Source organism: Adiantum capillus-veneris, chromosome 1 (genome assembly GCF_014529385.1).
Source record: "Adiantum capillus-veneris isolate H3 chromosome 1, ASM1452938v2, whole genome shotgun sequence".
In the NCBI taxonomy this organism is placed as follows: domain Eukaryota; kingdom Viridiplantae; phylum Streptophyta; class Polypodiopsida; order Polypodiales; family Pteridaceae; genus Adiantum; species Adiantum capillus-veneris.
The window spans coordinates 118,657,867-118,729,955 of record NC_140931.1 but is presented as its reverse complement, the minus strand read 5'-3'; the positions used below and the strand labels follow the sequence as shown (position 1 = coordinate 118,729,955).

Here is a 72,089-nt window from a genome sequence, read left to right as displayed (position 1 = left end):
AAAGCAACCAAGAGTTCCTATAAAGGCTACTCCTTATTTACTCGATAAGATCTAGAGTAGGATTGTCTATGCAAGTTGAAGAATGGAATCATGCATTAATTGTATCGCTTGACAAGAGTGGTTGAATAAGTATAGTGCTTGAGATTCTTTGCACAATTGTGGTGAGTATGAAAAAAAAAGTGTCTTTTGAGCAAAACCAAGTACTTCTTTAATATTTTGAGAGCGTCTTTCTAATGTTTGTAAATAAAGTAAAGTGATGTGTCAATGATATCATCTTTTTAAAATTTTTGAGAAATTCTCATATTATGTGAGAGAATATATTATATTTAAAACCCATGCTAATAAACTCCCATGGGACCCAACTACAACAAGTATACAACAAAATACAACAAACCCCTAATAAACAAAACAAGTGACAAAATCACGAGGCACACCAATACAAGATGTAACTAAGCAAAAAGACCAAGTGTTAAAGCCACAAAAGATATCTTGAAGTCGTAATGAACACGAACCAATACAATATTTTCTTATAGGTAAGACTATGTATAATCCTAATGAGGATTGAGATATCATGGGAAAGATTTTGTGGCACATACCAAAGGATTTGGAGGTTTAGAGGGGGTGGTTAGAGGGGGTGGATATCGACAACCGCATGTATATATAGTGATGTAAGTTTTAAAAGCTAGTGGCTTGTCTTCTCCAATCTAGCTACCCCTCATGCCATGTCGGTGGTTCCTAGCTTCCCACTCCCCCTTGTTGTGTGGTCTTGGTGTTCTTTTGTGTCCTACTTGCTACTGGACTGCGAGTCAAGCCTGAGAATGCAACCACCAACCCCATGGCCTAGGGGTATACACTATCTAGATATCTTTGTCAGGTATGGTTCTCAGTAGCTTCCTCCCCAAACATGTGAAAGTAATATTTAAGAGGATGATGCATTTATCCTTTGATGGCTCTGAAAGCAACACCTGATAGTGATATATTGTTAGCAACAAGGAACCATGAGCCCAAAAAGCATTACCTACATGCGTAACCTTTAAAAATTTATAAGATCTATACTATTATAAAAAGGGGAGGGATTCTATCCCCCCCCGACACGTGGTTGCACCTCCTTGATCTGGTCTGTGTGACCTGTGGCTTCGGTCACACAACGATGCAGCAAGAGAGAGAGAGAGAGAGAGAGAGAGAGAGAGAGAGAGAGAAGCGAGCGAAGGCCGCTGGCCGTACTAGTGGTGTGTAATCCATAAAACCGTTTATTTTTTGTTTGTGTTCCTTAGAGATAAAGTTATTGCAATTTATCGACTACGCCAGGCCAAGCAAATCCTTCAACAATATTACACACATGTGCAACAATTAAGATGTATTATACAATCAAGTGGTAGGTGAAATCATTTAATTTTTATAATTGTTCCATTAAAATATATTAACCACGAAAAGTGTAGCTATCGAGGCTCAACCATTTTGTATAGCTCAAAGGTATTAATTCAAGTAGCTCGTACATGTGAAGGGTTTTAATTGGGCTTTAATTGGAACATCTTGCATAGTTTAAAGGTTTTATTAGTTTAAAATTTTTAAACAATTTATGACTAAGCGAGTTTTTAATCATTCATCAACTACACCATCCAACTCCATCCTTGTCGCTCAAGCATTGACGAGACAGCTCCATTCTTGTTGCCCAAGTTGTTGTTGCAAGGATCTTCTTTGCTTTAGAATAGCTCCACTAGCTACTTTAAAGATATGCATTGTTTTGCCAGCTGTGCTACTACATGAATCTATCAGGTGCGTTGGTGTTTTGCTTCGCTTGCTGCAGCTAGAGGTGCATGATCTTCTACTGTTGGAGGTGCCAAGACATCCCACCTTAGGAGGTCTGATTGTGTTGTTACCCCACAAAAGGTAGCGACTAAAGAGGAGTGATGCCGATCGTGCCAAAATCCATGGACTTGCCACAACTATTGTTACGACCGGACAATTTCCAACATGAGAAGGTAAATGGCAAGCAAAAGGTAGCATCCACTGAAGGCATGACATAGATCTATTTTGCAAAATGAGATAGTAGACATTGATGTATTCAATAGTAGTGAAGGGCTTTCGCTAGAAAGCAACGGGACTGATCGTTGGATGAAGCAGACTTAGCTATATTCTATGTATCCACACTAGTGCCTTGCCCTATAGAAGGTGATGCTCTCCACCAGATCTTTCCATTGCCTGCAAACTTGCTCAAGCTTAGAATGTATGAGGTCCCCAACCTCGAGAAGATTGAGGCGACTTGATAGATGGCCTGCCTTTATTCTTCTTTTTCGTTGACAACACCCTACCCCGCTTCCACAAAGTAGAGATACAAGCAACAAAGAGAGAAAGTCCTCCATCCATTGTTTTCGTGGTTATACGGGTCATACACCACAAGTCAGGTCGATAAATCAAGGATTATTATGAAAGTTGTTTCCTAACATAAAGATGAAATCCCATTGACATATTTAGAATCCATAAACAATGCCTTTTTCCCCACGTTTAAGAGGCACGACCGTCATCCATAATCCATAAATATGATATGAGACTTAGCCTAAACTAACTAGAAATCTTGTGAAAAGTACGTGACTAATCAGGTCAGGGACACATATATTTGGGACTTCTCCACTCTTGACACAATGAGTCTCTAATTTTGCTTCTCTTAATAAGAGGGAGTGGAGAGTTTTTCGACTAATCGAGACCACCCATCCTTGACTGCCAACCTGAGCCAGCCCCCACTTTCCACCCCACACTCACACTTTTTAACTTGTTTTCTAATTACTACCACACTATTTCACACATACAAACAGTGTTCTTTAATTAATTTAGACACAGATTCTTTTATACAACCCTTCAAACAATACCAAAACAATTTAAACAAGGCTTAATGAAGACAGTCCTATATTTCAACAAAAAGACCTTTTCCAATTTCTTATGAGTTTGCCGCCACCCGCGGACTTTCTCTATCTAACCAATAGAGCCTTTGCAAAGGATTTATTCGCTAACCGCTGCGGATTGCGCAACCTTACCATCTTGCTAACCGCGAGGCATCTTGCTAACCACTAGGCATCCCGCTACCCGCGAGGCATCCCGATAATCTCCTACCGGATTAGTGACATGTTCGATTACCTCCCGTATTTGAGGTTGGATGATTTCACCTTCTTACGGAGTCGATACCTTCGCTTGAGTTATGATTGGAGTAGATGATATCTTCTATTGCACTTTCCGTGAAGATGGAATGACATGAGCATCCTTCGAGCTTCGGGTCACTCGCTTCTGGGCAATTGTAATGAGGTAGAGAAAAGAAAAAGAGAGAAAGAGAACTCAAGAATCCAAAGGGTAACACGAAGATGGTAGAGAGGGATTTGGAGATGGAGATGGCTTGAAGGTAAGAGCTTAAGGAAGAGAGGTTGAGGGAGAGAAGGTTACTCCAACGTCAAGGCAAGAGAGCTTCCGCTTCTGAGAAAGTGTCTCTTCAAAGTGAAGGGAGAGGGGTCTTTATATAGGCTCTCAAGGTCAAAATCACAAGCTAAGAATAGAGAAAAGCAAAGAGAGATAAGTTTGTGCACGTTCCTGCCTTTTTTTTGTAGACACGGATTTTGATGCACGATTTCGAATCTCGAAGAGAAAGCTTGACTTCCAAGAAAGGAGTTCTAAACTAAACTCCTTCTCTCTCTTTTTTAAAAAGACTCTTTCTTTCCTAAAAATACTCCTCCTACTCCTTCTCTTCTAAAACTACTCCTCCTTTCCTCAAATTGCTCTCTCTTTCCTACAAGGTCAACTCTTATCTTTAGATACAGTTTTGAGGCTTAAGTTTCCCATCAACCTATTGTTTTCAAGTGAATAAGGGTCATAATTAGTAGTTCTAGAGTCCAATTTTCAATTCGATCGTTTCTCTTTGATTTAATAAAATACAAACCTTAAATATTTACAAAGTAAATGAAATACTTTTATTAAAAAAGGTTGGGTACATTACAGAATGGATTTGGAGTGGCATGCATAGAAGGTAGCGCAAGGCCACGTTATCAGGCAAGCAATGCATGAGATCATGAGAAGGGCCCCTTGTATGACATGGCTATCTATAATGCTACACATGGCATGTGCATACAATGCATGTGTGCTACTACAATGGCAACAAAGGACTCATCAATGTACCAGGGAGATGCCACCATGGTTGGGACTGCCTACAAGTGGACCTACGACTCCTCACCTACGCATCTTTCACCTTTCCAAGGGGAGAGAGAGAGAGAGAGAGAGAGAGAGAGAGAGAGAGAGAGAGAATTATCATCCACAGAGATCATATATGACCCATGGGACCAAAACATCACATCACATTAGTTCCATCTCAATGAGGGCGGATACATATCAGTTAAGAACTGAGGGTCCATAAAGAGGGAAAATAAAGAAAAAGATTAAACAAAACCTAAGGGGGTTTAGCTGGGGGGGGGGGGGGGGGGTAGCTGGTTTGGGATTTCAAAACTCCTAGATGGTCGTTTTGCCACCTCGGTAGACTGCCCATTTGCCTTTCTTACGTGCTTCATGCATCTTCTTGAGCTCATTCAACAATCCAGAGCTTCTTTCCCTTGAAAAATCAAGATTGATGTAGCAGCTTCACATCTTTGTCCTTGAAAGTGAGTATGCAATGCTCGACAGGCACATGCCTATGTGTGTCATTGATCCAAGAAACAATTTCGAGCTTAATATAGACATGTTGAAGAATGTCATTAAGCTTAGTGATTGCTTCCTCGAGGGTGTCCTTGGTGGTGCACCACGGTGAGTGGATCCCTCCAAACATGACCTTGAGGCCAAGAGATTCTTGTAGTCGGTATTCATGTAGGGCCGCATGTATTTTGGTGTCGATCTTCTTATGTGTTGCTTCATGTGATTCCTTATGCACTGCCATGACAGTCTCGACAAGTGAGACTTCAACATAGTGTGCTTTTGCAAGCAGAGCTTGAATCTCTACTTATTTCCCTTCTTCAAGCTTGCGTATATGTTCTTTGCGTCTCTCATTCTCCCCGATAAGTTCTTGAATATGAGCCTTGAGGGCTGTGATCCTTGTTTCTTGGCAGGCGGCGGGGTCCTTCTTTGGTTCCACTGCCATCGCAAGAAAACTCTTGCATGTAATGGGAGTACTAAGGGACGACATGTCTACCACAAATGGGGCTAATGTCGACTTCTCAAAGTTTCTTGCTTGCAAATGTGTTGCTTTCTCAAAGTTCCTTGCTTGTTGAAAATGTGGTGAGATCAACAACTTACTTAGGGTTAAATAAATGAAAATGAAGCTAAAGTTTTAGGTAAGGTATGTGTAGGCGGGTCGGCGAGTCAGAGGGTGCTCGAATGCTCAATAGGGGTCGCTGGGTTAGGGACTCTGCCCTAGGCACTCTAGGGGTCCTAGAGGAGGCTATACGGTTCTTGTAGGTCATCGGGTCAGAGTTAGTCAAAGAGTTGCAGGTTGCTAGGTTGTGGCGACGAGCAGCTCCTGCAGTGTAAGATCTCGGGGCTTGGGTATTAACACCCCCCCATAGAGAGAGAGAGAGAGAGAGAGAGAGAGAGAGAGAGACCCCAAGTTCCAACCCCACTCATGCATCACGAAAGGGGTTCGAGTAGGGCGATGATAGACTTCGAGTAGGTCTATCTAATTTTTGGAAAGGAAATCTGTTTGAATCGACTGAGATCCTTTGCAGGTCGTAATGAAAAATTGTCTCTCTATCTATCGAGGCTTACACTTGGCAGTCGGGACATGTGATCATAGTTGAGTACTGTATTTTCAAATAAAATCTCTCTCTCTCTCTCTCTCTCTCTCTCTCTCTCTCTCTCTCTCTCTCTCTCTCTGTGTGTGTGTGTGTGTGTGTGTGTGTGTGTGTGTGTGTGTGTGTGTGTGTGTGTGTGTGCAGGGGACTAAAATGAGTTCTCTCTCTATCTCTAGTCAGGTGCGACGAGGATGATGTGTTCACATCGGGCATGCATGGTTTGTGGAGGGATCTTGAGCAGAAGAGGGGGACAAGGATGCACATATGTGAATGGGAGGACTATGAGGCAGAAGAGATGGGATGGCAGGAGGTGTGTGGGACGGCCAGCTCTAGAATGGGTAGCACATGAGATGAAGATAGGACTCGATGAATGACTCCCAACCATGGCGAAGCTAAGCTGGAGTGTGTAGGCAATGCAGTAGGTGTGGTGGGAGTGAGTTAGAGCTTAATGCAAACAAGAGAATGAGGGGGGGCTGCAAGGGTTGGGCAGGCCTACATAGGAGGTGTGGTGGAGTGAGTTGGAGCTCAACGGAGGCAAGAGATCTAGGGGGGGATGAGGAGGTTGGGTGTGATGGCACCGCAATAGGGTTGTCCTCTAGGATTCAGATAATTAATGAGCTTTAGTGTGTGTTCCTATCCAAACCTTCTCACTTTAATGCGGAAAGAATTTAGCTTTTGGAATTTGCACTCATTATTGCAAGTGGCTTTATTAAATACTCATTGTGATTATGACTCTGCTTGTATTTGTAAGAATTATTGTCTATCTCCTCCAACCAATTAAAAACTCTACATTTTAAGAATAAAAACCATGCAATTTTTAAATTTTTTTTAAACTCCATTTCTCATTAAAAGGGGAGGCTCACCCTTTTGGGCATGCCAAAAGAACTACAAAGAGGAAATGGCCAATAATGTCTTTTTGTTTTTTGCCCAAACTCACAATAGTGAGCATAATATAGAAAGGAAGGAGGCCTAACCCAAATACAAGCTTACAAACCATAAATTCCGAGAGCATGACAACATACAACACCGTACCGGAACAGAGAAGCCACCAATGGGATGCCACCACGAGTTTCGATCTGCCATGTCCATAGGAGTCGACATAAGGTCCACCACAGGAACAACAAACAAGATTAGCACATGGGGATCCACCAGCACGCAGCCATGCCATAAGACTACACCAAACCGGCTTTGAAGGGAGCCACATTGTCAAAAGGAGGAGGAAGAGAAGACAAAGAGGATCCCACCATGCATGGGGGGACTGCCACCCCGCCTATGAATGTCCACCAAGTCGTACAACAGGAGCCACCTTGAGCCACCAAGAACTCAGAGAAGAGTAGTCGCAGCAGAAGCCACCCTTTGAAGACTAGCCAACCAATACATCACCAGCTCGAACAGAACCTGCAAGAGAACAACCATGCATCGACAACCACCACCAGGGGGCCTTCTACCAGATTTTTCAGGTCATGCGACCTGTGGTGAAGCATGCCCATGGCAAAGAGAAAAGGAAGTGGAGAAGAGCCCGCTTCCCCATGGCAAGTTCCTGCACCATCTCCATCCCTATTGCCCCCGAAAAAGAGCCCGCCCAACTCGTAGCCCACCTGCTCTTCGACAGAGCCATGCAACCGAGGCTCCAAAAATGAGGGGGCTTTGCTAGAGAGCGAAGAGGAAGCCCATGTCTGCTCAGCAGGGTCCCTCCCTCGAGATACGCAGGCCCATCCCGGTCAATAGAGCACCCGCTAGGGTTGAGATTTTTAGGGCCAATAATGTCATCTTAACATGGACTTCCAGTGACTAAGAGTCAAATTAAGAAAGGAGACAATTTTGAGTTCTCTTTTAGATGTGGATGGCGAATTCATCATTTAACATGGACTTCCAGTGACTAAGAGTCAAATTTAGAAAGGAGACAATTTTGAGTTCTCTTTTGGATATGGATGGCGAGGGTTGTTAATTCATCATTTGTACGGTGCATTGACGAGAGAAAATCCACACAACATACTATCAGCGTGGGACATAGAGGGCGCCTTGTGATATACTTTCTTGCTTGGAAAGGTGACAATTGGAGTTCTCTTTTAGGAAATCTACAATGTACTATCAGCGCGGGACAACCTTGTGATAGCCTTTCTAGAAAGGTGACAATTTGAGTTCTCCTTTAGATATGGACAAGTCTACATGGATGGTGAGGGTTTTTTTTTTTTTTTTTTGGCAAAACTCACAATTGTGAGTGGATAGTATTAAGAACAGAAATATACACCAATCCTCAAGCTCAGACCGTAATCTGCTTGGCAGAGAAACCACTTCTACTCCTGGGCTTTACTTATTAGAAGATGTTATGTATTGTTCTAGACCAGTCCTCTAAGGCTTGTTTGCATCCGATCATGTGGATCATCAATCTGCTCTCTTGCGTGATTTCACGAAAGCTTGCCACAGCTAGATCCCCTTCAAACACGCGGCGGTTCCTTGCTTGCCAAATATGGTGCAAGAAGTAGTATTTGAGTGCAGACGAGAAGAGCAGGACTTCCCATCTTGTTACTACCAAAGAACAGATCATTCTTGAAGAACTTAATTTGCCATGTCCTTTGAATCCACTTGCATATTTTCCCAGCCATGCCCCTGATTGCCTGGCATCCCATGAAAAGGTGGGCTAGGTCTTCATTGGCTATTCTGCACCCCGAGCAACGATCGGGCCCGATGCCTCTTTCTTGTATCTTTACACCCGTCCGGCAGAGCACCCCACATCACTTTCCACAGAAATATCTTCATATATTGAGGCCATCTTGGCTTCCAGATGTTCTCCATGACTCCCTCCCACCGTTTTTCCGTCCAGTGCCTCTTCCATGATTTGTTGAGGGGGCTACACCAATTAGCCTCGTGCATTAATGCATGGTAAATTCCTTTAGAGTGTGGTTTCTAAAAGAGGCTATTCCCGGGCCATCTCCAAGCGTCCCATTCAAAGTTGGATTCACAAATTGGCATCACCACCTTATCAAGCTCTTTAATCACCCTATAGACTAGTAAGATCTCAAAGCCTTCCAGTTGAAATTGGATGGCTAAAGAGTCAGTAGTTTTCCAGCACTTCGTTGCCATCCCGGAATTGCTCTAGTCAAACGAGCCCCTTATTATTCACCTTCCTATCCATTTCTATCCAGTAAGGGCTTTGCGGCGGCCCCAATATTTTAGAAAGCCAAGGAGACCAGTGCAATATGGAGTTCTTGTTCCTTCCCCCCATTCCAAAACCTCAGCAACACTTTTGCACTTCCTCATCAGCTCCCCTGAGAGTCCACCAGATCTAAGATAAGACCACTTCGGGGTGAGAAGTTTGTTGTGCATTACAATCCCCTTCCACTTTCCCTCTTTCCATCCCAGTTTTGTTGCATCAAGCATTTCCTTGGTCATGATAGCCCAAGCTTGGTCTTGTTTAACCAATGAGACCATAATTTTGGCACAAAGGGCCTCAGCATGAGACAGAGGGTTAAGAATGCCGAGCCCTCCTTGGTCTACCGGGCGAGCAACTACCTCCCATCTAGCCCACTACCATGGCCAGGAGGATTTCGTGTTGTTCTTCCAAAGAAACCTTTTCACATGTTTTAAGAATTCTTTCCAATTACACTTAGCCATCTTGAGCACGGGGCTGAGGAAAGCAATATACAAGATCATAAAAGCATTGATCACTCTAATCCGGCTTTGGAAGGGTATGAGAACAAACTCTCACCTTCTCATTTTGGTGCTTATTTTTTCAATGACCCATTGAAATCTTTGACTGTGGGTTACGTCCACCCCTACGGGGGCTCCCGGGTGTCTAAATATACTCCCTTTTGAGATAATCTCTGCTGACCAAACTGCAGGGTCAAAAGAGTCGTTCTCCGACAGGGAGATTAGTCTTGACTTCTCTATATTGCACTTGGATCCCGAGGCCACGGAAAATGTTTGCACAATCTCCAGAGCTCTTCTGAAAACTTGAGGGCACGCCTTCAAGAATAGGAGCGAATCATCTGCAAACATTTTGACTAGTAGGTGGTCGTTGCCTGGCAATGCCATACCTTGAATCTCTCCCCGTGCAGCACTGGCTTCAAGCATTGTAATGAGAGGATGCGACCTGATGGCGAACAGCAAGGGGGCCAAGGGACATCCTTGCTTAATAGACCTTTTAACCTCCAAAGATTCCACAATTCTGTCATTAACAGGAGCTCTGATTGGCTGCCATCGCCTAGTGTGCGTATGAGGCGACAAAGGCGGGGCCCAAAGCCCAGAGCTCCCATGACTTCTTCTACATGGATGGTGAGGGTTTTTAATTTATCATTTGCGTGGTGGATTTACGTACTATCCCCTTTGACATAGAGGCTACCTTGTGATATCATTTAAAGTGGACTAGAGTGCTGCCCAAAGGAGCTAGCTTGGTTGGTTGAGTACTCGACCTCCACGATCCGAGTCATGGGCTCGAGTGCGATCAGACAAACTTGTACGCTCATAAGGTCATTTGCTTCGACTTGCACATGATTTGTGCGATTGGAGCAAAAAAAGTGATCTAAAGTGCTTATGAGGCCCAAGACCTTGTGATATTAGGTTATAGAATATACTTTGTGGAACACAGGGAAATAATCGAGGATGGGTCAAATAATTATAAACCTCAAGGACTCTTCCACTCTACACATTAAACTGTGAAAGTCACTACCTCTCATATGCAAGAAATTTTCTTTGACACCCACATGTGTGAGAGAGAGAAGGGGGGGGGGGGGGGGGGGGGGTTAACTCATAATAGCTACCCTCGTCTAGTGTGAAGGTACCCTAATCTCAATTGGTAGGCATCAACTCTACTTGAAAGAGTTTCTCTCTTAAGCACTACGCGTGTCCTCAAGAATGGAGGGCTATATTTTCTACAGAAGCAAATCACATCAACCAGTTTAACACACATCCAAGTTTGAGTTGATCTTTACACTTACACACACACACACATACACTTGGTCACAATATTTTGACCATGATAGTATCTTGAGGTGTTCTGAATCACTATATCTGGCTAAAAACATATGACATCCAACCATCTATACTCAATCTAAATATGAGTTAGTGCCTTTTGGGAGTTTTGCCTTATGCTTTCCTATTTTTGATGACTACTGCTAACTTTTACTATGGAGAACACAATGGATAAGTGAAGCTATCCACTACGTTGTTTTGGTAGCATGGTGCCTCTTAAAACCTAAACCTGTGGGATTGGTCCCTTGTGTAATTTAACCCTTGGAAAGTGAAACCCCTTGTGGTTCTAACTTTAAGAACCTTTCCTTTACGAGGCTTTGGATTTGATCGGTTTACCTAAGATTTTTTCACTCTGTTCACGACACTCATAGCGCGTGACGATCTCGTTCTACTGACCTCGCCTGTTGATTTGTGGCTTGACACGGAACCTTTTTCTTCCTCTCTTGGAATGATTCTTAGCTGTAAAACCTCCTGCACCCATATTGAGAAAGATCGAGGTTAGGCTGCTGCGGCACCTCCACAACTGAGTACTTTTGGAGATCTTCCCTACCTCTTCTACTATATAAGGTGAGGGGCTCTTCCCTTCACTTACGCTTGGTCTCCCTCGGCACTTTGGAGAAAATCTTGCGATTACGTCTGCTCGCAGTTTATATATATTTTATCTCAATATTTAAATAATCCTTGCTCTATTAGGTGATTATAGCAGGTTTTTTCTTAACATTAAGAACATTAAAAGAATTGTTCATTTGGAATTTTCTTTAGCAAAAGAATATGGTATGATAACCTAGCAACTGATGTTCACACATAAATAAAGGGTTTTTGCTTCTTGCCTAGTATTGATTACATACATACTCTAGTCTTTTGCTGTTGTACTAGAAAATGGCATCAAATCTGACATACATATGGATACTGATCGGATTTTTTTACTACCTAAATGTGTTGTATTATGGTGATATGGAGGAGACCGTTCTAACTTACAGAAAAACGGTTATTGGCTATAATCAGACTGATGAGATGGATTCCTAATACTAGCTGAACTCTGGCATTATTTTGTGAGAAAGGCCTTGTTCTATGACAGTTGTTTAATTGAAGCTTGGACACAATACAAGAAGCTTTTGAAATGCTGCTGGTCTTTTTGACTTGAAAATAAACTGGTTTTTTGTGGGGCTTCAGTCCTGCTCACTTTACTTAAGAATTTACTCCATGCAATCTCCGAAGTAGTGTCTAACCATGGAAACTTATGAAAAATTGGTATTTTTTGCATAAACTTGATACGTATGGTGAGTATGGTGTTGAAAGCCTGGTGGCATTGCCGGTTATGCTGCCATAGAATATATGTAAGCATTCGTGCGTTTGTACCAATTTGGTTTTGATACTGATTTGATACCTATGGGTGAGTATAATGTTGAAAGCCTGGTGGTGATGCTAGTTATGTTTCCATAGAATATATGTAAACATTTTGGCTTTTGTACAAATCTGGTTTTGATAAATTTGGTACTTGAACAATAGGTACTAAGCTGGTTTTTTACAACTTGAGTATGGTTGGGTATTGTAATATGGGGGAAACTATTTGCTTTGACTAAACAAAAAATCTAACCTACTGCTAGTTGCTTGGATGTATGGCTTAGATCTGGTCCTTTTTTAAAAACAATATTCATATATATATTCCACTACATTTGGTTCTTGGTGGTGGTGTTGCCTTTAAAAATATATATAAACTATCTCTATTCTGGTATTTTATGTTTTTTTACCTAGGGTTTGGCTTATCCTATGATTCTAACCAACATAAGGTTACTAATCAGGTTTTGATACTTTTGATACCTGAACATGATAAAATGTTGTGATAGGAAAAGTCTGTTTATCTGCAGAATAACTGACCTTTAGCCTATTGCTGAATACTATTACTTGATGAGGTTATGATGTTGTAAAGGGGGAGCCTCGTGGCCTTAGGCTTACAAACCTCAGGTCAAATCTGACCTACTGCCTGTTGCTTGGATGGTTGGCTTAGATCTGGTTTTTATTAACCATATTTATTCCACTACAGCTAGTTCTTGCTGCCTTTATAAATAAATAAATAAATAAATAAATAAATAAATAAATATATATATATATATAACTTTATACATATTCTGGCTTTGTTACCAATCTGATACTGATCTAGTTTTATGATACTTAAAGCGTATAGGTAATGATCTGGTTTTTTTGGTGGTACTTCACTACCTAGTTTTGGTGCACAAAGGAGTTGAAGTTCTACTTGAAATTTCTAAGAAAATCTCTTTTATGATATAGGCAAATCTGCTCACTTGGTCTCTATGGTTTAAACAGAAATAAAACATTGAAATTTGGCTTCAACACAAAACAGGTTGGAATTTTTCTGGCCAAATAAGGCTTAAAAATCTGGATAAATTGTACTTCGGGCCTGCTCACTGTGTTGGAGTGAAAACTATATAAAAAACTTTTGTTGTTATACCTTATTGATTGATCATTGTGGCACTGTTTAAGGGGTGACTTGAGAGTATTTTTTACCATAAGAAATGAGCTCCATCTTTTGTGGCTCTAGCTGATACTTCCTAAGCAGATTAATCCAACTACTGTTTTGATACCAAAGAAAATCTCTGTATGGTACTTAAAGGGGTGTTGATAGGTGAACAGACCTTGTGATATTGGGTTATAGAATATACTTTGTGAAACACAAGGAAATAATTCGAGGATGGGTAAAATAATTATAAACCTCAAGGACTCTTCCACTCTCATATCCAAGAAATTATCTTTGACACCCACATGTGAATGAGAGAGAAAGAAGGGGGAGGGAGGGAGGGTAACTCATAATAGCTACCCTCGTCTAGTGAGAAGGTACCCTAATCTCAATTGTTAGGCATCAACTCCACTTGAAAGAGTTTCTCTCTTAAGCACTACGTGTGTCCTCAAGAATGGAGGGCTGTATTTTCTACAGAAGCAGATCACATCACCCAGTTTAACACACATCCAAGTTTGAGTTGATCTTTACACTTACACACACACACACACACACACACACACAATGTACGGACACCCAACAATCCCCCCAACAGCCCACCTCTCTCTCTCTCTCTCTCTCTCTCTCTCTCTCACACACACACACACACACACACACACACACACACACACACACACACACGCACACTTAAACTGTCAGATTTTTCAAATTTTGACCTAATAAACGAAAGATTTAAGTATGCCCTTTTTCTCTCTGGTTGGAAAAAAGTTTTTGAATGAGCCCTGCTCCACATACATATGTTTTGCCACATGTGACCCATTAAATAACCCCACTATTTTTCTCTCTTAACCTTTCACAAAAGGTCATTGTTTTTTTTTTTGTTGCAAAATTCACAATTGTGAGTATATTATATTATCACAGCCAAACAATTACAAATTCCTGCAATGCTCGTCATTCCTTGTCATGGGGTGGCTCCCCTATTAGCTAATGTAACTTTGACCCTTTGACCCTGTCATGGCTTGTCACGAAAAGGTCATTGTCTTACGAATAGCTCAAGTGGTCGAATTTCTTTCTCTCTCTCTAAGACTCACGTACCCCTTTGAGGGTTCTTACATGCTCACCTACCCTTTTGGGTTTAATACGCATTCCTCCCATGGTGGATTACTCCATGAACGTGCACATGCGCACGCGTGCGCGTGCGCGCACACACATACACACACACACACACACACAATGAATATCACACGGGACAAGAGATTCAACCGCATGACAAGAGGCCCTGCAATTTAATCTTGAATATTAACTTAAGTCTACTCAATCAATCTTGCTTGCATGATCGAGTTGAATTCCCTTTGGAGAAACACAATAGACGCTTGTACGAAAATAAATTCCATCTTTGGCAATTGCTGGTTGATGCCACCGTCACACAAGGTAATCTTGAAACTACTATAGATGAATAAAATGTATATGTGTACTCTCTCTCACACACATACACATATGCACTACCCCATGTGGTCACGTGAACATGCATAGGGGTAGTAGGTAGGATTATACCTAAACATAACTCAATCGTAAGTAGCTTTAATGAAATTCAATCCCCTTCGCTTAGTTGCCCTCTTGCATCTTACTTTATACTAGTAAAACGGCGTCGCCTTTGGCGGTGGCATGGTCCCTCTTACCCGCAAACCTCTTGTTCCCTCACAAATTTCATAAACCAAATCAAAAAAAGTTCTCTCTCTCTCTCTCTCTCTCTCTCTCTCTCTCTCTCTCTCTCTCTCTGTGTGTGTGTGTGTGTGTGTGTGTGTGTGTGTGTGGGCGCGCACGCACACACTCAAGGCCTAAGCTTGTCATCCTGTTCGTTGTTTCGTGTATCGCGCGTAGGGTTCACTCGCTTGGAATCCCCAAAGAAAGCACAATTATCTTCCATGTGTCCCAAGGCCGGCCGCCTTCGATGGCCTGTGTGTGTGTGTGTGTGGGGAGCAAGCTAATCTACTCGCTTGTGTCGTCGAGCTAGTAGGGTATAGTGGTGGGACTCAACTACTTGCAACAAATATCCAAGGGGATTGGGAGTGTCTTTGTAAGAGGGGGGGGGGGGGGGGGGGGGGGGGGGGGGGGGGGGGGGGCGGGGGGATGATGGGGGGGATTCCTAAAACAACCTTGTAGAAGTTTCCGTTTAGAGGTAGCACCACTTTTGTTCCATGATATCCACGTTGGGAGACATTCCTTCTAGGCAAGTGAAGTCGTGGAGATTTTATTTACAATTGGAATTAGGTCTCTAGAGACTTGTGCTCTAATACATGCTCTCCACTTGCCAACTTGCCCCAACCTTTAGCTTCTTTTCCTTGTCCATGTTTGACATGTCTTGCATTGCATTAAGAGTGTGCCAATAAATGGCATTCTCTAACCCAAAAAATCTTCAAAAAATTGTTGTGTTCTGCAAGGTAGGAAGCTAGGATTGGACACAACTTGCTCTCAAAGTCGAATGGTGGAGAAAGGCCACCACTACAGTGGCATGAGCAGCCAGAAGAGGAGCCAATATTGGGTGACTTTATTCAAGGATGGTGAAGCTTGTGGTCACCTCAGTGCTCGAATTTTTTTTTCCCCAAAAACTTGGCAAACCTACATATGTGAAACAACAGAGGTAAGTTGACAAAATTTGAAGGTTTTCACACCAAATTACACTATTTTTTTTTCATAATTTTGTAGGTTCTCACCTTTTATATCTAAAATTTAGAGGTAAATTTCAAATTTTGTAGGTGGGAATGCAGTAAACCTAGGTTTTTTTTTAGCACATGTGGTGGAAATAGGGCAGTGCAGGTGACAGATGACTATAGAGGAGCATTAGTGTGAGGCGAAGGACACCAGGCCGTGGCAATTGAACGCAGTGAAAAGTCGATCGCGAACAAGCAAGGGAGAAACATGGTGCATTAGCACTGGTGGGCTCGGTCTCTCAAATCTAGGCCCCCTTATCACGTGCGATTCAAACTTGAAGGTTGCCTCTTCCAACCGAGTTATAAAACTATAACTCAACCTTCATAGCCTAGTTGCGTATAGTTGTGGCAAGGGGTGCTATTCCACGTGTCAGTGGCAATGCGTCAAGTTAGCTACATGATTGAGGAGCTGGTCGGCAATAAAAGAAAGGTAGAACATGGCATCCATAGATCACCAACACTTATAAAGTGGTGTAACTTTCTAGTTGCTATTATGAAAGCCGTTCACAATGAGAGCTATAACACTACTCATTGGGATGCAAATATTCCTTTGCAATGCATACTCTACTACAGTACTTGGTTTGCAGCTGGAGGCAAGCCTACTCTCTAAGCAAACAATGCATGCTACATGTAGTGCACAGAAGTTGGCATGCTCTATGTACACGACCATCTCTCTCTCTCCCTCTCTCTCTCTCTCACACACACACACTTAATCCACTTGTCAGAGTTTAAAAAATCAAAGTCTTTTGCAAAGAATTTTACAATGAGATTGAGAGTGCAACACATTTTTGGGCCAAGGAAGGCTTTCTGAGGAATTCGTCTGAGCACTCTCTTTGCGGCCATGTTTTGGTCTCGAAGCCTTCATTCCTCTCTACCTACATAGCTTGGTTTTCCACTCTATCACTCGCGGGCTTGCACGCAGGTGCATAGAGAAACCAATACAGATTTGTGCAAAGAGAGAGGGTCATTCTCCCACATGTACAGATCGAAGACAAAGAGCAACCCATTCTCGCTCCCGTTTGTGCAGGTTGAGCATGGCCACGTAGCACCCATGAGTGCAAAAATTGAACTGAGGAAGAGAGAGAGAGAGAGAGAGAGAGAGAGAAGGCAATCGTGTCCTGGTATGTAGAGGGGCTAGGTTACTTATACATTGTGTGTGTGCGCGCTTGTGGTGTGAGAAAAAGAGAGAGAGAGTAGCCATTTTGCCCTCTTTCAAATATCAGATTGGTGCTTCGACAGTCTTGGAGTTTTTTGGTTGGTAGTCTAGGAGGCCCTATGCCGGCAAGCGCTTGGAGAGGAAGGGAAGAGTGAGCGCCCCGGCTGACGCTTCAAGCTTTGTGTTTTTCTCCAGGTAGGATCGTTTCGAAGCTGGTACGTACTCCCGGTCTGCACACTGCAAGTCCTTCCCCTCAGCCACTCCATCTTCTACAGTTCCAACCACTCCATAGTTCTGCACACTGCAAACAATATAGAACATATTAATTATCTGAAGACAAAATCTATCATAAAAGGAACCATCATAAAAAAGCATACAAAGCTACACACCCATTAGCGCACACACACACATCGTTGGCTCTCACTATGGAACTTCCTGCTGCATTATTGTGGCTCCTTGCTGAAGCACTCTCCCTGCGTTAATGGCCATCGTTGGCCTCTCTCTCTCTCTCTCTCTCTCTCTCTCTCTCACCATCCTGCGAGCCTTGGAATAATATTCGGACTCAGGAGTTCAAGGAGCGTGGAGGCCTAAGGAAGAGGTTTAAAGTTCAAATAGGTAGCAAGCATGCCTCACTGCCCAAGATAAACTCTACTGTCTACATCTTGCAGTGAAGAGCGAGTGTGTGAGAGAGTAACGGACGATTGACATGAAAGACATGTTATGCAAGCCCAACGAAATGTTCAAAGGGACTGCGTACCAAGGGTATTCATTGAAGCCTTCATGGCTTCCAACCTAGAAATGGCAGCACGCACATTGCCCAACGTAATTGGACAACAACGTAACTAGACAACAACGATACTGCACAGTGCTGCTTTGGGGGGAGAGAGAGAGAGAGAGAGAGAGAGAGAGAGCTCCTAACATGAGTGATATGCAGCAGGATAGATAATTGACCTTGCGCGGCCTGGAAACACCTCTCTCTCTCTCTCTCTCTCTCTCTCTCTCTCTCTCTCTCTCTGCATGTGCTCGCGCTGTTTTGCTTCAAGCAAGGCACACTGGTCGGACAGAGGAAATATCGACACGTGGAAGGGAAAGGGAGGGGGGGGGGAGAATCCCTCCCCCTTTTATAATAGTATAGATATAGATACGGTTTGTGTTTTTCTCCTTTTTAGTTATTCTCTCTTCGCTAAGTTCTTAGCGAAAAAGCTTCCTCACAGGTGAACATATGATGTATTGTTTACATCTGGTCAATGTAGCAATGGATGTATGTCTTAAAGCTGCTTTTGTAATCATACATGGACTGCCAAGTAAGTATGTGGTTCTAATTTTGCAAGCAGGTGAAATTAGCGAAAATCTAGGAAGATGCTGCCAATGTTTTGTGGAGAAAAGCAATGGAAATGAGACGTGAGAGAGAGAGAGAGAGAGACCCCTCATCGTAGCCATCGTCGGGCGCCCCAATTGTCAACAGGTCCCTGCCTCGCTACTGACCGCTTCCTGGTTGCCTACGTGCTTCCTCGATCTCAGTGGATTGTCCGCACTTCTCTCGCTCTCTCTGGTGTCCACGAACATTGCGACTGGCAGAGCTCGCAGAACATTGAGAGCTGCAAGTTGCAGGGCAGGATCTCGTCAAGGTGGATAATATACTCCCCGTGCGTCGTGCAGACCACATAGGTGTCGAAGGGTAGGAGTACACGGACTCTGTGTGTGTGTGTGTGTGTGTGTGTCTGTTGCGCAGGTACTTGGAGTTTGTTCGACTGCAGCCACATGCAGCGCAAGGCAGCGGAGGGAGAAAGACACGCAAGGGGTATGGCGGTAGCGCAGAGAGGGGCGCATGTAGGAGGGGGAGACGGGCTGCAGGGAGCAGAGGTGGCAGGAGGTCCCTTGCAGGCGATGTCGCACGTGCACCGGATGCATTGGATTAAAAATTTAACGTGCATGCGAATCTGGTAAACAAATTAATTAATGAAAGCGACTTAGACCCACTAAGTATGATAATCCAAAAAAGGATGTACATCTTAAAGCCACTTATGTAATGGTACATGGATTACCAAGTAAGTACTACAATTATCTCAAAATGATACGTCTTTAACGTGAAATGTGTGGAACGATTTTGAATTCGTTAGTTTTAAGGGAATCATAGCGAGATCCTGTTTGGAAAACTAAGGCAAAAGTAAGAGATAAGGTCTTTCTTTCCAGAACCACAACTATCAAAGCGAAAGTTTCTGAGTTTTTGTGCGTTTATATTTGTGTCTGGTTTTGGTTCGATGCGTAGAGATATTTGTGGCCCGTGAGGAGGTGATTTTGTTGAAGTGTCGATGAGGGTGTGCTGTGCTTTGCACATGAAGGAGCTAGACCCGAGTCAATGGGATCTCCACTAGAAACTCCTTTTGCCCTTGTGACCGTCGCTCTAGTCACCTTCCTTCCATCAAGAAGTTCTTGCTTGAACACCCCCATTTAATGCCTTCTTGTCTCATCGCATCTTCTTCGATGCAGTACTTGGTGACGATATCTTCTTGTGCTTAATGCAAGCCATGCGACAATCACGAAGCATCGCACTACTGCGATGGTGCAGGTTTTGCGCATAACGGAGCTGGAAACCGAGTCAATGGAGGGTGAAAACTAGAGAGTCGGATGGGAGAGGGCCTGTGAACTTGAAGCTACAAAGTAAACCGCAACTGTATCGGCCAGGGGATTTCCTTGAGAACAGGAGCAAACACTGTAGCGAGGAGGAGGAGGAGGAGGAGGAGTGAGCTGCAAATGGAATTGAAAGAGATTCCGATTAGATGGTACTGGTAATGAGGTTTCTTCTTTGACACATAGCAAATTTTGATACTTGAAATACTTGTTCTTTATGTTATACAAGCCTCAAACCTCCCTTAGAGGGTCCCAAGTAGAGATGGCATGTATGGAATTTTTGAAAAATTGCCCGAAGTACCAATATAAGACTCTGGCCAAATTTGGGTAGCTTACTTAGTCTTTTAACCTTGTTATCAGTGAAAAACACACCAACAAAATCGACTCCCTTTTGCTGTTTGAAGCCTTTGGATACAAGTCTAGCCTTGTACTTTGGATTTGGTCCTATCGACCCTCACAAAAGGTTATGTAAACAAGAAATCAACCCAGTCTCAGAAAGGGCCTCCAAATTGAATCTCAAAAACGGTCGGAACTGCCAGAAACAAGCCAAATCGGCTTCACAAAAGGTACATATGGCAGTTTCCACAACTCAACATATATCCACTGTCAACAATACTGCAAGGTGCAATATACGTGCTCAAACAGGCACCAAATGAAATGTGCAAGCAGTAAACAAAATCCCTGCGGGGAGTAAAACCGCTCTCAAAAGAGCTCAAGCACTATCAAAAGTGTCAAAACAATGTATATCTGTATCAAATACTCCCACTGAAATCTGTGCTGATGCTAAACACTGCAACCTGTAAGAAACCTGGATGTCTTGTACGTATGCAAGAACCTGTGAGAAGATGGATGCCTGAAAAACTCTAGACCATGTCGATGCCAAAAAGTGCTCCTAATCAACCCATAAACACCATCTCAATAGCACATAATAGCCATAAAACAGCTATATACCATCCGAAAGTAGTCTCTGAACAACCTGCACCTGTGTCATGTACCTGTACATGTATCTGTAGCAAAAATGAAGTTGAAAAAATACAACTCCTGAAGCATAGCTCTAATGAAGTTTTCGATTGCACGAATAGCTTCGAAAGAGAGGTAAAACTGTAGGACACATGGTGGAAACATTAGGAAATTTTGGAGGTCATTTGGAGAGCCTTCTAAGAGCTTTTGTGAATCAATTATGAAAAAAAAGGCCATTTCTTATCTCCAACTAATCTTGGAGTTAGCATAACTGTTAAATTAAGTTGTGATGGTGCGATTTATTGATCAATGTGTTGGTTAAAAACTTAAGCATACGCAATGAATAGGTGAGATTTATAAAAAAACTACACATTTATGTGCAAAGAACATTTCTCTAACAAATCATTTATGGTTGGAAGCAACAAGTAGTAAAAACCCACGAAAGAAATCTGCTAGTTTCTCTTCGTAGCTAGATATTTCTTAATAAAAATTAATTTTAGGTGCTACCATGAGCGTGGTTGACCCAATAGAGTGGTACGTCGGTGTAGATTTTAAGTGGAAATAAAGCAAAAACCAAGAGTGTTTATGTACATCAATGGTTAAGATACTTATTGATTATAAAACCTCATAGCTTGTTAACAAAATTTTGAAAAAACAAGTTAGTTAGCGGATGGACATATTGTCTAAAGTATTCATGACAAGCTTGCCAATGTATAGCAAGAATGCAAAAGAAGCCACTTCCAATGATTTACCAAGTTAAATTAACCATGTTTTATATAATGAAATGGAAAAATAAACTACTTCAGCAAAACAAATGACCTGATTTAACTACATCATTGCCATATGTGGTAAAAAAAAATCCTCTCTGGATCAGTACAACTCCTTGCTATGCCAACATATGTTGCAGTTGTGTGTGTCTAGTTGTTTGTGTATATGCAGGTGTGTGTATGTGTACTGTCACATCCACAATCGTCTTTTGTGCTCAATCCTTAACCTAGGAACGTGATGAATGTCACCTCAAAGACTATGTTGCAGTTGTGTGTGTCTAGTTGTTTGTGTATATGCAGGTGTGTGTATGTGTGTCACATCCACAATCGTCTTTTGTGCTCAATCCTTAACCTAGGAACGTGATGAATGTCACCTCAAAGACTATGTTCATGTGTGTGTGCGCGCGTGTGCATGTATATGCATGTTTGTGGGTGCCTGTGTAGTAGGCACTGGTTCTGGCTGCAAGAGAGACAAACCCACAAGTGCTATGAGTGCACAATAAGTATAGATTGGTGCATTAATATAAGTGTTTTCATGTTGCGGTCATGAACCATTAATTGTGTGGCACCGCCTGCAAAAGTTGGTGAGATTAGGAAATGCCATTGTTAGGATTTTAACACTAAACAACATGGTGAACCACTTACTTAAATAAATTTATGCAAATAAGGACATGTTCTTGTGCATAGAAAGCATGTGAAAAGACCATCCATTTAATCAATGCCCAATGTATTTCATGATTCATATCATGACAAAGCCAAAAAATTATTACGATTATTCAATCCCATATATCCACCAATTGAGCATAGATTTCGTACTCATAACCATATCAAGTACATGTATAAGCCTCAAGTCCTAAAGAAAATCAAGTGAAACAAAGCCTATTGTTTGGGTTTGAGGCTTTATAGACCTGATTCAAAAATATATTATTCACCAAGCTCTATGATGAAAATCAAGTGAAACAAAGCCTATTGTTTGGGTTTGAGGCTTTATGGACCTGATTCAAAAATATATTATTCACCAAGCAAAACAAAAAATGCTCAAATGGGGTTCGGATACCACCCCAAATAGGTCTTCCCAATTTTGGTTTGAGATTGATTAAGGGGTATCTTTAGAGAAGCCTTTTCATAGGTTTGAAGTGAAAAAGGGGGGAAGAGACACGTTGAGGACAGAGAAAAAGGCACAAGCCATGTTGGACAGCGTGCAAGAGAGAGAGAGGGGGGAGAGACAAAGCCTGTTTTTTGGTGATGCACAAAGCGAACGCATGCCTTTGAAAGTTGAACGATATTCTCTCTCTCTCTCTCTCTCTCTCTCTCTCTCTCTCTTCCTTCCTTCTACAGGGAAGGGCTCGAATATGGCTGTGTATTCTACGTTCGTCTACAGAGCGTGCAATACACCTTGGTTTTTGAAGCACATTTGTAGCATGGAGCGAGGGATGAAGTGATGGTGCGACTGGCGTGGCACTCACCCATTATGCAGAGGAGGAGGCAAGGGCGGAGTCAACCTCTCAGGGTTGTACAACTTGATCTCGCTCGTCTTGTGCTCTTGCCATTGCGGCTTCGCTACATATTTTGTGCGCCATGTCAATAGCGCACGCATGATGACATATTTTCACAATGCAAGAGCTGCTGCAGTCACCCAATCTCGTTTTGTGCAGAGCGGAACAACGCACAAGGTTGGGGGAGGGGACGGGGACACAGAAGGACTTGACATGGGATATTTTCGCAAGAGCTGTTACAATCAGCCAATCTTGTTTTGCGCAAAGCGGAACAACGGACAATGTTTTGTGGGGGGGGGGGGGGGGGGGGGGGGGGGGGGAGGGGACGGGGGTAGAGCAGTACAAAGCAGGCCTGTGAGGGGTAGAGGAGTGTGGTGTGATGAGGTGCAGAAAAGGTGATGGCGACAACTCGGTTCGTTTTGCCTTTCAATCCTAAGATTCTTTGAGGATTTAGTGACAAATCAATTAATGAAAGTTGAGTGGACCGAGTAGCCTTATGATTGGGAGATTCTAAGGTTGCCAAGTTGTTAATCGTAAGGATTCATTTATCCTTTTGATTCTCCCTCCATTTGTGTCATTGTTTTCCAAGCAATAAGCTACATTCTTCGCCGTTGTTTTAAGTGTATTGCTCCATCCAAGTCATTGATTGCCAGTAAGTTTGTGCCTAAAAGATAGATTTTGAATAATGAACATTGACTTGGATAGGTATTATGTTGCATGGTAATGTATTAATGTTGATATGGAATGAAAATGTAATTATTAGTGTCAACGTATGTATCAATATGTGGAGTATTTTTGTAGTGATCGATGTGTGTGTGTGTGTATGAAAATCCCCTCACAACTATGCCATAGACAACTGCATTAAATAATATAATAAATAATAATACCTTAAAAGAAGATATCATAAATGTTCGGGTAAAGGTGTTACGTCTTTGTCCACGATAGAGCGGTTGATTGCCCGCCCATGATCATACACTTGTCTTATTCATGTATATACATACTGAAGAAGGTGCTCCTCTCAGGTTTGCTCCATCCACACAGCACCACGTTCTACTCTTCACACGCATTCCGCACACCACACACTCTTTCAACTGGTATCAAAGCTATGGATTCGCAATCGGCGCACGTGCAATGGCTTCTTAACTAGGTGCGGAAGTGACGAAGCTCAACTATGGTAGCTCAAGCTTGGTGATGGAACATATGGCATAGAGGAACCACATCAAAAGCATATTGGGACGAGATCTCAGATATCAGAGCTCCTCAATGCCTGCACCTCCTCTTGTACACAAGCTTCAATAGAATCTTGTAGAATTGAAGCATTTGCAGAGAATCAAGGCAACTTTGCAAAAAGTAGGGCACATAATTGTGTAGAGAAACAGGACTAAGGCTTGATTGATATATGAAATTACTGATCCTGAGTCTCAAAGCACATCCAGATGAAATGATTGTTCCTGAGGAAACTTGACCCAAGCTTCAGAGTAGAAGGCTCTAGCATATTTTGGACTAGATTTGATGATGCTCCAACCATTTAAATTTCATTCAGGGACCCATTCAGAAGTGAGTTCAGTGGTGGCAACCTATGCTAGGGCAGCCATCTCTGATAAATGGTTAGCAATTCCAAATACATGGTCAAGTTTAGCTTCAAGTTTAGCTTTGACAGCTACTAGTTGGGATTCCATAGATCAAAACTGTTGATGCAATTGATCACGTTTACCTGTTGGATAGCTTTGAGGATGGCTTTATCATTCTTACTGCAGATTTGAATATATTGAGAGGCCTCATTCAAGGGGTGATAGTGTGAAGTTGAAGCTTGATTATGCTTTTCATTTGGTTTGTAAAAACCCTCTTCAGCTCTATGGCGGGGCTGTGAAGGTTGTGATGGCTGTGAAGGCCGTAGCCCTCGATGCATAAATCTCTTCAAGTCGTCTTGTTGATCAATAGAAGTGGCCTGGTCTACCATGTTTTTGAATAAGGGCAAAGGGGTATACCTTTGCTACTCCTTTCTTGAGAGATTTAGTTTGAGTGGTAGTTCTTGGCTTTTCCATGATTCTGTTTCATCTGAAGAACTAGGACTAGGCCCAAAGCTAGAAGAAACATACCCTTTTTGCTTTGGAAATGCAAAAGGTTTACTCAGCATGTTGTTAAGCCTTGGTTGACTATCATCAAAAAAATTTGGTCCTTCAAAATGATCAGCAGAAACTGATTCACTTGTGGAATTGTCAGAGATGATTGTTCTTCATCAGAATCATACTCAGTATATTCAGCAATAGGGATATCTTTTGTTTGCAAAACATTGCAGTAGATTACCTCATATTCATAGTTATCCCTTAGTACTACATTTTTGATTTTTTTTCTTTCATTGAGGACATTCTGGAGCAATATGCCCTGGTTCGTTACAGATGTAACACCTTACTTGTTTCTTTCTTCTTTGCTCAGTTTTCGCTTCCTTCGTGCTACCTTGAATTTCTTACCATACTTGTTTTTATGGTGTTTAATCTTGCAATTGCACTTTGTTTTCTCTCTATATCCAAAGGATTTGGCCTTTGTCTCTTTATCATAGAAACTGGAGTTAAATTCTCTCACTTGCTTGATTTCTTTTTCAATCCTTCTCCTAGTACATTCAAGATCAGTAACTTCATCAATAAAAGAATTGATCTATGCTAGAGAAATATTCTCATCAAGATGCAAACCAACTGCTTTGATTCTTTCTTTTACTAGATTTGCAAATGATTCAGGGAATGAGTTGATGTAATATTGTTTGTATTTGGATTTGAAATACCCGCCTGAAAATTGATACATTAAGTGTGTCATGTGTTGCTGGTATTTCTTAATCTGAGTCAGATCACATAGTTTGCTCCTAAAAAATATTTCTTTGTTCCTTTCCTGTATTTTGTTGGTTGACCCCACCAAAAATTGCATGACCAGTGCTGCAAAGAATAATGAAATGACATTATCGAAATTTTCACGGCCTTCTGGTCCTCCTTGCATAATATAAGCTTTGCAGTCTGTGCTAAGGTCATCCCACAAGGCTCGCAACATTCCTTGAAATCCAACTATTATCATCGACACTGATTGTCTTTGTGTAAGATCTTTATAGTGGATTCCGTAATGAGTAGAATTATTGATAAACTCAAACACCTTCCATAAATGTTCTTGAGTGAGCCCATCAATATCAAGAATAGTCATGTCTCCAATCTTTATGACACCTTTGAGAGTTGTTGTAGAAGAGATGAAGCTCATCTGTTTCCATTTTGATTGGATTCATCTTCCTGACTTCTTCTTCTGAACTGACTTCTGACTCATTATCTGAAGACTCATCAGGGGCTAGAAATATTTGAGGAAGGAAGATATCCAATTCATTTAAATCTTCTTCTTGATATTCCACACAGCTATCATCTTGAAAGACTATCCAGTGAGAATAATCTGGTAATATTGTTCTAAATACTTCACCCATTTGTTGCAGTTGCTGCCAATTTTGCACCTAAGCATTTACTCCCCATCTTTGATAGGGGTTAAATCCATCTTGGGCATCTTCATCTGCAAAGGGTGACATTTTTGGTGGAAAATGTGTTACTGACTCGATCACTGGTTCATGAAGGACAACAGAGAACATCCTTGGAAAGTCTTTATGATTTGGGCTACCACCAAACCTGATTACTTGATGTAAATTTTCTTGTTGTTCCTTGGTGATCTTTTCTTTTCCTTTTTTATCAGGAGGAAATACCCCCCGGGGGAAAAAAGTATGAGTAGGAGACGAAGAAAGAAAAGGCAGTTTGGACAGCACCTGATATTGGAGTGCAGCAATTTATTTTAAGGCATTGGTATGCCAGTTGGAGGTGGATTCCAAAGGTTGAAGACGTGTATTGGGTGCTGGTAGAATATAGGGGAGACTATAGGAAAGTTCCTTTTCCTCAATAGCTGTCTTGGTCAAGAGATCAATTCCATTAGAAACAAACTCAGATGCAATAATTCTATTGCACAGTTTACATATGAGCAACCCTTCATAATCCTCGTAAGTATTTTGAATGTATGCAGGCCAGAGATGGGGGATTATGTCGTCGATGAGAAGTTGAGGCAGAAGAATAGCTCGAGGCACGATAGTCAGGTTCATTGAACTGCATCTGGTAGACAGGTTTTGCCAATACAGAAGCAATTTCTTTTTTAGATCTAGATCGACTTAAGACCTTGTATTGATTAGTTGATCCAAGGCACTCAATATTCAAAGACATTGGTTTGCTGAACTTCATTTAACAATGTCTTTGAAATATTTAATTTCCATTCTGAAAGAAACTCCACTTCTTGCCAGCTTACCATTTCAGGTAAGGCTCCCTGAGAGGTATCATCCACTTTCATGACAATATTTTGTCCTTTGGTCTGAGATGTATCTTCTCTTAGGTAACCAGAATTATACACAGAGGAAAGACATGTGTTGACAATTCTAATTATCATTCTATAAGTTATTTTCAAATGATCTGAACTATGCTTCAGATCTAGGCCATGAGTTCTGATCAATAGAGAGATTACTTCATTGAAATATTTATCAGTAAGGCTACAAGGGAAGTTTGGAAAACATTCAATGTATATAGGACCATTGGATAGGCTACCCTGTAGAATGCTGATGGTTTGATCAGGCAGATTTTGGTGCCTAGTATCTAGCAATGCTCCAATGCATGAAACATTAAGAGCTTTTCGAAACAAGGGTATTATGCCAACAACAACTGTATATCCAATATGTACAAATTGATGACCTTTTCTTAATGCTCGATTTCTAAACTCAGAAAGCTCCTCAAAGAGGTGGATAATGTGATTACCAGAATCACTATCCCTTATTGCTAGCTTTCCATGAGTTTCATGGTACAATGTATTAGCAGAAAGGGCAAATACCTTATTGTGTCTATACACTTGTGCAGTAGAGACCTTCGGTAAGCTCGAGAGATGATGGTGGCTATGGAGTTTAGAGCTTCTCACCGTGCTTTAGAATTGATTAGGGGCTGTCTAAAGGCTTCTTGCTTTGCCACAAGAGAGCGGTGATGAGAGATACGTAGAGGTTTTCACCACGAGAGCCTTCGGAGAGCACGTACACCGTGAAACGAGAGAAGAGATAGTGAGCAAGTAGAGAGAGAGTATTCTTCTTCTTCTTCTTTTTCTTCCCATAAACGAGAGAGAAGAGCTTATGGAAATGGTGATGAAGAGCTTGCACCACTCTGTATAATAGGTATGTATTGCCTTGCAGCAATAGACGTAACAAACGACACTGAAAAGTGAGGCTTGCAGGTGATTTTATACGCACTAGACAAAGCTGGAGTGAGCCCCAAGCCAAAAACTAGCGCTACCTCTTTTGCTCGGATTAGCTACAAGCTTTTGGCCACTTTGCTAAAAACATGGCACAACTTTTGATAGTCAATTCTCCCACTTACCAGTCAATTTTTATAGTAAAATTTACTAACTGAACAGTATCCGGCCAACTAATGAAACCGTGACTAGACTATGCCGCATTGTCGACATAATTATGACTTTCCCATATTACCCCGACGTATTTATGGTATCGCCTTTTTATAAAAATAATTCCTATAGAAATCCCGTATTTTCTCCGAGTGGTCATTTTTAAATCCGACGGAGACTAAAATTAATATTTTTATGTTTAGGTCATCCTAAAAGGCACGTTGCTTTCCAAAAATGCCGAAAAGCACGAAAAGCTAAAAATAGCGTAAAACGAAAAAATAGCAAAATTTTCTAAAATTGAACCACGGGTTCCCCTTGTCCATTGAAATAAGAAAGTGGTGCTTTTCACTAAAAGGCACTAAAAATCATGGAAAGCTAAAAATAGCGTAAAAAGCGCTCGAAAAGCACATTTTACAAAATTGAACCATAGATTCCCTGGAACTCATAGGGTAAGGATCCGGTCCTGCTGTTTGCAAAAAAGCACCTAAAAACATAAAAAGGCTAAAAATAGTGGATTTTCTCAAAACTGAACCTGACTTATTGAAACATGGAAACGACCTTGCTTTTTACTTTAGAACACTACAATACTGAAAATCAAGCATCTTAAATCAAAATCTGACAAAACGGACATTGGAATCTATTTTTCTTATTTTTGAAAGAGATCGAATATTTGGGGATCTTACATCTTTCCACACTTGAAAAATTCGAGGTGTCCTCACCTCCACATGAATTCTGGATAATTTAGTCTCATTACATCATCATGTTCCGAAGTGGCATCTTCCTCAGGATATGTCGACCATTTAACAAGGTGTTCAATAACGATCTGATTACGTAGAGGCTTAGTTCTACTTTGAAGTATCACTTTGGCCCAAAACTCTTTGTTCTCCAAGTGAAAAACCCTGTATAGAACGCTTCTTCAAATGCCAACATATTATGAGATGGTAAGAACATGCAGCGGGCGTAGAAGCCATAAAGGACTTCTTCAAAAGGTTGGCCGCTTAAGTTGTAGCATAGACCCTTATTGCCCTTGAGGAATGATATCCACGGTGCTCCTGCTTGCTCTAGCTCGTGAAAAGTTTCAATGCATGTGAGCAGCATTGGGCAAATTTTGTAGAGCATAGCACATGAGAGATGAGGGAGACTTTTGAAGAATGCCATGGCACCCGTTAGGGTTTTCACCATGTATTCCTCTGTCGACGTTTCCTTTTCTCGAGCTGTCAATCTAGGATAATTCAACCATGTAGACCGCTTCTTTGTCATTGCCTCATGTGCTTGCCACGTTCTTACTCTTGATACAGGACAAAAAGTCTGTTGGGTCTTTCTGAAGTGCTGCAGGTGCTTTTGTGAACAGAATCAAGTATCTGGGATTCTTGTTCAACCACCTCCTTCTCCACTTGGGGTGGACTTCATCTGCACCTTCTGCTTGCATGTCTTTATATAGTCGTTCCTTAACCTGTAGCAACTCTACCTTGATCAAGGGATATGGCAGTGATTGTGTTACGAGACTGGGCACCCTCCTGTTGTAGTGGTTAGCTGCAATTGGGATAGCTGGGCGTAATGGTTAATTATGTGTTTTCTATTTATTTTACTAATTGAGTTGATGATGATTTTGTAGAGTGGAATGCGAGGAGTTGATGAAGAGGCGACGGCAATTACTCTTGGCCATTCTATATTTGCACAGTATCTTAGAACATCATTTCAATAAGCCACTATGGCTCTGTAAATAGTTGTAGTGGGAACTCCCCTTATGGGTCATGCAAGAACTAATGAGCTTCACTCATTTGCAAAAGTAAAGTGGTTGTAAAAAGAGGGGCCTCAATTTTTGGCACCTTAAACTCAAAATAATATATTAAATACCAACTCCACAAGAGAGGTGCCGTGGAGTTTGGGGCTAGATTTAGGCCTTTCTCTTGCAGATTCTCTTCTCTACTCTCTTAAGCTATGGTTATTTGCTGTGTACTCTCTAATATAGTCTCCATATCTTACACATCTCTTACACTCTCTTACAAGCATGTCTATGTCAATTCTATGTTTACTGTGTGTGTGTGTGTGTGTGTGTGTGTGTGTGTGTGTCTAGGTGAGTGTGTGTGCTTGGAAATTGGAAGAAGAGGTGGACAGGTTGATGGCGATTGCTTGGAAGCTTGTGTTGAATAGTTTAAGCGGTCGATCTCCCCCTCTTCTCCCAACAGTGGTATCAGAGCTTCAGGTTCGAGGATAAATCGGCACCAGATTTCAATTTTAAGGAGTTCCTCTAATCGACAAAATCTCAATTGCAATTCATCGACCTTGCAAATTCAAGGATTCAAGGACTTATGGAAATTCGACGTATAATTGATCAAATTTGCAGAACAAAACTCGCCTGTTAATTGGTGGCTATTCAGCGCGACTGATTTCCAACTCGGCTTCATAACGACCCAAAATATGGTATGACGAGTGTTCACCTTCAATTCTAATGCATAATTATTGTGGATTGTGAAGCCAAGAAGAAAGCATAAAAGCTTGGAGAATTGGAAGATTTTTTACTTCGAGCGAGTAATTGTTTTGTCATGATAAATGACATCGGGCGGCATAAACAAGAGAGAATCTCGATCTCGGTTTAGCAAGAATAAGGAGGAAGGAACATTTAGGAAGCATCTTGGGCTTCAGGATTTCCAAAAAAATAAAAAAAATCTCAAGCGGCATCAGCTTGGATCGACGGTACCCCTTTTCCAATATACTCAAACAATTCCGCCTTGGAGATGATAAACTGCAGTGGGAACCGTCCCTAGCTTCGACAACACCGCCTCTGTCGACCTTCACCAAAGTGCACCCAGTTAACCCCAGTAGGGGCGCCTTGGTCTGCTGGGTATTTTTGCCTTCTTCCTCGCAGCCTCAAACGCCTCTTGCACGCCACCCAATCGCCATCAACCTCAGCGCGCTGTCGTCCTCGCTGCCTGCAGCACTATTTCAAGCTTTACATACTTTATGCTCTAAAGTTAAGTCATGCATGTAAAGTGATTGCCCACTGGATGTCCAGGGCCGCCCATAATATTTACCAAAACTTTTTTTTTTCATAAATCTTCAAAAGCATTCCCTTTGCTATTCGGCCGCCCACTGCAAAACCCTCCAGGCTCTTTAAATTCAACCACTCTTGAAACTTCAAGAGGGCACCCACACAGTATCATTAATCGGCCATTGAACAGTCAAAGTTTTCGATTTGAACAAGGAGAAATTGAATAAAACGCATCCAAAGTTCAAAACAGGAGGCGATCAAAGGCCGGGTATAATGACTATCTGCCACGACACAGGGCACGAATCAGGCAGTGAGCATATCGTAAAATTATCAGTGTATTATTATTTTGGGGGTAAGGGAGACCGGACGCTACAAAATTCAACTGGCTCGATGACACACCGTCGAACCGTCTACTTCTCTGGCAATTTCCTAGCGCATCGCCATTCCGGACTGGACGCCACCGTTATTTCTCAGCTAAGTACATTACATTTCTGTTATTTATTTTACTTTATTCCGCATATTGCATTTGTGAATATTACCAAATAGCCTTTTTCAGCATTACCATTTAAGTATTTATTTTAAAAATAAAAAAATAATAATAGTAAAAAAAGCACGCAATCATGGCACACCTTCCTCAGGCACCCACGATTGCAGAGCAACTTCAAAATTTGCAGCAGTCACTCACATATGAACGCATGCGAAGGCAAGAACTTGAAGATAAATTTTGCATTCTGTACGCACCGAATCTGCACAGGCACCCAAGAAAAAAAAAATTAGCAGAAAAGCCTTCACTTTCAAGGATTTTGATGGCACTAAAGATGCTAGCACGGTTCTAGCATGGATTAGTCAACTAGATGACTATTTTCATGATGAAGACTTTCTCGAGCGTGAAATGGTAAAATGTGCATCAAATCATCTCACTAGCAGTGCTGCATTATGGTGGAATGCCACCAAACAACATGGAAGAAGACCACGCACCTAGAATGCATTTAAAAAAGTATTTTTACCCCAATTTTTGCCCACACAGTACAAAGCTAAAGCACGACGTCAATGGGATTTAATTCGACAGGGTAGAAATGAAGATGTACAGGGTTACACTGACCGTTTTTGGAATTGTTTAATTCAATTGCAAGCTATTGAACATGTTAGTCGCAGGAAATTGAAGCGAAAGTACATATCAGGCTTGGCACTACAAATTAGTGCTGAGGTAGATATGTTCGAACCAGATTCTCTGTCAAAAGCCATTAATTTGGCTCTCAACGCAGAAAAGAAGAAAGGTGGACATTCCTCTCACACTGATCAACCTGCTAACACTAACCGCAACAAGAGACCTCCTTTCTCTCCTAACTTTGACAGAAGCAAACACCAAAGCAGTACTTTTTTCAAAAGACGAAGATTTGACAATCCTCCTATAACTGCTCAACCTCATACGAGCAACAACAACAACAACAACACTCAGCAACGACGCAACCAACATCCTTCCAACCAGCGTTCTCCTCCAAATTCTAATGGTAACAAAAAGGTGAAGTGTTTTAAATGCTTTCAGTATGGTCACTATGCAGATAAGTGCCCAAATGGTCATGCTAAGGGCAATGGTCAATCCAATGGCCATTCAAATGGAATCAACAGGAATTCAAATCAGAAACCCTTCAACAACAACCGCCCCAACGGAGCTACTCTTAACCTCATCGAAGATGCTATACCCGACGACAACGAAGTGGAAGTTAACTACGGTGAGGGATATGATCCTGATTATGATAACGATGACAACCCATCCTCAGGTACTCCTATATCTCCTCACACTTTGTTTAAAGTGCAAGGCACTGTTAGGGGTGAAAATGTCACCATTCTACTAGATGATGGTAGTAGCCATGATTTCATTTCCACACGATTGGCATAGCAACTATCACTCTCTGAAATTTCATCACCTCACAAGGTCAAAACTGTTTTTAATAATCAACGTTTTAATTGTAAAACTCAAGTCACTGTTGAAGTTTGCATTGGTGAATTCACACAAGCACGTACATTTTTGGTAGCACCATTGCATGGTCTTGACATGATTTTGGGAATGCCATTTCGTCATGAATTTGACCCGTTGATTAATTATAAAACATGTACAATGTCTCTCACTCATAATAATAAAAATTTCTCCCTCCAAGCAACACTGGCACATCAAAAAATTCCACTCCTCTCTCACACTCAAGCCAAACGAGCAATTCGAAAACATGGGAAAACATACCTAGTCTTGGTAAATCAAATTTCTGCTGAAACGGAAACTTCACATAAGTCCACCCATGATGAATTTCTCTCACAATTTAAAGATTGTTTCATGCATGATCTGCCACCTGGAATTCCACCATCACGCCCAGAAGACCACAAAATTGACATCATACCGGGTAGTGAACCTCCTTGTAGAGCACCTTATCATGTAAATCCTACCGCACACATGGAAATACAAACTCAAATCACTGATTTACTTGACCGAGGCCTAATCCAACCTAGTAGTTCACCATACGGAGCTCCAGTACTTCTTGTCAAGAAGAAAAATGGAACCTTTCGTATGTGTATCGACTACAGGGCTTTAAACAAGATCACCATTAAGAATAGGTTTCTTATTCCTAGAGTGGTTGATCTACTAGACAAACTGAAAGGGGCAAACATCTTTAGCAAAATTGACCTTAAATCAGGGTATCACCGAGTCAAAATGTTTGAACATGATGTCTACAAAACTGCTTTCAGAACACAAACTAGACACTATGAATTTCTTGTCATGCCATTTGGTTTGACAAATGCACCAGCCACATTCACACGCATGATGAATAGAATTTTCATTGACCATCAAGATTTTGTGATTGTATTTTTTGATGAAATTTTGGTATTCAGTAAATCTGAAGAAGAGCATAAACAACATTTAACACGTGTATTCGATCTGCTTGCACAAAATCACTTGTATTTGACTGTTGAAAAGAGTTCATTTTTCCAATCTAAAATTGAATATTTGGGACACATTGTATCGGGTAAGGGAATACATGTCGATCCAAAGAAAATTGAAGCCATTCAATCATGGCCTAGACCCAAAAACTTGCATGAGCTACGATCTTTTATTGGTCTTTGTAGCTATTACAGGAAATTTGTTCATAATTTTGCTTACAAAGCACATTATTTGACTCTCTTGTTGAAGAAAAACACGCCTTATGAATGGACTGATTTGCAAGAAATCTCATTTAATGCACTTAAACATGCTTTGACTAATGCATCTGTATTGCAATTGCCTGATTTTGAAAGACCATTCTTTGTGGTAGTCACTGATGCTAGTGGAAAAGGTATCGGTGCAGTCCTCATGCAAGATAACCATCCAATTGCTTTCGAAAGTCGTAAATTCAAACCGTCTGAAACAAAGTTCAGTACTTATGATAAAGAGTTGACTATTGTGGTACATGCATTGAAAATTTGGAAACACTATGTAACGGGTACTGACTTGATCATTAAAACTGATCAACAAAGTATCAAATATTTACTCTCTCAGCCCTTAATAGATGATAGACATATTAAGTGGGCCGTTTTTATTCAAAGTTTTCAGCCCAGCATTCAATATCAACCTGGTAAAGAAAACATTGTAGCTGATGCTTTGAGTAGAAGACCCTCACTTAATTATCTATCAACCATTATGGGAACTTCATTTGACACTATGCCTGACACTTATGCACATGATGATGACTTCAAAACGACATGGTTGCACATGCTTGATAATTCTGTACACACATTTCTCGAATACACTATTCAAGAAAACTTCCTTTATTTCAAACAAAGATTGTGTGTGACTAAACCTTTTAGTACATTAATTATTGAAGAATTGCACAAACCACCTTAAGTTGGACATAGAGGATTTGCTGCAACTTTTCAAAATTTATGTCGTGATTTCTATTGGCCTACTATGAGAATGGATGTTAAACGGTATGTTTCAACTTGTTTGATTTGTCAAAAAATCAAAGCAGCTACAGGTAAAAAATTGGGACTTTTACACCCTCTCCCCATTCCTGAAAGACCTTGGGAACATATTTCAATGGATTTTGTTACTGGTTTCCCACTCACAACGCACAAACATAACATGATATGGACTATTATTGATCGTTTCTCTAAACAAGCGTACTTTGTTCCGTGTAAGAAAACACTCACAGCACATCAAGCTGCACTTTTGTTTCTTAAGACTGTTTTCCCACATCATGGTTTGCCTAAAGTGATTATTTCTGATCGAGATTCAAAATTTTGTAGTGCTTTTTGGACTACTGTGTTTAAAAATCTTGGCACTACACTTGACTTCACTTCTGCATTTCATCCTGAATCCAATGGTCAAACAAAAGTCATCAACCGCACTATTATTGACTTGTTAAAGGTATGTTTCTTCTCAACCTAAGAAATGGGATGATTACCTATATATTTTGCAATTTGCATACAACAACACCACTCACACTGCCACCGGTAAGTCTCCATTTGAAATTGTATATGGTCACTCTCTTCCTACTCCTGCTTCATGTCTTTCTAATGTTGTGCCTGCCGTCGCTGATGATTTCACTACTGACTTTCATGATATTTATGCAAGTGTGCATTCTGCCATTAAACACTCACAAGAAATTTACACCAAGCATGCTAACAAGCACCGCAAGGCAAAGAAGGTGATCATGTTTTACTTCGCATCGAAAAACGAACGCAGGATCAAAAGCATTGATACTAATGTATTTGTGAAGCTTGCTCCTCGTTTTTATGGGCCTTTTAAAATTTCAGCTGTGATTAATGATGTTTCTTTTCGTTTACACCTACCTGCACATTGGCACATTCACAATGCCTTTCACATTAGTCTTTTACGCCCATTCCGAGGACCCCTACCTACACACCACATTTATGAAGACCCACCTTCACTTGTAGACCAAGAAGAGCAACTCATCCCCGATAAAATAGTTGACCATGAGACCACCACTACACGCACTGAAATGGTTTATAACCGTTACCTTTTGACTTTCAAGGGCCACCCTAGAGAGGATGCCAAATGGATGCCTGAAAAGTTTTTTCACAACTTTCCCGACCTTCTCCACACTTTCCATCACTCACGGTCCAGTTGATTTCTCTATTGAGCAACTGAGGACAGTTGCTATCCCTGGTGGGAGGGATGTTACGAGACTGGGCACCCTCTTGTTGTAGTGGTTAGCTGCAATTGGGATAGATGGGCGTAATGGTTAATTATGTGCTGTCTATTTATTTTACTAATTGAGTTGATGATGATTTTGTAGAGTGGAATGCAGGGAGTTGATGAAGAGGCGACGGCAATTACTCTTGGCCATTTTATATTTGCACAGTATCTTAGAACATCATTTCAATAAGCCACTATGGCTCTGTAAATAGTTGTAGTGGGAACTCCCCTTATGGGTCATGCAAGAACTAATGAGCGAGCTTCACTCATTTGCAAAAGTAAAGTGGTTGTAAAAAGAGGGGCCTCAATTTTTGGCACCTTAAACTCAAAATAATATATTAAATACCAACTCCACAAGAGAGGTGCCGTGGAGTTTGGGGCTAGATTTAGGCCTTTCTCTTGCAGATTCTCTTCTCTACTCTCTTAAGCTATGGTTATTTGCTGTGTACTCTCTAATCTAGTCTCCATCTCTTACACATCTCTTACAAGCATGTCTATGTCAATTCTATGTTTACTGTGTATGTGTGTGTGTGTGTGTGTGTGTGTGTGTGTGTGTGTGTGTGTGTGTGTGTGTGTGTGTGTGTGTGTGTGTGTGTGTGTGATAGTCTAGGTGAGTGTGTGTGCTTGGAAATTGGAAGAAGAGGTGGACAGGTTGATGGTGATTGCTTGGAAGCTTGTGTTGAATAGTTTAACCGGTCGATCTCCCCCTCTTTTTACAACCACTTTACTTTTGCAAATAAGTGAAGCTCATTAGTTCTTTCATGACCCATAAGGGGGTTTCCCACTACAACTATTTACAGAGCCATAGTGGCTTACTGAAATGATGTTCTAAGATATTGTGCAAATATAAAATGGCCAAGAGTAATTGCCGTCGCCTCTTCATCAACTCCCCGCATTCCACTCTACAAAATCATCATCAACTCAATTAGTAAAATAAATAGACATCACATAATTAACCATTACGCCCAGCTATCCCAATTGCAGCTAACCACTACAACAGGAGAGTCCCCAGTCTCGTAACAGATTGTTGATGCCATTGTGGCCGTGTCTTTGCCTGTCAAAGACAGGCGAAGACACGGCCCCAAATTTCATTCTGAGGTCATCTCGGCCATCGTTTGGCTTCGACAAAGGTCTGCACAGGCCATTTTCGACTATGTGGTCTCGGCGGGTGCAGATCCGACTCTACAAATTTGGGGTTTTCGGCCTACGACTGCAGGTGCTGAGGATATCGACACTCCCAGAGTGTTTATTTGTGGCTGTCTACACATCGAAGGACGGCTCACAGTTCTTGGAGGCATGTCACATACGACACGGGCGCATCTACACACAGACTGTAGGCGACATCCACTAGTTCATCAGGTAGCTTGTGTTTGCTGCTTGATATTCCAGATTTCATCCTGACATTGCAGGTACTTCCACATGGGATGTATTGTCAGAGATGATGTATGTCTGTTGAGGGTTTGCTGGCTGTGAGTCACGCAGCAAACAACCGCTGCAGCGGTTACAGCATACAGTGGGAAATTTGTGGATGTATGACTTTGTGGGACGTCTATGTACTGTCAGATTTACTGCAGCCTTTGTTGAGGGTCGAGTAAGGTTTTATTGAGCTGGGGGATTCTCGAATATTGAGATCCTTTCGGTGATACAGGTCTTGGAGCGATCCCTCGAGCACCCTTAGATAGGCAGCTAGGATGTATTGACTGTGAGTTAGACACTTGGGATTGCATCTTTGCTTTACTGCCGTTGAGGCAGTGTCACAGTCTATGCTTACAGGACAGTGACAGGACAGTCAGACATAGTACAGGTGCAGGACAGGTTTACCCACAGCTTACAGTGTTAGAGAGACAGTGGTTTTTTGAGCTATTTTTTTGTCTGTTTTTAGTACACCAGAGCCATTTTAGAAAGGAGACTCTGCCAAAATTTCTGCAAAATCTGAAGCTTTCTTGGTTCATTTGACAGGTTGATATTGGTTCAGAGGTCAGTTTACAGGGGAAACTCTGCCGAATTTTTCCCAGGAAAGTAAACTACTGTGAAGCGTAGCTATGGCTGGATCACAGGACACTGCTCTTTACAATATCAGAAGGCTGGATGGAACCAATTTTCCATTGTGAAAGAAGCAGATTTGGCACGTGTTGGTACAAAAGAAGCAGATAAAACCTATAAAGCTCAAGGGGATAAAACCAGAAGATATGGACGAAGATGAATGGAGCGAAATGGATGAATTGGCACTTTCTACCATTATGCTGACTTTGGCAGAAAGCGTTTACTTCAATGTAGCAGACGAGATGTCGGCTTATCAAGCATGGTTAAAGCTGAGTGATCTTTATGAGAAGCAGAGTGCAGCTTCATAGGTATACTGGCTTAAGAAGCTTGTTGACTTGAAGATGAAAGAAGGGACACCTATGTCCAATCATCTGAATGAATTCAACACAATCTACAGTCAGTTGTCAGCTCAAGGTGTCAAGTTTGATGAACCTGTTAGAGCTATGTTCCTGTTGTTCACATTGCCGGAAAGTTGGGACACTTTTCGCACAGCTTTGAGTAATTCTGCACCTCCAGATGGTTTGAACATAGCAGGTGTAGAAGGAAGTCTGCTTACTGAAGAAACCAATAGAAAGACAATGGACAAAGGCAAAGGAACAGCCTTAGTTTTCAGGGGAAGGACCAAAGAAAAGTACAAAGGTGGAAAGAGGAATCAGTCTCGTAGCAAGTCCCGCAGTGCTAAAGGCAAGAGTGACATAGAATGCTACCATTGTGGCAAGAAGGGTCACATGAAAAGAGACTGCAGAGAATGGAAAGCAGAAAAAGGCAAAGAGAAAGCTGAAGACCATGGTGAGAAGAACAAGTCCTCGGTGAAGATTCAAGAAATAAATGTGACAAACACTGTTGCAGAGGATGACAGTCTAGTGTCAGGAGACATCTACTTCTTGAAGAATACAATGGACTCAGCTCTTCTTACAGCATCTAATGGATATGCACTGTGTGACTGGATTATAGACTCAGGGGCATCACTTCATGTGTCTCCAAACAAGGAGTGGTTTACTTCTTATGTGACCACTAAAGATCATGTTCGGCTAGGCAATGGGCAGACATGTGAGATCTTAGGTGTGGAGATGTTCAATTGAAGTTTCAAAATGGCTCTTCTTTCACGCTCAAGAACGTGAGACATGTTCCCGCAATTACAAAGAGCTTGATCAACACAGGTTTACTTGATGATGCTGGCTATGTCACCACTTTTGGACAGAACATGTGGAAGATATCCAAGGGTTCTATGATAGTAGCACATGGAGTAAAGTCTGGAGGACTTTACATGATTTATGTATCAAATGTCTCTAAAAATGTAATCAATGTAACCGAGCAGCCGAACGTTTCTTTGTGGCATAGCCGGTTAGGACATATGTCCAAGAAGGGAATGGAAATCTTGTCTCGTTCTGGTTATTTGCCTGGCTTTTCATTTAATGATTTTGAATTCTGTGAACATTGTTTGTATGGTAAGCAAACACAGCAGCCACATAAGCATAGAAGCAGTAGAAGAGATACACAGTTGGCACTTGTTCATATTGATTTGTGTGGACCTATGCCTAACCTATCTCTAGGGGGAGCTTCTTACTTTATGACATTTATAGATGATTACTCGAGGAAAGTATGGGTTTACTTTCTCAAGCACAAGGATGAAGCGTTTAGTGTTTTCAAAACGTTTGTGACACTTGTGGAGAATTAGAGTGGCAAGAAGCTTAAATGCTTACGCACTGACAATGGTGGAGAGTATGTTTCAAAGGCCTTTCAGGACTTTTGTGAGTCAAAAGGTATAAAACGTGAACTTACTGCTCCTTACAATCCTCCTCAAAATGCTGTTGCTGAGAGGATGAATAGGACCATACAAGAGAAGGTCAGAAGTATGTTGTCTAATGCACAGCTGCCAAATGGGTTTTGGGCTGAACCTGTATCAACAGCTGTTCATCTTGTAAATAGATCTCCTAGCAAGGTTTTGCAGAAGGATTGAGTGCCAGAGATGGTATGGTCAGGCAAAATTCCCTCATACAAGCATCTCAGAGTCTTTGGCTGTGAGGCATATACTCACGTTCCAAAGGAATTTAGGAACAAACTTGAGCCAAAGAGTAGAAAGTGCATCTTTCTAGGCTATGGTAATTCTGGTGAGATGGGGTACAGACTTTGGGATCCCGAATCCAGAAAGGTTGTTCGCAGCAATGATGTTCACTTTAATGAATCCAAATATCATTCTAAACCAGAGAGGGTTGAGGAGATTAGAAGAGTTGTCTTCCAAGAAGATGGACCTGCACGTGTAAGACAAAATGTTAGGGCTCAAGAGGAGCAAGGACAGGATAGAGTGGAACCACAGGTTGTGGCTGAGCCTGAGCCACCTATTGTGCGTAGATCTGGACGTATCACACGACCTCCTGATAGGTTTGTTCCATCTATGAACTATGTCATGTTGACTGATTGCAATGAGCCTTCATGTTACAAGGAAGCAGTGCAAATGAAGGACTCCGGGAATTGGCAATTGGCCATGCATTCAGAGATGACAGCTCTGCATAAAAACAAGACATGGAAGCTAGTTAAATTGCCACAGGGCAAAAAGGCTCTACCTTGTAAATGGGTTTAAAGGTATAAGATCACCGCTCATGATAGTCAGCCAAAGTACAAAGCAAGGCTTGTTGCCAAGGGCTTTAAGCAAGAACAAGGCATTGACTTTGATGAAGTCTTCTCTCTGGTGGTCAAGATGACTACATTGAGATGCTTTCTTGCATTGGTTGCCATATTAGATTTGGTGTTGCACCAAATGGATGTCAAGACAGCGTTCTTGCATGGTGATTTAGATGTGGAAATTTACATGCAGCAGCCAGAAGGGTTTGTTGAGAAAGGCAAGGAAGATTGGGTATGCCAGTTGTTAAAGAGTCTTTATGGCTTAAAACAATCACCGAGGGCATGGTACCATAAATTCCACAAGTTTATGCTTTCTCAAGGCTACAAACATAGTGAGTTCGATCACTGTCTATATACAAAGAAGGCTAAGGATGGCAGTTGGCTGATCCTTATTTTGTATGTGGATGACATGTTGATTGCTGGCAAGCACTTGGAAGAAATTTCAGCTTTAAAGTCAAAGATGGCAAAATCGTTTGACATGAAAGACATGGGTGAGGCAAGTCATATACTTGGTATGCGCATTGAGAGAGACAGATCAAAGAAGTTGATTTGGTTATCTCAAACAGAGTATATTGACAAGGTTTTGCAACGTTTCAATATGGAGAAGGGAAAGGCATTGAGTGTTCCATTGCCACCATATGTGAAACTTAGCAAACAAGATTGTCCTGTGTCTGAGGAAGAACAGGCTGAAATGGATAAGATTCCATATGCGTCTGCAGTGGGTAGCTTGATGTATGCAATGATTGCTACTCGCCCAGACATTGCATTTGCAGTGGGAGTAGTAAGTCAATACATGTCAAACCCAGGCAAGAAACATTGGGAGGCAGTGAAAGGAATATTGAGATACCTGAAAGCTACAAAGAGTATGCGTATATGCTATGGGAGTCAGGAGCTAAGTGTAAAGGGTTTTACAGACTGAGATTATGCAGGTGACTTAGAAAACCGAAGGTCTACGTCAGGGTATGTCTTTACATTGGCTGGTGGAGCAGTATCATGGCGTTCTAAAAGGCATTGAGTGTTCCATTGCCACCATATGTGAAACTTAGCAAACAAGATTGTGTTACTCAGTCTACTACAGAGGCTGAATATGTTGCAGCATCAGAGGCATGCAAAGAATCAATTTGGCTTAATCGACTAGTAACAGATTTGGGAATCAAAGAAGAGATGCCTGTGTTATACTGTGATAGTCAAAGTGCTATACAATTGGCTCGCAATCCAGTTTATCACTCAAAGACAAAGCATGTGGATGTGAAGTATCATTTCATCAGGGAAATGCTCGAGGATAAGCAACTTCAGCTTGTCAAAGTTCACACCACAGAAAATCCTGATGATCTACTTACAAAAGGACTTCCCTCAAAGAGCTTTGCGCATTTTCGCAAGCAGTTAGGTGTAGGGTAGTACATCACTTCTCTACATCTCTTGTATATTAGCTTGTATAGTAGCTTTTCTCACACTTAAAGTACCACATTGGACTTTAAGTGGGAGGTTGTTGGGGTATAAAGCCCAATGTGGTCGCCCATGTAAGTGGGCGGGCCGCCAGGTATGTACACATATTCTTTTGTAAAAACCTAATAAGAACTCACTATGATCTACACATTACAGTAGAGCGAGTTCACCATATCGTCGTGCTCTTCTTCCCGCACTCTCTCTCACGTCGCACTTCCGCTCGTACTCCTTCAGAAAGCGTAGTTATTCACGGGAAAGACCAAAATCTATGGCAAATTCATGTTCTCAAAGCATCTAGGTTTCGAATAGAGGAGTGAAAGATATCATAGATCCATTTGTGCCAATTTTGAACACACCCTCAACAGTAGATGACGCTGATAAAATATCCCTTGCCTCTGGAATACTCTCCATGTAGATCTCCTTGAAGCTCCTTGGCAAGTTTAGAAGACGATCCACCATAGACCCTGACACTTGAACTGACATAGCACGCTTATCAACGCTACTTCGGATCTGTGCCTCTAGCTTGAGGGTCGTGTTGATGATGCTCTCTTTATTGCAAAGAGAACAGTACATTTGACTTTCAACCTTCTTCACCTTTGGGGAGTCACAGACTGAGCATCGGGAATGCAAGAGAGCTCTATTGAAGTTCACAAAGCGCAAAGTCCCCACCACCTACAAAGGATAAAAGCGTGAAGACCACTAAAGACGTCTTTATCTAGTTGAGTACAAAGCATCCAAAGTCACCTCTCTATTGTAGCCAAGAATCTCACATTGTTTGTGAAATGCTGATGTCAGTTCTTGTTTTAAGCGTTCTCCTCGCATGGGAACCAAAGTTGTGACGTCCAAAATAGATGATGTACGCACCTTGCCAAGAACGAGACCAATATTCCTAGCCACAAACATGACAATGTCCTCCCTAGCCATCTGGGCCATGATTCGATCATAGTCATCCTTTTGGGAGTTGACAAAGCTCACCTGTATACGACAAAAGGTTTGTCAGCTTTGCTGCGAACAAAACATCAAGCTAATATTTTTCATACGCACAACTGCTTTGTCTTCTAGGGTCGGGCCATTAGCAACAACCAAATCTCCGAATGTGGTGCCAATCTTCTCGTGGAAGCTACGACTTTGCAAAACAACGAACGCTAGTGTAGTCAAAGGCGGGCTTGGGCTAGTAGTCTCCGAAATTGCAGCATCAGCAAGAAATGTGCTTATTGTCGTCTCAGGGTAGAAAGCTAAAGACACAGGGAATGGATCACAAGCTCGAATCATTGTCGATGCATCGACATGCAAGGAAAATAAAGCTGATCCAGCATCATTATGGTTTTTATCCCTCACAAGTGATCAATCAATTCTGACAAACAAACCAATCTTGAGTTCCTTGATGTAGGTCTCAATGAAGGGATCTGCAATGACGACCGTGATCGTGTCGATGCAAACTGCATCGACGATGTCCAATTTGAAGTAACGTGCACTTTTATTTTGCTCGGGGGAGATAGAACGGAATGTGCCGTAGCAGTTCAAGATTTTCCCCTCTATGGAGAAATGTTTTGCTGCCCTCATCTATATCACCAATCACAAATAGTGGCAAGGCTTCCTTGACTATCAAGCTTTTCCCTTTATCCTGTAGCCTGCCACCATCAAAGACATTGCGAGCAGCTGAAGATTCGCCAACTTCAGGGAATGAGACTCCAGTTATGTCTAATTCATGAGCTAGGCAAGCAAGCTGCTGTTGAGACGAAGATGGTGCTTGTTCGCACTCCTCTTTTAGTGACAAATCTACTTTGGCTAGAAAAGAAACAAATCACCATCTTAATGCAATGCGACAGTAAAGAGTGGATTGCAGCGGAGGACATCATAGGTACGCCAAGACTAGTTCGAAAAGAGTAAATGTATGCGTTAGCCATACCTGTGCTACTAGCAGGATGGCTACCAGGGCTTTCTTGAAGTAGAGCACGCCTACTCTTCTTCGCATCTACGCTTTGCTCGTAATCCGGATTTGGGGGTGACTCAGCAGAGCTCGCCAGTGCCGGCTGCGATGAACGCTTGTTTGTAGGACATGGAGGAATTTCAAAAAATCTACGTAGCTCTACAACAACACAGGAAAATGAAGAAACAACTTAAGCAAACATTGATTGGTTGAGCAAAGCACAACGTACATAAGAACGACCAACAGGAAGCAAACTCGCCAAAGTCAAGGAAAACCAAGCCATAGAAACAAAGTTCTTCAAAGTACGGAGCATGACTTGCGGCGCCACATCGGAAGGCCAAGCGGAGAATCCCAAGGCACAAAATGCAGCTGGTACAGAGCACAAGGTAGTCAGGACACAACTAGACACCGCTCCAAATCTGGGTAGCGAAGAATGCAAGCCCTCGCAATAGATAGCGCCTCAGTTCCAAGTGAACGCTAGAATGAAAAGCACGAGAAGGTCACGCACTACTGATGCATAAGGCGAAATGATGGTCAATTAGCTAAAACATCTTATGTCAATCATAGAACTTGGGAAAACCAAAGCTATTCATTAAATCTTCACTCGTCTCTTCCACACCTCTCTAGCATCTCTCTCTCTCTCTCTCTCTCTCTGAAAAGGTAAATGCAACGAGAACTGTACAAATCTCTATACAAGGCCTCAGCTACAACAATAATATACTTGATGGTACATTTAAAGCAAGAATCATGCATCGACTCCACATACCAAAACAACTACTAATCAACCACTATTTTCCAAGTACAGGACTCGACAACCATTAGATGTGCTATTTTTCACTCATAATCTTGCACCGCATGTCACGATCTAACCTCTACAATTTCAATTTCCTCAGTCTGGATGCTTTATACTAGAGCACACACTATATCTATCCCATTGTCAAATGTTGAAAACCTATCAAAGTTGGCACTTTCCTGAACATGACAAAACATCCTTACTCCCCCCATCTATTGCTAGGTAAGACGAGCACTATAATACATCTCATTGAGCAAGTATGATAAAATAAGGAAAGTTGTCCATGGGAAAGTTAATGCAAATGGCTATTGTGCATCATGGGGACTATTGCAGGCTGTTATGGTAGACATGGCGAACAAGAAATACACCTCAAGATCCACAAGAAGTATTGCTAAAAACTACCATATCCTTACTACATCAGCGGGGAAACAGACCTCTCTCTCTCTCTCTCTCTCTCTCTCTCTCTCTCTCTCTCTCTCTCTCTCTCTCTCTCTCTCTCTCTCTCTCTCTCTCTCTCTCTCAAACACACACACACACACACACACACACACACACACACACACACACACACACACACACACACACACAAAAGAACTCTACAAGCTGAGACTCTAAAATGGCTCTGAAAATGACGACTCACTCAGATAGTGAAGGCCAGCACAAATTAATTCAGTAAAAATAATCACTTCATCAGCAATAGCTCCAGAGCCGTCTACCGCAACAGGCCATCTAGCCTACCAAGATTGTTTCATAACGTTCAATAAAATACCAATTAGGCCAAACTCAATCTAGCCATAACATAATAGACCAGCAGAAAGACCAGCAAACCAATATAACACTTTGTCGACATGCATGGTAAGCGGCGGCTATGCACATCAATCCAAGGGCACAACCTACACCCAGCAGTCTAAGTTAAAACATTCATGTCTAGAAAAAGCTTTCCGAGGCAATGTGAGCGTTTGTCGAAGCACATCACAGGGAAAAAAACAATGTTGATATGCGGCAAAGCTGACCGGCAAGCAGAAAGCAACCAGTTCAATCAATGCTGCTGCTCATGAATCACAAGTGAACGGAACAACAGTCAGTCACAGTGACAAGTGGGACCACCTCACAAGAAACAGCGGACATGCCACTGCGTCAATCTCAACTGCACCACTCATATGCAAGGAAAAAAAACAACAGTAGGAGCGAACATTCAACACCAACACAAAGCAATGTTCATTGCGTCCACTTATATGTGATCTTGTTGAGGAAGCATAGATCATTTAACCTTGTTACTTATGCATTTAAAATAGAAAGAAACATTCATTTCCTCTATGAATCAATGATATGCGCATGCATTAGGTAGATAAAGAGAGCATTTGTTGCTAGCAATTAATGGATGAGGGAAACCTTATCATTTATTAAGATAGACGGCCAATGCCACATCAGAGCCCTTACAGGTCAAACAAGGGTCTGAGAGCATGAAAAAAATTGCCAGCCAAGTAAAGATAGAAAGGGAATCTATAAGGTAAGTGCACCATCTACAACATCATAAGCCACACCTTTGGAAATAAATGTACGCAAGGAAAAAAAACAACAGCAGGAGCGCACGTTCAACACCAGGACAAGCCAATACTCTTGAGTGGTTCGCCAGCAAGGGAAAAAAACCAGGACCAGGAACAGATATGCGACAGAGACACGCAGCAAGACAATGCCTCCGATGAGTCTTCGAGGCAATGAAGCAGTAAATCGATTACCATCATACGAAAACATTAAAAAAAATTGCCAGAAAGCCAGTGCAACAAACCTCCGGAGAAGTCCATGCTCTCAGCATCACTGGGTGAGGCATTGCTTGTACTTCCTTCATTAGAAGACGCCATGACAATAGAGGAGCTCCAGTGAATAATTGGTTCACATACTTGAAGCCACAACACACAAGCTCTGGGAGAAATTCACACCATGCTCAAAAAGCTTCGAATCCTCAAAAGCTGTATACAACATAAGCTTCAACAGAATTCGAGAGAACACCCCATAACCTTGCATATGGTAACTACAGCCACTTTAAATTTAGATATTACAGCATATGGGGACCCACAAGGCTTCTCAAGAGAAATTGAAGAGCTGAAAGCTTAAACGTTTAGACAATATCCCAACAGAGAACAGCTGAAAGCTTATACGTTTAGACTTGCTGCTGGCACAAAAGAGGCACAAATTACACAGTGGGCATTACAATCTCATCTTGCCTTTTATAGAAGATACAAGAAGCACGTGTAGTGCTTTGCATAATTAGTTGCAGACAAAGAAGGTGCTACATGAAATAATCACTGAGAAGGCTGCCTTCCAAACAAGTCTCACAGCACACTCGTTGAAGACTACAGAACCCGGCATTCAATGCACTCTCAGAAGCCTTGAAACTGCAGTCGCCGCCCGCCTTCAGCTTTAAAAGCGCATGAAGAACAACCGTACACGGCATATCCTCTGCCAGCAAAACCAGCACCACATTTTTTTCCGACGACACGTCGAGAAGCCTGAGACCTGTGCGCAACCAGGACGATGATAAGACTGGCAGCTCCTTTCTTTTGCACGACCTGCAGGTTGCATCCTCCATCTCCCCTGCGCGACCTGGGCTGCTAGCGAAAAAGACTCTTTTCTTTTGCACGGTGCCCTTAGTAAACCTAGACACATGGCAGCCATCGGCTTAAAAAATCCAACGGCCTCAACTTTGCAACAACTTTGCAATAACAACCCTATGGCCTTCCGCAGGCCAAAAAGAACTACAATTCATATTGAGCATGGTTATGTTCTACATGTTTCTTATAGAAAAGACAATCAATGGGCAACATCTATCGATGAAGCGGCTTCACATGTACTAGCAAACCTACTAGAGCTACTAGCAAACCTACTTGATCAGCTTGACCATCATGCAAGATTCACATGCACCTAGCTAACTCATTGTTGTTAGCAAACCTACTAGAACTCTTTCAATACACTCACATTATAATAATTTATTTGTTTATGATCCCACAACTTGCTCGACTCACGAACCCATGTTGCTAAGTCTCCAATTGTTGTATTGGAATTGGGAATTTCATGATAAATAACTAGCTTTCGTTATATTTTTGGGATATATCAAAGGCAAGATCCTTTTAAAATCCCCTATATCTAAAATTTTGGGAAAATATACTACAAAGCTTTTACAAATTTCTTTTTGAAACCTTAAAATTGAAATTCAAGTTCATAAGTAAGGTTTGAATGTGCTCTCTATCCCCACCTTCCTTCCCTTTCCCCGGGCTCCCCTCTCCTTGGCTTAGGGGAGCCCTTTCTTTTTGGACACATGGCAACTAGGTGTCCATTGCTCCTGAGAGTAGAAACCAACTCTTTGCAGAGGGCTTCGCTTGGAGGTGGTTGCCTTCAAGGCAGTGCATGTATGGTTGATCTTGTTGGGATGGGAACCCCAAGTTGATGCAAGGCATGCAAGACTAGGTAGAAGGGCCCCTCTTATTGTTTTTGAGTCCTAGACAGGGCCGAGATTCAAGGATGTTGGTGTTGGATTGTTATAGTGACTTGGACAATTGTGCTCATTGCAACTCGATACACTTCGACTTCATGCGGGGGAAAGGCACTTGCGATGAAGTGGCTATTTGCCTTAGTAGGTGGCACCCTTCCCTGATTTTGTTCCTCGTTGTCTTGTTTAGTTCCACTTGTGTGAATGGAAGAAAGTAAGGGTTATGGTTACTTTAATTCATTGTAAGTTGGTATCTCATGGGTTGTATGGGGGTTGGGGCTCCCTCTAAAAGCTCAAGGACTTTGTGTTCCCATGGCAGTTTGTTGCATGGGCTTAATTGTAATTTTTAGGTTTTTCATATAATATAAACTCACTACAGTGAGTATTGCAAAAAAAGGAGAAGATAGATGATTTGACAACAGGTTACATGTAATTCTTCTTTCATGTTCACTAAAATAGGAGAGCTAGAGTATCTCTCACACAAACCTTACAAAAAAAATTTGCCCAAAATATAAAGCAATTTATCTTTATCTTGATTTATAAAACTAAGAGTTCGTTTGTTTCCTTTCTTAATTGTGGAAAATATAGAACTTTATATTCTTGGAGGTCTACAGATGACTCTCTCTCTCTCTCTCTCTCTCTCTCTCTCTCTCTCTCTCTCTCTCTCACACACACACACACACACACACACACACACACACACAACTCGTTTGTTTCCTTTCTTAATTATGGAAAATATAGAACTTTCTATTCTTGGAGGTCTCTCTCTCTCTCTCTCTCTCTCTCTCTCTCTCTCTCTCTCTCTCTCTCTCGCGCCATACATAGTGTGCAGTACATTGGCACATAATATTGTATAGGTTGGCTTGTCATGTATGCAAGAATGTGTATCATTATAGAGAACTATGAATTATGGAACGTGTTAATAATGCGTTTTTACTAAAAAAATAAAAACATATAAGATGTATATCTATCGCTCTTATCTAAATACATATCCATCAATATAAAATGTATATCCTTCAATATAAAACATTTATCCATAACTCTTACTTAAATGTCTATCACTATAAAATATATATCCATCACACTTGTATAGAGAGACGTGAAGGATTGGGGGGTTGACACCTACGATACCTCAAACCACCACAAAGAAAAGAGGATGAACAGAATAGCTTTCTCAAGAGGATCTTCTCTCACAAATTTTGTCAACCTTACACACACTCAATCTCGACTAGCCCCAACTAGCTTCCCTCTACACCGCTACAATGATGGGTATGCTTAGTTGCACTAAAGGAATCAAAGATATCAACAAAATCAAGAAAAAAATGTGAAAAAACAATGGAAATCTTTGCACTTTTGTTAATAATACCAAGGGATTCATTTCTTTTCAAAAGCCCTTACACGTGCTAGTAGACACTCCATAGACGCTCTCATATATACACATAGGTTGATCAAAATTCATTCAAATCAAGCCCAATATGAAAATCCGCAATGTTCAAAAAAGAAAACTCAAAAAATGTGATGGAAAACTTGGGGGAGACCTTGTCCTTTTGCGTATGTACAAACAAGGTATTACAACACATATTCTACCTTTGACTATTTTACAAGATAGTTGAATATGCAAAGATAATCACCCACTTTAAGCATCCCATAGAGGAGGTCAACTCACCACACGAAGATATCGCAAAGCAAGAGGAACATCTCCAAAGCAAAACCCCCACCCTTCACGGTAGGCTACCTGAACATGGAACTTCTTCTTCACTATTGAGTTCCCCACTTCACTTACAATCCAAAGCTAAGAAAACATTCAAGTTTTTCCATATTTTAAGTTCACTTACTTACTCTTTGAAGTCTTAAGACTTCTATGTACTAAAACAGAAAAATTATGTATCAGGCACAATTGGCTTGTTTGTGTAGAGACATCTGACACACACATCACCTTTGTACACTTTGTATAAGCATGATTTATTTATATCCAAGTGGTCCAAAAGCAGTGGAAAACATTTCTCTGCGTCTTTGGGACCATTCCATAAAAACATGTCACAATATGGAACACTTTCAAGTGTTCCATGTACATGCCTTGCTACATCACATTTTTTTTTTCACATAAGGATTGAGCTTGATCCCATTGACTCTTGCCTCATGCATCTTCCCATCCAAGTCCTTAAGATAATATCTTCCAGTATCAAACACCTCATGCACAACAAAAAGACCTTCCCACATAATATTGAACTTTGTTTGAAAGGTGTTTTGCAAAGCAATTACTAGCTTTTTCTTCTGGCCATATTGTGATCTAATCCACTGCACTAAGTATATAGTGATTCCCATTCTTAGTTCCTAGAAGAGGACCTATTCATCCACATCCCACTTTTCAAAAGGTCCATATCTCATAATATGCCTCAAAGATGCAAGCATCAACTAAGTCTTCCTTTTTTGATACATTTGGCACTAATGGCAGCTTCTACACCAATACACAACATGCCTATTCATACTTGGTCACATAAGCTGAGCATGCAAAAGTGTTCTTCTTGTAATTTCCAACCCAAAATGAACTCCACTTTCCATCTCATGACAAGCTTTTGAGCAATCAAAAAGTTCATCCTGATAGAGTACTTTTCTCATAACAACATAAGTCCCCTTGTGATACATGTGCTCTCTAATAAGACATATCTCATAGCCATGCGTGTGATTGCATACCTTTGTTGAGAAGACAATCCTTTTCTTGCAAAACTTATTTGCAATGCATGCTCTTCCTCATGAATGGTTTCTCTTCCAAGATATTTTGGCTCTCTCATTATCACTGCATGTACATCCTTTGCGAGCACTTGTTCTGCCAACTCATGATCTCTTACATTCATGTTTCAGAGTACATTCCATATTTGAAAAAAAAAATAGCTTCCTCACATTGAAAAATCATCCCTTCATCTTCCATGTACTTTGAACTTGTCAAACAATCACATAGCACCACCTTTTATTAGAAGCCTCCTTACATGCCTTTTGACACATTCTTCCAAGCCCAAACCAAGTCTTCTATACTCAGCCTCATTATTACTCTTTACATCCATTTCTTGGCTTCTAGACTAGCATTAAATTTCACTTTTGTCCACAAATACGTCTTACACATCTTGAAGCTTTGCATGCATAGTTGGACTTGGTACTATGTTCTTTTCTAAATCTCTAACCCATTCTTTGCATAAATATATTTAAAAGTGAGCATATCCACCATATTTTCTCTCACACTATTCTATTTTCTAAATCTCATACAACAAAGTACCCACTTATGCAATTCCATACTATCTCCAAGATACCTTGGTGCATGAGGCAATAAACTACATGATGTGAATACCACAAAAAGCTTACAAATAAGATAAGACTTCACCCTTTTTGTTTCATATACCAAAGCCAAATCAATTGTTCAATTCTCTTGAAGGATAAAAAGATTTATGAGTGAGATATCCAAAGACATTTCATTCTTCAAATTTTATCATTGCTTTGAGAGTGTTGTTTCATTTTTCTGATACTACTTTTATTTGCATTATTTTGTTCATTTTTCTTTCCAATAGGGTAAGTACAAATCATCAACATCAAATTGGGCTCAAAAGATCGAGGCAAAAAGAACATAAAACCATATTTTAGGTGAGAAGACCATAACTCTGAAATATTGAATGTTTGATGGTAGAGACTTGAAAGCTGCAAAACCAAAAAGAGGGTGTCAAAGGACCTTAAAAAAGTCATCAAAAATGAAATCTAAAAACTTTAGAAGAATGTGTGGTTGAAAATGGATTGCGATCCATGTCCCCAAGAGGCTAATTAGTGCAGAACAAAGACCAATTGAGAAATACGCACTTCAATCAACTGAAACCAAAGTCGGGATTAAATTGTGATAAGAAACACAGTCAAAAGAATTGGGGAAAGGCGCTACACCTCTGTCCATGGACAATGGTTTGTTACCCGTGGCTAGGCAGTCGGTCTTCCGCCCACATTCCTTATTCTTCATATACCCAAAAAGAATAAGGAGTTCTTCTTCTTCACCTTGAGGAGAAGCTCCAGCCACACACAATCTCTTGCTTCTCTCCTTTCCAGAATGCACACACCACATGCATTCTACGCACATGAGGGCACTTTCAAAAGGAACAAAATTGTGGAAAAACACCTATAGTTAATCTATCTGACCAAAATTTGGGGGTTTTCTACTTTTTATGGTCCAAATCTAAAAATGTTTTTGAAATAGGCTACAAATAACAGAGTCTACCAACTACCAAGTTTCATACCCAAAAGGGATGGAACATGGATCACGATCCACGTCCCCCATTTGAGAATTCAGATAGAGACCTATATATTTTGTAGCAGATATCTATAGCACATGTCTATCAATTTTCATCACAATCTGTCTCTGATGGAACCTTCTGCCAATGCTTCCAAGTTTTATGATATGGTCAATCATTTTCTAGATACATTTTGGGTTCTTAAATCATGTAAGAAACTTCCCAATTTCTAAATCCAAAGTTTTTTTAAAACCCTAACTTCTAATGCTTGGGGACTCTGAAGGTACAACTTCTTGAACCTTAGCCAAACTTGTAGATTTCTCTAATACTCTTGATGCTTCTAGCCTATGGATATACTAACGTAATTGTGGACCAATTGTGGGATGAAATGGCATCTAAGACATGGATCCCAATCCATGTTCCAGAGCCAAATGTTATGAATTTTCTAGGGCATCTCCCTGGAATATGCAGTTATTGGGCATCAACTTTTAGAGTTTTGCACCAAATTTTCCTACTCTAGATCAAAATGACCATTTGGACTCTGAGCTATGCCCAAATTCAACCAAGTTTTAGGAGAAGACTTCCAAGCTATGCTCTAGCTACTTGCAAGGTCTAACCAAATTTTGAGAAATTGGGGGCATGGATTGCGATCCATGTTTACACACCTTTTCCTTTTTTTTTTACTACAGAGCAGTTGCACGATCATGGGGATTCTCTTGTAGAGAGCTTTTGAAGTTTGGGTGCAGGGAGACATGGATCGTGATCCAGATTACATGGTCTTGAATTACACATCTTGTTGACTATTTTCCCCTATTCTTTTGTAGTTTGGATCATTTTTTTTATCCTTCTACTATTACTAAACATCTTGTAGAAAATCTAATTCGATTTGGCTTGGTGTGGTCATTTTGGTGTTTTTTGTGTTGTGCAAACCATATGGTGATGTCAGGTAAGGTACATAGACAATAGCTGTCAAATCTGGTGTAGATTGGTGGCCCTAGTGGCACGTAGCAAACAAAAACACGGCGCACTCTCTAGGTTGTAGAAAGCTCTAGCTCTCTCTCTCTCTCTCTCTCTCTCTCTCTCTCTCTCTCTCTCTCTCTCTCTCTCTCTCTCTCTCTCTCTCTCTCTCTCTCTCTCTCTCTCTCTCTCTCTCAATGACAAATGAGGCTTGAATTGACCTACCTTGGGTATAAGTATCCGACTTACCTAGAACCCCAAGCATACTTTTAACATTTTCTTTTCCTTGATTGCTAACGTCATATCACTTGCGGCTCAAATGGCTCATGATTTGGATATCCTGTCGTTGTTTGTCCTTGCAAATTTGACTGATCGTAAGTTAGCCAAATCATTGATATGCACCAAATCTTTCAAAACTTGTTATGCTTGAAGCTCTTGCTTTGCTAATTTGATGTTTGCTTTCAAAACTCAATTTTAGCTCTCTTGGAAAATTTTATTATTTTTTTATCATTATTAATTAAAAATTAAAGAAAATTACTAAAATTTATTATTATTTGGCAAAACATTATCCAAAATCGTTCCTCGCACTCATATAAACATACTCTCACTTTAAGCATCATGATTGGTAAAATTTCATCAGTATGGCTCATTAATATGCCTGATAAGAAATAAAAATCAAATAAAAAATAAAATTTAATAGCAAAATACACTTTATACACTATACACATAGATTTTTACCATCTTGTAGTAGCCATAGGCTGCTACTTCTCCCTTTTCATTCTAAGTCGTCCCGGACAAAAGGCTGTGCAACGTGCATGGGCGATTACACTATGTCTATGCAAGCTTGTGTAATGTGGCCCCATCATGCCAATGGAAGAAATGTATGGGGTAACACTATATTATGAAAGATATGGGTACTGAACTATTTTTTCAGTGGCGTTCGTTGTTGAGGCATCATATATACTACGTTTTTGGAACAAAAGTACATGAAGATGTTGCGCTCTGTCTTTGATTGTGGGTTTTTGAAGTACATGTGTCTTGATTTCATTTGTCGTTGGTGGCTTAGGTACTCACTTGTACTTGGTTTTTGTGGTTGGTAAGAGACAGCTAAGCTGGGTGTTGAGTCAGTAGTTTTGATTTCCATTGCCAGCTTGTTTGCACTCCTTGGGGTTGGATTTGTGTTTTCTATGGAATCCATTAATACTTGGTTGGGTTTTCTGTGGACTTTTGAATGTGGTTTCGGTTGCCACCGCCAAGTAATAATTGCTTTCAGGTTGTTGAGATGTTGTAGGAGTACTCTATTAGCTCATTCTAGTTACCACTTTTTGAGATGTGGGCTTGGGTATCCATATTTGCTTCATTTTGTTGGACATTATTGATTTCTTTATGCAAACCTGTCTTGTTGATTATTCATTGAAATATCGTACATGCATAGGTATCATCACTTGATGTGGATGTGCAAAACAATGGATTGTACTTTCCATTTTTTATCACCTTTTACTAGTGGAGTAACAAAAGAGGTGTTGTCAAGTATGTACATTAACGCATCCTCTTGCCAATCCGGAGCAACTTTGTATGTACATTGTACACATCCAAGGAACAGCTAGGATGACTCCTATGTTGATATCTGTATCTACCATGACACAAAATTGATGTGGTCATTGATGGCCATGAATAGTGATTGGCAAATTGATTTGGCCTAAGCTCATAACTTGTCCAATCTAAGTCTTTGGCTACTCTAAGCATTGGAATCAAGAAATCTATGGGCAATATGGCATTACGACCAAACACCATGCTAAAAGGCATTGTTCGAATTGATGTTTTGTAAGCTACTATGTATGCCCATAAAGCTGAATGTAGCTTTTTGTCCCAATTTGATCTTGATCCACTTACTATCTTTGTGAGCACCATGCATAGAAAAAAAAAAAGTGCTCTTAGCCTATACATTATCTTGAGGGTGATAGGGTGCTAATTTGTGATGAACTATCATGAATTCATCTAGCAAAAATTTTCTCTTTTCATTTATAAAATGAGTCCCTCTATCGCTAACTATTTTAATTGATGGCCCATATCTTGTAAATGTTCGAGGTGTTATAAATACTACAGAATCTATGCCCCGTTTGGTAAATGCTCTTGCCGTAATCATTGGTCCCTGATCATTCGTCATAGAGATATCTCATCTCTTCACATAGGTCCCTTTTTTCTTTGGCATTCATCACATCTTTTCACGTAAGCTTCGGCATCCATGAACAAGGTAGGCCACCAAATTTCTGCAACAAGAATTTCTTTTGCAATTTTGTTGGCAAAAAAATGCACTCCTACTTGTCTAGCATGAGTTTTCTCTAGAATAGGAATATATTCGCTCTATGTGGTACACATCTAGTTGATCGTCCTTTTCTCTCTTGTAGAGGTGATTTTCAATCCAAGCATGAGTTTGCTCTAGCATGATTTTGCTCTAGAAAAGGAATATATTTGCTCTCTCTGGTACACATCTAGTTGATTGTTCTTTTCTCTCTTGTAGAGGTGGTTTTCAATCCACGCATAATTCTCTGCTTCCATTTGAATGGATATAATCCTTGCTTTGCTCAACCCTTCTGGCAAGGTTTACATCTTTAGATAATCCACAATATATAAACTCCATTTAGGTGCTATAGTGATTCTGAACAATGTCACATGTTTTATAGGTGCATTGGTTGCACAAATGTTACATGAACAAATATATTCATGAATACTTTTTTGCATTTTAGGCCAGTATATACCTAGTCTCCACAATCTCTGATATATATGTGTATTCCCATTGTGTATTTCCATTGTGAATCCCCTTGTTTTGTACATGAGCCTGGCTCAAATACACATGTCTCTTGTTTGGCTCTATACATAGCCTTAATATGCCATCATTTCCCTGCTTATATAGCATTCTAGCTAATAGCTTAAGTGTTTTGGTTTCCTCAATGATGAATGGCTACCTTTAAGTTTGTAATGATTCAATGGGGAGCAAAGGTATAACATGTTCACTCCACCTTGGTACCATCTCAATGTTAAAAAGATATGAATCAAGAAAGTCATAATCAACTCCAATGTGTGATTCACCATGAGTCCATCTTGACAAATGGTCAGTCTTCTGATGAGTCATTCCTTTTTTTTCTACAACTATGAAATCAAACTCAAGAAATTTAATGAACTATTTAACAGTACATCCTGTATTTCATGGTTTTTTCACCAAGTACAATAGTGTTTGATGATCCACAAAGAATACAAAATTGTTTGCAAGAAGGTTGTGTCTAAACTTCTTCACATCATGTCACCGGTGCTGAGTGTTACACCACGGGGTGGGATGATCCCGTCCACACGTGTCACATTTTCTCATTAGTTGTTGTCATACATTTGGGATAAGCTCAAGGGGATCGCTATGTATAAATTTTGTATTGCGTGCGTTCAAGGACTATATTCTTAACTCATTATCTGTGAATTTTTTACGAATAAAATGCACTCTTTTCCTATTCAATCTGTAAAAAAAAAATCCAATTCCGTTTTATGGTACCCTTTGTATGTGCAAATGTGAGAAAAAATGACAGTTAATAACCATTTCTACTGCACTCACGTTATAGTCACATAAATATTAAGTGAACCCCCCTCCTGAGGGAGGAAGTTTTGGTTCATTCTCCTTACCACTTCTTTAGCCATTTGATCAATTTTTGGCATGTTAGGAGTTTGAGCATTCCACTTCGTCGTGGATTCGCTCGTCGTAGAAAAGACACTACTAGTCACATTTTCTGCATCTTCAGTCACCTATCCATACGCCTTACAATTGTCAACTAGATATAAAGTCTCTTTAGTGACTTGCTCACACGTCGTGCATGCTTTCAGATGAAGGTCCTTCTTACAAGTTTCATTTCTCAATCCCTCTATAAAAAGAACTAATAGTCTCTCATCTTGTGGTAACTCTCTCACAGGACACCTCTCTATGTACTGCTTGAAGCAAAGCAAAGCCTCCTTTACTTTCTCATTCTCTTTTTGCCTAAAAGCATAGATTAAGAACACGACATTATTCGTAATTTCCATTTTAGAGAATTTATCAAAAAATTCACATAAAAGTTTCTGTATATTTAGAAATCATCTCTCTTCAAAGGCTAGAACAACATCAAGGCTAATCCCTCCAATGTTAGCCCAAATCCCTCATACTATGTGTGGAAATCTGTAATATGTTCACCTCTCAAAACTTGTTTGAAGAGTGAGACATGAGCATATGGATCTCTTGATCCATTATACTTTTAAGAAATACATTTAACTACGTGAGATAATTGCATACGTCCTATTTCTTCCACCATTCTCACTACTCCTTGCTCTCTTGCTAGGATGTCTCTAGTAGCCTCATAACGTTTACTAGGAGCTCTAGTTGGAGTTCTCTCTACGGCTCTCTCTTTAGGACGCATATCTCTCTCCCTTGTCAAGGTAACTGGATCTCTCATCGTATATATCATGTAGAAGTATCCTTCATCATTAAGGCATCATATTAGGGAAAACTAACACCTACTATCCACAGGATTTCCACAAAGAGGGCTCCAAAAATTACTGTTTTATCAAAGTCAAGAAAATATGGCCATAAACTGGCAATTTGTACCGACTTAGTGAATTTTGATCTGAATTTGAAAAGATTTTATCAGTGTGCTAAGATTGGCTATTAGGACACATTCCCCAAATCTTAGCTCATTTTGTGACCAAACATAGATCGTGATCCATGTACCCCTCCGAGATTCTCAAACCAGTACCTAGCCATCTTGACCCACATGCTATTTATAGTCCAAACTCAAAGTTTGCAGTCATCTGGAAACTAAAATCCTTGTGAAAATCCCCAAATTGTCAAAGTCAACAAAAAAATGTAAAAAATGACTTGATTTGCAAACCAAAGGTCCAAACCCAAAAAAATTGCTACCATAGTATCTACTAACCATGTTGAATATGATGGTATTTAGAAATCTCACTTTGGCTTCCAAACATGGATTGTGATCCATGTACTCCTAACCTAGAATTAAGTTCAGCAAATTTTTCCTAGTGCATGTAGTCATCTTAGACACACTAGTGAAGTTTGGTCAAATTTGCACATTTGCTCGAGTTATGTTCCATTTTGAGTTTATGGTCAATTTTGTGCTAGAACGGACTTTTTGACAAGTTTGCGAACAAACTCTTGGCATTAAAAGTGATGTATTCTATTAGTAGGACGTCTCAAAGAGGTATGCCAAAGGAGTGGGGAGCTATTCGTTATTACAAGGTGGTAGATATTTCATCAAACAAGAAAGCACACATCAAAGATGAAGACCTAGAGCAAATACCAGCAACCATATTCATTGGAAAATTCCAAGTTGTAAATGGAACAAAAGTGAAAGCTACCATATTCCCTAAGGTATTGTGGAGTCTACACTAGAAGCCTGAAGTACTTGATGGTTCTAGATGTCTGCAACTAGACATCTTTTTGGGTTGCCACCATCATGGAGCACAGATTTTCAGAGAGCACACAAGTTGATGTTTACCATCCAATACAACGGTGAGGTAACCCTTACATATAAATACGGAGCTATAGTGCAAGTGAAGATTACAAGTGATCTAATATGCCAAGCACTTCACTTACATGTCGGCCACCACAATCTACTTGATACTAATCACAAAAAGACCACAACAAGAAGAGCACATCCCAAGAACACAGGTCAAAATATCCATGGAGGAGGCTCAGAGACTCAAAGTAGAAAGATTAGCCAAGAGGGTTAAAGAGCAAAGGAAAGCTGTCAAGACTCAGAAAGTTTTGTCCTCCTCATATTCAGACGACTCAAGATTAGATGCTAGATTGCAAAAGCTTAAGGAAGAAAGAAGACAGACTTCAAAAGACGACCTCAAGTTGGTTGATGCATAGAGATAAAGAATCCATCAAAAACTGAAGCGTAAAGTTGAACAAAGAGAGGTAGAGTCCAAAAGACAAAGGACTCCAGAGCTTGATTCAATCTTGGATTCTCCTCACAGTCCAGCTACACCTCGTGAAGAGTCTGCACAAGATATTGCTACCATTACAAGTGTTTTAGAGAAACCTATAGAGACCACATCTCCCAAACTATCTTCACCACCGTCTACCACTGTAAATGAAGAAGGACATGATTCAACACGACCTCTCTCTCAATCTCCTACAAGTATCTTTGATGTTTTATAATGAATTATATCATAGCAAAAAAGTTTACAGACACAAACCAAAGGACATGAAAGAGAGACACTTGATCCATACGATGTGAAAATGCGACATACTGAAGAACATGATGTGGCACAAGGAGAAGCGGCCGACATACCACGGTCCCCTCCACATTCTAAAGGAAATATTGATTCATCACAAAAATAGAAAGATATAATGACAAGAAATATCCCTCCATTGCAACCAGCGTATGAAAAGATGATCATGAAAATAGTCAAAACTAAAGATAACTATAAAGCCTTTAAAGGGAAATTGACACAAGTAGTCATTTTCAAGTGCAGCACGACAAAATGGAAGAGAGTCTGGAAAAGGAGCAGAAGTACTCAAAACTTCATGACTCATATGATGATGTCAAGTATACTCTCTCCACTCTCCTTGCCAATCAAGATGCGGGCACAATGACATCAACTTCTCTTCATCTTACTCCAAATTCAAAATAAGTCAAAGCACTTAGAGTAGAGATGGAATAAGAGAAATTGCAAAGGAAATTGTTGATGACTGGAATGCTCGCTAGAAATGCAAAAGCTATGGATTTGGGCGGCACCTCTCAAGTACCTGAACATGTGCCAATAGTCCAAACCATAAACATAGAGTTTGAAAGAGTTGAGAAAATACCACTAACAAATCTACCCACTAGTACATCAACAGTGGGGGGTATTTAGGATCTAGATGAGGATAGACCAGAAGTAGATGCTCGAGATGAGCTAAAGCAATGGATAGCAAAGATGCTAAGATGGTGTAGCTAAAGAGTATATGGAGTATGAGCTCTAACGTCTTAGAAGTTGCGATCTTATGGATGATTCAACCAGATGAGCATATCAAAAAATTTGGCCACGACATGCTAGCCCTACCATTAATGAAGCATGAAGTTGTCCTATGGAAGAAGAAACTTCTTCTTTCCTTAGAACCCAATGCCCATGGAGATTATGGAGTAGCAGTAACCAAAGAACAAATCTTACTCATCCTTGAGATCCAGCCCCTATGGAGAAAGAGATGGTTTGAAAAGTGGCCTCAGGATGAAACCATATATAGGCATGCACCACAACATCCAAGGATCGAGCCGACTTACTATCCTATTCCTAGAAGACAATCCTAGAGCAACTACAAAGTGTGGAGAAGCAGGAGGAAGATGGTGTTGAACTATCTAGTCCTTGCCAATCCTAAATAGAACACCAAGCCCACAGAAGCATACATGCTACGCACCCTCCGGGCTACAATAGCAATATTGAGAGATGTTCCAAATCTCATATACCAAATGACATGCAAAATAGAAAAAATGATTATCACTTCTATAGTATCTTTTGATAACATTGACAAAGCAGAGCACTCAGGAGAATTTTTTCTTGGAGGCATCAATGGCATCAGTAAGAGGCTCTGTCCAAAAATGTCAGTATGGGCATGTATGCCCACATCATGTTCTTGCCATCAAACTACGTAAAGACCTTCAAAGAGGCGTTGTTGATAGGGTTCTTTGAAATGGACTCCAACATACCCAATTCATTGACAAAGGAGCTACAAGCAAGGCATGCGGCCTACCAAAGTACCTTGCTCAACAATCCTCTTCAAGATCTCTCCTTCAAAGCAGACATAATGGCAAGGGAAGCAAAGTTCAACAAAGTACTAAAGTCCCTTGAGAAGCCACCCTTCGAAAACTATCGATAGATCTTCTGCACGAGGACATGCATCCTCTAGGAAGGGGGGAGTGTTTGGCCATTATAGCTTGCGAACACCCTCCTAGTAGAACATAGAGTTCAAAGCCACATTTTTTATTTAGTATACTTTACTTTTTCCAAGAGCCATGTACATTATCCTAGAGCTATAGATTTTTGAGTTGTAATGTCTTATCATGTATGAAGGCCTAAAGAAAGTCGTCGGCCGTTGGCCAATTTTTAAGCCCTAGGTATATAAGAAAATAGCTCTAGTTTGAGGCATTCGTCAATGGGTGCATGCTTCGCCATACCACCCTCATACCATTGGCCTTACGAAGAGACTTAGTTAAATAATCAATCATATATTTGTTGGCTATGTGGATTCCCTACAATAGAATTGGGATAATATTCTATTATTCACCGTACAATGTCATGCTTAAAAGACTTCAGCAGAGGGGTCAATAAGGATTTAGCATAAGAAAATCGGAAAAAAGGCACACCATGAAGGTAGGATTTCTCCACATTAGGAGGAAGGTAGTAGAGTTAACCTTTATTATCCGATCATGCGCAAAGACCTAAGCGAGTCCTTCATGCGTCGCTAGATTGGCCCATACAACATAGTGCAAAAGCTCCATGAAAACACACACTTGTTGCAACAAGAGAGCAATCAATCCTTCACAATTGAACACATTCAACGAAGGAAGCCCTTTTTTCCTTTAGTCAACACCACATAGCTTGTACCACTTGGGTTCGATTGTCACGGGGAAGGTGTAATGTAGATTGTCCTTTACACATTAGCACTATGTTAAGCCCCTTCACAGAGCCACACTTGACTAAAGACGTTGTTGGAAGGATGTGACCAATCGGATCTTGTTCTATAGAAAGACATTTATGCATTTTTCAATTGTGCAGAAGCTGATAAATTTGGAGGTCGAACTTTCGACGTGCACACTCCCTCTCCTCCCCCCTCCCCCAGCACTAAAGGGCACGGGCAATTTAATGAAGCCCAAGCGATGGGATCTACGACAGCGAAATTAGGACACGGAGATCGAGACGTGCGCAACCATAAGATGAGCCAGAGTAAACTAGAACACGAAAAAGTAAACTTGGACAAGCAGGGAACGTGTTTAAGTTTATTTATCATTTCATGGTTTGCCCACATGTCAACGAACACGTCGTGGGCGTAGCGGTTAATGCATTGGACGCTCACGTTGGTGACGAGAGTTCGAGTCTAGCTGCCTGCGACGAGCACCTATTTTTTTGCACCTTCCATTCACCCCAAGATCCACGCGCTTCTCTCCAGCCCGTTGATCCCACCGCTCGCTCCGCATCCATCCGTGCCCTTTCCCGCTCCCTCCCTCCCTCTCTCTCTCACTCACTCACTCACTCACTCACACCCCAAAAGGTGTGGGGACTCATCTAGACACCTTCGACGTGCACCCACCCCGCCTCCCCGTGGGGACTCATCTAGACACCTTCCATTTACGTAGGAGGGCAAGGAATGTGAGTATCGTGGGAAGAGAATGGGGAAGAAGCAGCAGCAGCAGCTGGTGCCGTTGCAAGTCTGTATCTTCGGCGCAGAAGATTTGAAGAAGATAGGGTTTCTGCGAAGGATGAGCACCTACGCAGTAGCCTACATCGACAAGCCGGAGTCGACGTGGTCTGGGCGTGCAGGCACAGGAGGGGGCAGCGGACAAGGAGGCGCCGACGCGGGTGCTTCGCAAGAAGCTGCTGCATTCGCACGGACAGAGACTGTTTGTGGCGGTCGCAACCCAGCTTGGAACGAGAAGGTGACCCTTTGGCTGGACCGCTCATTGCTGCTTCTGCAACCCCCAGGTCCCTCCCTCTGCCTCACCATCGACATCTTTTCTCCCCGCCATGCATGCTTCCTGTTGAAGAGCTCCCGATTTGACACCCTTGTTGCCACCGCACGCATCCTCCTCTCTCGAAACCTTTGTACGCTATGGAGTGCTCCGCTTGAGGAGCCTGCCCCTCCGAGCTCCAGGCACCTTCTGCGCAGGCCCAAGTCTGGTAGAGTACAAGGTGTCCTCAACCTCTTCTTTCTTCCAATTGAACTTTGAATATGTAGAGAGAGAGAAAGCCGAGAAAGAGAGAGAGAGAGAGAGTGTACATCTGTGGAGAGAGAGAGAGAGAGAGAGAGAGAGAGAGAGTATACATGTATATCCATCTGTATAGGGCTGGTCATAGTTGACGTTGGCACAACAGGGGTTCTTTTGACACTCGCACAATCACTCTCTCTTGATCATCAGGTCTTGAGCTCAAAACTCGTCTAGATCTTTGACGTCCTTGGGATTGTCCTTACGTCTCTCTCTCTCTCTCTCTCACACACACACACACAAGGTATGACCTGTCTGTCTCTCTCGTATACGCATACACAAGGTATACTCACTCCAAATAAGAGGCAAAAGATGTTCATTTTTTGTGTTCTCAATTCACGAAAGCTTCAACACTATCTCACATGGACGTGCTCAATTGGGATCAAGGGTGGAGGCAAAAATCTTGGTGCCCATAGATGGTGGCCCGCATTTACAATACGAGTATTGTCGGCTGCCTTCGGCGGCCTCTCTCTCTCTCTCTCTCTTCCGCTCCCCTTCATCTCACTTGGCGTTTAGCCTTCATCTCATAGAGAGAGACACGTGTAAAGGGCTATGTACTCCGCCATATTATGTTAGTAGATAAGACATCCAATTACCATTTATTTCAATAATTGCATGCAGGCATAGTGGTTAGAGCATGTGGCTTGCTAGGAAATGGACGTGGCTTCATTAGTGTGGTGCAAGATTACCTCAATTTACAAGCATCAAATTTATAAAGGTTCCTGAATTTTCAAACGTGCATCGAACGGCCCACGTGCTCCCCCCAAACGTACATCCCATTTAAAACATGTATGTACATGTAAGGTAGTGCGCAAGGCATGAAAGGTTCTTGTTGAGCACTTGTTGCTAGCTTGGACAATATGTTGTTATGGTCAATACGTTTAGTAGGCACTACTTCCATCATCGTCCAAGAACAACTGTTTTCCTACCACACGATTAGTATTTCCTACAACATTGTTAGCCACTGTAGACAATGATGTTAGCAAGTAGTGCCTACAAACATAGTTATTAAATACCCATAACAAGAGAATTTGAAGAGGCCTAATGATTCCAAATAGCCTCCACGCACCCATCCACCACCTCACCACCTTGCATCGAAATTGCCTCCGGATGCCCTCCTTGCATATCTAAGCCCCTCACCAACTGCAACGTCATGCAACTTGTGCCTACCCGCAACACCATTGGATCAAACATGTGTCTATGCCCTTCTCATTTCTATGCAAGTAGCAATTCTAGAGCCTTGCCTACTCAAACCCACACAAGTTGTATCCAACACACACCTACACGAGAGAGAGAGAGAGAGAGAGAGAGAGAGAGAGAGAGGATATGTACAACGCACTGGCTTGATACGTATGTTCATTTGTACAATATCTTTTCAAGTATGTAGTGAAGGTTCAATATGAGATTGTTTTTTAAGCTGTTTTTTTTAGTTTGGTCGTTTTTTGCATCTTTTTCATCTCTAGTCTGTACTTTTAATAGACCATACTGACAAGTTGGAAATTAAATTCATTAGTTAGCGTAAAAGATTCCCTAATCTCTTCTACATATGCACACCTCTTCTCCTCCTCTGCATCGTGCTCACCCCACAAAACGAGCAGGTGCATGCAAAAATCCATGGCAACTACTTATATGCTTCACATTTTTGCAACTATCATGCGGAACAAAATTTCTTGGTGACTAGAATTAAACATAGAAATTTGTATGTGTTAAATTTGCAACATTTGCGAATTTAGTTAATGTCATAATAACTAATATCTAGTTCTTCTAAATGATTTTCTCATGTTAAACCGATCATTTAATATGGGGAAGTACTAGGGGAGAAAAAGCTAGAATATCGGTTAAGCTCGCAGACCGGCACAGTAGGGATCCAAAGGCGAGAAAATAGGGATCCAAAGGCAGGGGCATCTGCAAAAGAGCAATGTGCAACAATGGGCTCCAAAGAACTTAGGATCAACCCATTAAGACTTCCAAAATGCTAAGGTTCCAAAATTCAAAGGTAAGTCCAAATGGTCAAGCTTAGTGGAATTGGATGATTTGTGAGTGTGCCAAAAACTCTTTGGAAGCTCCAACATAGGAAGGGGCGAGCCCTTTTAGTAGGGGATGAGAGAAAAACACACACACACACTCATGCAAGCCCCTTTACACAAAGGGCATAGTGGACACATGTCAGCTCCCTAACCCAGTTGCCCCCAAGGTGTACTCAAATCCTATTGTATGGCCCTAGAGGTGGACCAATGAAAATTAGGCTAGAGTAAATCTAGTTTAATTCATTTAAAAACACTTGATAAAAGAACCAATAAGAATTAAGCTCTCTAGAAGACTATTGGACAATTTCCCAAGAGGTCCAATGAGCATTCAGCAGTCCAATGGCTTGCGTGATTCCTATTGGCCAGAAGAAAAAGGGGTTCAATGAGAGTTTACTTGCATTATTTAATTACCTAAATCTCTCACAAAAGGGGGAAGGGGGACACAAATGTCACAAGGTTGTCAGTAATGCCTCTTAATTTCTATTGGCTAAGCTTGGAAATGTCCAATGGGAGCCAGCAGGAGCAATTAGCAAGAGGGGTCGACCAAGATGAGAGAGGGGGCTGATTTGTGAAGGAATTATCACACACACACACACACACACACACAATCTCATGTGTGGAGCAAGAAGACTCTCTCTCTCCTTCTCAAGCTTTAATGGAAAGCTCATCACCTACTCCAAGCTTGTGAAAAGGGAGGCCTACAACAACTCTTGGCTTTGTGATGCAAATCCAACCAAGAGCCAAGCTTCAATGCATGCTCAAATCCTCTACCATGCTAATTACTAAGCTATGCTAAGCTTTTATGAGCGATTATGTGAGGAGATAAACTTCTTTCTCGTAAGACTACTCCTTCCTCTCAATCTACTCTCATACCCCGCTAGCTCTCACCATCTTCGAAGGTGTGTGAGGTCTTGGGTCTGAGACCGTGAGGGAATTGATGTTGTGTTTTATAAGTGTTTGCTTAGTGCTTCAAGCTTCCATCTTCATTGTACTAGGTAGTTATTGAAGGAACACAAAGAATTTTATTGTAAAATGTCTCCCTTGATGGGGGAAACCTATAATACAAAGCCTTTTGGAGGGGGGACCTGCTCCATATAAATCCCAGAGATAGAGAGAGAGAGAGAGAGAGAGAGAGAGAGAGAGAGAGAGAGAGAGAGAGAGAGAGGTGGGGGCGGGAAGAAACGGGAAGCGAGACAAGGAGAGGTCAAGATAAAGATAGAGGGAGAGAAAGGGAGGTAGAGAGAGAGGGACTGGGGGGGGAGAGAGAGAGAGAGAGAGAGAGAGAGAGAGAGAGAGAGAGAGAGAAGAAGAAGAAGAAGAAGAAGAAGAGTGGGAGAGGGAGGTATATAAAAAGGGAGAGAGAGAGAGAGAAAGAGGGATTGATTATCATCCTCGGAGGTCAAATATGACCTATGGGACGAAATAAAAACATTACAAAGGTAGCTCCATCATATGACTATACAACTTAATTGGTTGGTGTAAAGATTCGACCTGGGAGTACTAGCTTTTAAGGGGATCATACAAAGGGGCACATGGGCCGAGTATCCATAAAATGGAAAGAAGGGGGACAAAATGACAAAATGAGGGGAAAAACCTAAGGCATATCTTTTACCAGTAGCAACGGGGTCTTTTTAGGAGCTTGAAAAACCTGAATAAGAGCTCTCCCAATTTGATAAACTACCCATTTTCCTTGTTTACGGGCATCGTGCATGTTTTTGAGCTTGCTTGCTTTGAGTTTGAGTTGGTTCATAGTTAACTCTTCAGTGATCCAGAACTTCATTCCCTTGAGGAGGGGAGATTGGCGTAAAAGCCTCAACCGCTCCTCTTTGTCCTTGAAGGTACGTGTGCATTGCCCAGGTGGCAAGCGTCTATTTGTGTCTTTGAGCCAAGAGATTGTGTTGCACTCAATAGTGATAGGTCGAAGGATGTCATTGAGCTTCATGATTGCTCCTTTGAGAGTGTCCTTGGTGGTACAACATGGTGATGGGAGCCCTCTGATCCTCACTTTAAGGCCGAGGGATTCTCGTAGCTTGCGTTCTTGGAGGGAGGCCTTTAACTAGGTGTTGATCTTCTGTGTGATGCCATCTGTGACTTCTCGGACTTCCTTTTGATCCATCGTGAGACGGACTCCGTAATGGAGGCTTCAACCTCTCATGCTTACATAAGGAGAGCTTGGCTCTCTACTTCCTTTGTGACCTCAAGCTTATGTAAGTGTTGTGCCTGAGGGATACATTGTCCCCAATAAGCTCTTGGATTTGGGCCTCAAGAGCCGAGATTCTGACTTCTTGGAAAACAAGGGATTCCTTCTTGGGGACGACTGACACAGCAAGAAAACTCTTGCATGCACATGAAGCCGGTGTGCTAGGAGTAGTCATCGTCGCAAAAGTGCGCAAGAACTGGTGCCTGCGGAACAAAGCTCCAGCAGGTCAAATTACCTAGCACAAAAAAAGAAACCACGGCGGGTAAACGGTTGTTAGTGTACAAGGCGACGGGCTCGAGGTCTGTTGAGAAAGACATGGACTGCTGGCTATTGAAGCCTACTACAGAGGGTTTGAAGCCGGCTATATTGGATCTGAAATGTTGTCACAGCCCTGGGTTTAGGACTTGAGTAGAGCAGGGCAGAGCAAGAGTCGCAAGAGCTTGCTGTATGGGATCTGCAAGACTCGAGTAGAGAGAGAGTCATGAGAGCTTGTTGTATGAGGTCTGCAATATTGTCACAGGGTGTTGGGTTGAGGACTCGAGTACGGAAGGGAAGAACTAAACCTTAACCCCCCCCCCCCCCACCAGGGTTGCCCCTCACCCGAGGGGGGGGGACTGTGGAAGGGGAAGGCTAGGCCTAGCTCAGAGAGAGAGAGAGAGAGAGAGAGAGAGAGAGAGAGAGAGAGAGAGAGAGAGAGAGAGAGAGAGAGAGAGAGAGAGAGGGAGCGAGAGCAAGAGAGAGAAGGATTGGGAGATAGAGAGAGAGAGAGAGAGAGAGATTGAAGGAGTGGGAGAAAAATAGAGATAGGGAGAGATAGCAGGAGACAAAAGGGGAGTGAGAGAGAGGAGATAGAGGGAGGGGGGGGAGAGAGAGAGAGAGAGAGAGAGAGAGAGAGGGAGGGGGGGGGGGGGGGGGGGGAGGGGGGGGGGGGAGAAAAAAATAGGTCACTCCAGAAGCTTGCTCCGAAATCTCTTTTTGGAGCGAGATTTTTTTAAATATTTGGTCACTTGAGCAATATTAGAAAAAAATTCACTCGAGAAGCTCGCTCCAAATCTCAAATTGCTCATACTTAGACACTTGTACATCATTCCATAGTTGAGAAACTTTCCCCCTCCTTCCTTGGACTCTTCGTGACAAGTGTACACATCATACACACTCACATACACTTGCTAACTTCACATAAAGCAAGTTGGTGTTACTTTGGACATGTAGCCTAGCCAAGCTTAGAAACGAAGGACTAGAGTCAACTTTATAAATAAGGAGGGCTCATCTAACCTTAAGCTTTAGCTTTTCCCTTTTACTTATTAAAAACCATAAACTTATCCCTTTGATTATTTATCTTGGGTGCAAGACCTTTGTTCAAACCTTGGAGGCTTTATGAAGTTGACTTGGGCTAATCCTACTTGCTAATTTAAGACCTACTAAATTAAGATAAAATTAGGTAAAAATAAAACTAACCTTTGGGCTTTAAAACTTCACCTCCTCTGCAAAACCTTATCACAATGCTTTGGAGGTGCCATCAAATTGCTCCCAAAATGTACTAAATTTAGGCTATTTGTGGCCTCGGAGAATTCACTGTGTATTTTCGTATTGTACCATGTGAGTGCACGAGAGGGGGGGTATACAATAGGGAGTGGCCCCCTATTATCTCATGCTCATACCGTATATATATGGGGAAGGTTATATATAAGGGGAGGGGTGAGTATGAGGGAAGGGGTATAAGCCTCATTCTCTCTTGGCCCCTTGTGCCAATGCTTGATGTTTTGTGTAACCATCATCAGACATGGTGGGGTGTTTTCTTTTCCAAAAAAAAAAAACCATGTATGCGTAAGTAAGACTAGATGTTAATAAGTAGATGTTAATAACAATGGGATCCTAATGAAAAAACCTTGAAAATTTTAAGTACTTTTGATTTGAGAGTCTAGTTAAAATGAAAGATTTATTGAAACTAGAGATTGGGGGTAGACAAATGGAGCAAATAGTTGGAGTCTTGGACCCAAATCAGTGTTTGGTGATACATGTAAAATAACTGGTTGGGATTTTTCAAAACTAGTTCTCGAAAGAAAATGCCCTTCGATGCAACTGGCCAAAAAATGCAAGGAACCTTTATGTTCAAGGCCAAAAAGTGTGAGCTTTATTTAAAAGATTGTGTTATAATCCATCATATTACCCTTCTGTCCTTCAAATGGTTGTCAACACTGCGTAAGAATGGTTCATTTACAAACCACCTTGCGCTTGAAGGGGTCAACCTAAATTTTCCCTTCAATTAAGAAGGAGACTATTTTGTGCAGTCTATTGTTAGAAGGACTAACCGGCAAAATGCCCTTTAGAAACCGGTTTGAAAGTTAAGAATGTCTTTGGTGATGGTCCTAGACAGGAGCCCAACTTTTATATCTTAGGTTTGGAGACATCATTTTGCTATTTGTGTGCCACTTTCTTAGATCTTTTAAGACTTTCAAAAGTGTGTACAGACAAGTATCCAGACAAAAAGCAGACAAAGAAGTTACTTTCTAGAATGTAGAACGACACACGTCTTCATATGTGATACTGCCCCCATATGCTTAGAACTAGCTTTAAGCAAAGATTATACCACCCAACATACACACACATGGTGCCAAAAAAATCATGTCTTCTTTAAAGTTGGTTAATGATAGGAGGGAGAGAGAGTATCACAAGGAAGAGCTTTAAGAGAGGATTATAGAGTAAGAACTTGCTTTGAGCTTTAAGAGGTAATAGTGAGTGTACATGTTTGTGTTACCCCATCAACCATTGACAACTTTGACATGAGTGAGGGAATTCAAGATGAGATTGCTATTTAGGGACTGTTGGAGAATCACGTCTTGCTTGGAAATGCTTTGGTCAAGTATGCCAAACATGACGTCCTCACAAAAGCAATACTTATGATGGTGCTTGCTTAGTTTGGCTCCTTTCCTAGTTAGCACCTTGGAAAATTAGAGTATATAAATGCTAAAGTAAGGCACCTTGTACTTCCACCAAAAGTTTAAAAACAATTTCTAAAAGACCAACCTAACTAACTAAAGCACAACACAACAAGCTTATGGCCATGTATACACCACACCACATTTACAACTATCCAATTACAGTGTCCTTGCAAAAGTTTTTTACAAAAAGTCATAATATGGTCATTTGGATATGTATATAAGATGCTTCTTGGTTTTGAAATTTGTCTGTAGTGACAAGGCTCTTTATTGGATTGTGATTATTATGGGAAAAAGATTCCATTTTAAAGTGATTTCAAAAGGGAAATGTAGCTTTTAAAGACGGAATTTTATTCTCGTTCCCATAAAAATAAATGTGTGGTTAAGGCTATTTAAATTAAGTTGAAATTTAGAAAAGGGTACAAGGGAGAAAATTGTGGTACATAGGGATTTGTAAAAGTATGCACGCTTGTGATACAAGCATGTTATACTAGGTGACCTTTTCGAGGTAGAACACAAGACATTGTGCGGATTTAAATGTTTGTATCTCAGAAGTTGCAATAACAGAAAATTGGTAATTATGAGATCGTAAGACTACTTTGTTATGTTGAACAATCATTGCCATAGATTTTATGTAGCATCTCAATTCTATGTACTAAGTGTTCTTAGTTTGACACGTTTGTATGGAAAAGTTGAAGGTTGCGACAATTGTTTTGCTATTTTTTGTAACAATTTATTCAGATTATCAGTGTGGAGATTGGTAGTCACTTTGAAACAATTAACTTGTAATTGAGTGGTGACTTTATAAGTGGTGGGTGTTTTATAGTCGTTTATTTGAATAG

General features: G+C 41.2%; 1 protein-coding gene and 1 long non-coding RNA gene across 2 annotated transcripts; both read right to left on the bottom strand.

Annotated features, from left to right (window-relative positions):
• Positions 1–17,017: 17,017 nt before the first annotated feature.
• On the bottom strand, positions 17,018–18,031 carry LOC147465422 (uncharacterized). Its single transcript, XR_015187997.1, has 2 exons — positions 17,460–18,031; positions 17,018–17,371 (listed from the first exon to the last, which is right to left on the bottom strand). It is a non-coding gene; the product is annotated as an uncharacterized LOC147465422 (long non-coding RNA).
• Positions 18,032–63,497: 45,466 nt separating this feature from the next.
• LOC147465421 (uncharacterized) lies at positions 63,498–64,186 on the bottom strand. Its single transcript, XM_086511652.1, has one exon. The coding sequence runs from the start codon at positions 64,168–64,170 to the stop codon at positions 63,598–63,600; it is 573 nt and encodes a 190-aa protein (XP_086367778.1). The 5' UTR covers positions 64,171–64,186; the 3' UTR covers positions 63,498–63,597.
• Between the last annotated feature and the right edge of the window lie 7,903 nt (positions 64,187–72,089).

Coding starts and splice junctions, on each gene's coding strand:
- LOC147465421 (XM_086511652.1), bottom strand. CDS start 64,170: ATGACCAGCCCTATACAGATGGATATACATGTATACTCTCTCTCTCTC.